The 70,322-nt window shown below is 37.2% G+C and overlaps 1 protein-coding gene and 1 pseudogene across 1 annotated transcript; both read right to left on the bottom strand.

Annotated features, from left to right (window-relative positions):
* Positions 1-15,579: 15,579 nt before the first annotated feature.
* On the bottom strand, positions 15,580-23,190 carry LOC100974684 (olfactory receptor 5K1). Its single transcript, XM_057302011.1, has 2 exons — positions 23,084-23,190; positions 15,580-18,946 (listed from the first exon to the last, which is right to left on the bottom strand). Exon 2 carries the CDS (start codon positions 18,933-18,935, stop codon positions 18,009-18,011), a length of 927 nt encoding a protein of 308 aa, XP_057157994.1. The 5' UTR covers positions 18,936-18,946; positions 23,084-23,190; the 3' UTR covers positions 15,580-18,008.
* A 28,373-nt stretch (positions 23,191-51,563) lies between these two features.
* Positions 51,564-52,329, bottom strand: LOC117979553 (ubiquitin domain-containing protein UBFD1-like; annotated as a pseudogene).
* Positions 52,330-70,322: the final 17,993 nt, after the last annotated feature.

Below are 70,322 nucleotides of genomic sequence, written 5' to 3'. Positions count from 1 at the left end.
CTTCAGATTTGAGAATTTTTTTCATCATTATTTTTCTAAATAAGCTTTCTGTCTCATTCTTTTTTGCTGACACTTCTGGATCTTCCATAATGTATATATTGGTTCACTTAATGATGTCCCATAATTTTCATAGACTTTATTCCCTCTTTTTCATTCTTTTTGCCCTCTGTTTCTCTGATTGGGTGATCTCCAATGCAATGACTTTTCTTCAAACTCACTAATTCATTGTTTTACTTGATTGAGCCTGCTGTTGAACTCTTTGTGGAATTTTTCATGAAGTCATCTAAAGCTCCATAATTCCTGTTTGGCTCTTTTTAATGGTTTCTATTTCTTTAAGTTTCTAATTTTATTTATTGATTTCATTATTACATTTATTTGTTTATCTGTGTTCTCTTGCATCTTACTAAGCTTCTTTGTTATTTTCATTCTTTTTAGGCAGTTCATAAGTATCCATTTCTTTAGGGTCCAGTTATTGGTGCTTTATTTTGTTCCTTGGTTAGTCTCATTTCCCTGATTGTTCATGTTCCTTGTGGCTGTGTATTAGTGTCTGTACGTTTGAAGAAGTAGGCACCTATTTCAGTGTTCACAGACTGGCTTCAGCAGGAGATGCCCTTCAGAAGTCAACCAGTCTAGAGATTCTTTTTAGGCCATTTGGTGGAGTTCATGGGTGGGTGGACTTACTGTTGGAGTTCTTGGCAGGTTGGCTTGGAGCTAGCGTTCACTGGGATGGGTCAGGATCTTGGATCCATGGGGGGAATTGCCTACATTGTTGGGATGCAGGGTTTTGCCTGGATGTTGGGTTGTTCTGGGGTGTCCTGGGGCTCTGGATGCCAGCTTAGTCCATGGAGCTGCAGGTGTTATCCTGGAACTGGGTTGGGCATGGAACCTGGGTCTGTAGGAGTTTGGGCTGGAGTCATGGGTTTTGCAAACAGGTCTGTCACAGGGGTTGGCTTGAAGCTTGGGGCCGCAGGAGCTGGCCTTTTGATGTGGTGGGCCTGCAGTCTAGGGCTTCAGGGTTGGCCTGATACCTGGGTCCCTGCATACTTACCTGGAGCCTGAAGTTGCAGGGGCCAACCTGGCATGGATGTCAGCCTGAAGTGTGGGACTACAGATAGGGGCATGGCACAGGGATGAGCCTGAATTCATGGGCTGTGGGTGCTGGTCTCATCTGGGTCTGCAAGGGCTGGCCTGGTTCTGGGGTAGGTCTGAGACCTTGGAATGAGAGGCAATAAGTAAATGAGGCCAGCCTGGAGGCTCAGCTCCTGTGTACTGGATGGGAGTCTGAGGTCATAGGGGATGGCCAGGCGCTTGCATCCATAGTAAATTTGGGTAATTGTTTCAATCTCCTTTCCCCAAGCAGAGTCTACCTCTCTCATAGCTGTGCATATCATGCAGGCATAGGTATGTTTTGGGAGGGCGTGACGTGAGACATATGAAATTGTTCTTTTTACTCTCTTTAATCTGTCTTATTTCTGTTTTATGCCCATGTTCTGTAACCTTCAACCTGGTTTCCTTAGTTCTTGTGAAGGTATTTTCATGCATGGATAGTTGTTCTAATAGATGTTTCTCCTAGGAGACAAACACTAAAAAGTCTTATTTCACCATTCTGGTCTACCTTCAAGCTTTATCTTCTAATTCTTAATTTTTTTTTAAAAAAATCTGCTTTTTATAATTTAACATTTCAAATTTTTTAATATTAAGTTTCACTTCTATATTGCTTCTATTCTTGTATTTTGAATGCTACAAATTTTTAATTTGTTTGTGATATGATTACTTTTGGAAATTTTATTTTGTTGTCTGATTTGCCTCTTTTTCTCAAAGTATTTTTCTTTCTTTCCTTTTTGTTTTAAAAAAAAGTTTGCTTGTTTTCCCATGAGATCTATGAAGCCCTTCTATGTCCAGGACTCCTGTGGGGTTGATTCAGGCTGTCAAGTGTCTATTGTATTGAATTCCTCTAGCTACCAAATCCTTTTTCTTTCATCCCTTCCATAAGAATTGACTCCAAGAGCATTCCCTATTAAACATCCACACACTAAACTCTATATAACATCTTACTGCTCTTGAAATCCAATCACTGACAATTAGTTTTGAGAGAGATGGTTTTGGCATAAGAAGGAGAATATATTTTTCATTTCTGGTATGGCCCCTACTTGATTAAGCCCCTCTAGAGAGAGATGTGAGGCAGAACTTAAAGTCTGCATGAAGTATCTGCTGAAACTGTCAGCAAAGGCTGAGGGCCAATCTGCTTATGGAATATCTCAAAGATATTTTAATGAGATTATAGTTTTAAGAAAAGTTTGATGATCATGCCTCATATTGGAATTATTTGTGAAAAAATATATTTTGACGAGCCATCAAGTTGCCAGTATTATACCATTTTTTTGGTTAACAAAAAGGTTTCATATGGGTTAGTCTAAAACGTTTTAGCTTCTTGAGTACAAGTTTTACTCTTTCAAGTTGACACCAGGTCTTATTTAATTTTTGTTTTAACTCAGCACCTACCTTAATGCTTCACATATTGCAAACCTCAGAAGTGGGTTGGCTGAATAAAGGAATAGATCTTGCACATATGGAAAAAATAAAAATGAAAGAAAAAGTCTTCTGAATTGATTAAATTAATGGAAAAACAGTAAACAGGGAAATAGTCAGATAGCATAATAAGAAAGGAGTGATGTTTTACATCAGTCTTAGGTGAAAATTGGAATTGCCATTTATATGTTATCTCCAGGGAAGGTGAGCAGAGGCCATGTGGAAAAATATTTGTACCATATAATACTCTGAACTTACCCAACTTAGCACTGTAAGAAGTATAGACAGGAAAAGAGCAGCAGAAACCAGAAGCTTAGCCTAAGATAAATTTTGAAGAAATAAAAATGACTGATATTTGCTATTACCTAGGAAACTACAAAGTTCTTGGTTAGGCAGAGACAACATGGAAAGATTCAGGTATAAGTTGCAGGCTGTATGTTTAATGTTTAATAGAATGAATAATTAGTAAATGTTTCTTTAAGAAATATTAAAAAACAAATTGTCATTATAGAGTCTTAAGGTTTTTACAATTATTTTAAAAATTACCTTTAAAATTCAGTTTTCTGAAGTTTTGAAAGTAGGTTATTCATTAACTACCAAGGACCAAGGAGGATGAATACATTTTGATAGTATCGGGACAATATAAATGTTTGTAGGAAAATGTAACCTCTTCTACTTGTGACTCAAGAGCTACAGAAAATGGAACTAAGTTATGAATATATGTATTATGTATATGCACATGAGATATCTTTTGAATACAGGTAGTTAATTTATTGTATATTTTTGTTGTTTTTGTATCACCCCATATATTTTTTTCTTGCTATAATTTAGTATGTATCTTTTGAAGAAAGGAATAAGTTCAGCCCACTAACAAGGCTATTCCCTTTGAAAAAGAAATAGAAAATTATATTTTCAAATAGTTAAAATTTTATTATTTATTTTTAATTTTATTTAAATAAACACATTTATGAGATTTCAAATGATAGAAATAATTCATCATAATATCAGTTTTAAATCTTTGAAAGACAGGCAAGACTGACACATCAAAAGGTAGAATAAGGTCTTTTATTTGCTCTGATACAGAAACAATTTCCTAGTATTACATAAAACTTTTTTCTCCTCCTGTACATAATCTTAATACAGTCCCATCTTAATATATTACAATTACTACCTGAGAGTTATATTAAACTGAAAAATTAATATTTCAACAGTTAGTATGACTCTAGAGTTGAATGGGCTATAGCTATTACATTCTACTTCTCAAATGTTTAATCAGCATCACTTATGACCCAACATTTAAAACTGTGTTAGCTGGGCATGGTGGCTCGCACCTGTAATCCCAGCACTTTGGGAGGCTGATGCAGGTGGATCACTTGAGGTCAGGAGTTTGAGACCAGCCTGGCAAAAATGGTGAAACCCTGTCTCTCCTAAAAATACAAAAATTAGTCTGGTGTGGTGGCAGGCCCTTGTAATCCCAGCTACTTGGGAGGCTGAGGCAGGATAATTATTTGAACCCAGGAGGCAGAGGTTGCAGTGAGCCAAGATCACACCACTGCACTCCAGCCTGGGCAATGGAGTGAGACTCAGTCTCAAAATAAACAAATAAATAATAAAATAAAATAAAATTAAGTGTTGAAATAGGCTTGCTGATAAAGCAGACTTGTACAAATAAACAGTGTCAACTCTAGAGCACTTTTCCTGAGCTGGAAATGTGTAGGAATTGAAGACTAATATGATCTGAAGGGGCATGATCTGTGGAAGGGAGATATATGGTGTCCCCAGAGATGAATGTATAAAATAAATATTCTTGAGTCTACCAAACTTTGGATACTCAGTTAGTTGGCAATTCATCCTGGATGACAGGAAATGGCATATTAGGATTTAGGTAATACCTCAATAATTAAAATGTAAAAAGAAAGTGTTAGCAACATTAAACATTTCTACAAATTAGTTTTTCTTTTTTGAAAATAATGGCAGACAGGAGGCAGGACTAACTTGCAGCTCCCTCTCGGATGGACAGAACAGCATATGGAGACTCACATAGTGAGTCCAAGAACTCCAAGAACTAGCACAGGAACATACGAGGAAAACTGAAAGAATCCACAGACCTTTTGAAAGAAGTAGCTTGCTGATGCAAACTTTGTGAAACAGCTGAAAAACTGTGAGTGCCCAAAGTGTGAGTGGGGAAGGTCCACCTCCTAACACACATCCTCACATCCTCACCGGGGAACCTGAAAACCCAGATCATGGGAGAAGAATTTAACCTTACCTAGAGCTGAAAAGAATTTAGAGAGCTGAACAAAATATAAAAGTAGAAGAAGTACTGAAAAAGCCCTGTATTCCTGGTTCGCAGGGAAGCCATTTCTGACTTTCTCTCACTGAAGTCATTGGGTAGGGCTGCCAGTGGAATTGGGGAAGGACAGGCAGAAGAAAACTTTCAGCTGAACTTTGTAATAATTTTGACCGAGTGCAAATTTTCCTGGGCAGAATCCGGGGTGGAGGGAATGGGAAGTACAGACAGGAGCACAGAAGCTGTGGCAGGTAAGGAGGGGTGGGGCCTGAAAGCCCTGCTTGCTTTCTCAGCTGGAAAGCATGCAGCCTGGGGCAATATCCCAGCACTGTTCATTGGCTGCCTGGATATAAACTAGGTGCTATTGGTGGGGCATGGTGGGATTGAGACTGTCCTTGCTGGCTGCATAGGAGACGAGTGAGGCTTGTCATTGCCAGCTTTCTCCACTTCCCTGAGAACCTGTATGATGCAACAGAGGCAGACATTATGCCCCTGGGAACATAGGTCCATTGGCCTGAGAACAACACCCACAGCAGCTGCAGCAAGTCCCACACAAGGAGAGTCTGAGCTCAGACACCACTAACCCTGCCCCTACTTGATGGTCTTTCTCTACCCACTCTGATAGCCAAAGAAAAAAGATACTATCTTTTGGAAGCTCTGTGGCCCTGCCCATCGCTTGAGAAACCCAAATATTTATCCAAGTGACATTAGAGCAAGCTTGAATCTCCCCTATACTACTGCAGTTGATGCTGTCTTGAAACTGCCATCTCCTGGCTGGAGGCCAACACACTCAAGTGATTATATCAACTCATAAAAGAAAAGTCCTGCTCCAAGAAAGGAGAAAACATCAGCTAATTCCACCACCAAAACATCCTGGCTAACCAGAGGTCCTGAGTCTGTCCAGGTACAACTTCACTGCTAGCACAACCAACATTCAAGAAAATCAGCACACTAAAAACTACAACCATGGACCCTCAAAGAGTCTACTTCATATCCCTGCTACCACCACTGGCCCAGGTGCTGGTATCCACAGCTGAGAGACTTGAAGATGGATCACATGACAGGAATCCTTGCAGACACTCTTCAGTACCAGCCCAGAGCTCAGTAGCGCTGCTGGGTGGCTAGACCCAGAAAAGCAGTGACATCCACCGCAGTCAGAATCTCAGGAAGCCCCATCCCTAAGGGAAGGGGGAGAGCACACATCAAGGGATCACCCTGTGGGACAAAAGAATCTGAATATCAGCTCTTGAGCCCCAGATCTTTTATTTGATATAGTCTACTCAGATAAGAAGAAACCAGAAAAACAATTCTGGTAATATGACAAAGCAAGGTTCTTTAGCACCCCCAAAAGATCACACTAGCTCACTAGCAATGGATCCAAACCCAGAAGAAATCTCTGAATTGCCAGAAAAAGAATTCAGAAGGTCGATTATTAAGCTATTCAAGGAGGCACCAGAGTAAGGTGAAAACCAACTTAAAGAAATGAAAAAATAATACAGGATATGGATGAAAAATCTCCAGAGATATAGGTAGCATAAATCAAAAACAATCACAACTTATAGAAATGAAAGACACACTTAGAGAAGTGCAAAATACACTGCTAACTTTCAAAAATAGAATTAAACAAGTCAAAGAAAGAACTTCAGAGCTTGAAGACAAGGCTTTTGAATTGTCTTTGAACAAGGCTTTGAATCTGACAAAAGAAAAGGAATAAATGAAAAATGAACAAAGCCTCCAAGAAGTTTGTGATTATGTTAAGCAATGGAACCTAAGAATAATTGCTGTTCCTGAGGAAGAAGATAAATCTAAAAGTTTGGAAAACTTATTTGAGGGAATAATCAAGAAAAATTTCCCTGGCTTTGCTAGAGATCTAAACATTCAAATACAAGAAGCTAAAAGAACACCCTGGAAGTTCATCACAAAAACATTTCATCACCTAGGCACACATTCATCGAGATATTTAAAGTTAAGATGAAGGAAAGAATATTAAGAGCTATGAGGCAAAACATCAGGTAACCTATACAGGAAAATCTATCAGATTAACAGATTTGTCAGCAGAAATGCTTCATGCTAGAAGGGATTGGAGTTCTATCTTTAGCTTCCTTAAAGCACTTATGAGCCAAGAGTTTTATATCCAGCAAAAGTAATCTTCATAAATGAAGGAAAGATACTGTCTTGAAAATTAATAAGGATATTCAAGACTTGAACTCAGCTCTGGACCAAGCGGACCTAATAGACATCTACAGAATTCTCCACCCCAAATCAAGAGAATATACATTCTTCTCAGCACCACATAGCACTTATTCTAAAATTGACCACATAATTGGAAGTAAAACACTCCTTAGCAAATGCAAAAGAATGGAAATCACTCACTCAAAACCACATGACTAAATGGAAACTGAACAACCTGCCCCTGAATGACTACTGGGTAAATAATGAAATTAATATGAATTAAAACGAAGAAATAAATAAGTTATTTGAAACCAATGAGAACAAAGACAAAATGTACTAGAATCTCTGAGACACAGCTAAAGCAGTGTTTAGAGGGAAATTTATAGCACTAAATGCCCACAGGAGAAAGCGGGAAAGATCTAAAGTCAACATCCTAACATTACAATTAAAATAACTAGAGAAGCAAGAGCAAACAAATTCAAAAGCTAGCAGAAGACAAGAAATAACTAAGATCAGAGGAGAACTGAAGGAGATAGACACGAAAAACCCTTAAAAAATGAATGAATCCAAAAGCTGGTTTTTTGAAAAGATTAACAAAATAGGTAGACCACCAGCCAGACTAATAAAGAAGAAATAGAGAAGGATAAAATAGACACAATAAAAAATGATAAAGGGGATATCACCACTGATCCCACAGAAATAAAAACTATCATCAGAGAATACTAAAAACACCTCTATGCAAATAAACTAGAAAATCTAGAAGAAATGGATAAATTCCTAGACACATACACCCTCCCAAAACTAAACCAGCACAAAGTTGTATCCCTGAATGGACCAATAACAAGTTCTGAAATTGAGGCAGTAATTAATAGCCTACCAACCAAAAGAAGCCCAGGACCAGATGGATTCACAGCCTAATTCTACCAGAGGTACAAAGAGGCCCTAGTACTATTCCTTCTGAAACTATTCTAAACAATAGAAAAAGAGGGACTCCTCCCTAATTCATTTTATGAGGCCAGCATCCTCTTGATACCAAAACCTGGCAGAGATACAAGAAAAAAAATAAATAAAATTTTAGGCCAATATCCCTGATGAACCTCGATGTGAAAATCCTCAATAAAATACTGGCAAACCAAATCCAGCAGCACATCAAAAAGCTTATCCAACACGATCAAGTCGGCTTCATCCCTGGGATGCAAGGCTGGTTCAACATACGCATATCAATGCATATCAATATCAATAAATGTAATCCATCACATAACAGAACCAATGACAAAAACCACGATTATCTCAATAGATGCAGAAAAGGCCTTTGACAAAATTCAACACCTCTTCATTCTAAAAACTCTCAATAAATTAGGTATTGATGGAACATATCTCAAAATAATAAGAGCTATTTTTGACAAACCTGCAGCCAATATCATATTGACTGGGCAAAAGCTGGAAGCATTCCCTTTGAAAACCAGCACAAGACAAGGATGGCCTCTCTCACCACTCCTATTCAACATAGTATTGGAAGTTCTGGCCAGGGCAATCAGGCAAGAGAAAGAAATAAAGCGTATTCAAATAGGAAGAGAGGAAGTCAAATTGTCTCTGTTTTGAGATGACATGATTGTATATTTAGAAAACCCCATCATCTTAGCCCCAAATCTCCTTAAGCTGATATGCAACTTCAGCAAAGTCTCAGGATACAAAATCAATGTGCAAAAATCACAAGCATTCCTATACACCAATAACAGACAAACAGAGAGCCAAATCATGAGTGAACTCCCATTTACAATGGCTACAAAGAGAATAAAATACCTAGGAATACAACTTACAAGGGATATAAAGGACCTCTTCAAGAACTACAAACCACTGCTCAAGGAAGTAAGAGAGAACACAAACAAATGGAAAAACATTGCATGCTCATGGATAGGAAGAATCAATATCGTGAAAATGGCCATAATGCCCAAAGTAATTTCTAGATTTAGTGCAGTCCCCATCAAGCTACCAATGACTCCTCACAGAATTAGAAAACACTACATTACATTTCATATGGAACCAAAAAAGAGCCCGTATAGCCAAGACAATCCTAAGCAAAAAGAACAAAGCTGGAGGCATCACATGACCTGACTTGAAACTATACTATAAGGCTACAGTAACCAAAACAGCATGGTACTGGTACCAAAACAGTTATGTAGACCAATGGAACAGAATAGAATCATCAGAAATAATGCCACACATCTACAACCATATGACCTTTGGCAAACTTGACAAAAACAAGCAAGGAGGAAAGGGTTCCCTATTTAATAAATGGTGTTAGGAAAACTGACTAGCCGTATGCAGAAAACTGAAACTGGACCCCTTCCTTACACCTTATACAAAAATTAACTCAAGATGGATTAAAGTCATGAACATAAGACCTAAAACCATAAAATGATACCTAGAAGAATACCTAGGCAATACCATTCAGGACATAGGCATGGGCAAAGACTTCATGACTAAAATACCAAAAGCAATGGCAACAAACACCAAATTGACAAATGAGATGTAATTAAACTAAAGAGCTTCTGCACAGCAAAAGAAACTATCATCAGAATGAGCAGGCAACCTACAGAATGGGAGAAAATTTTTGCAATCTATCCATCTGACAAAGGGCTAATATCCAGAACCTACAAGGAACTTAAACAAATTTACAAGAAAAAGAACAAACAACCCCATCAAAAAGTGGGTAAAGGATATGAACAGATACTTCTCAAAAAGAAGACATTTATGTGGCCAACAAACATGAAAAAAGTTCATCATTACTGGTCATTAGAGAAATCCAAATCAAAACCACAATGAGATATCATCTCATGCCAGTTAGAATGGTGGTCATTAAAAAGTCAGGAAACAACAAGTGCTGGAGAGGATGTGGAGAAATAGGAACACTTTTACACTGTTGGTGGGAGTGTAAATTAGTTCAACCATTGTGGAAGCAGTGTGGCAATTCCTCAAGGATCTAGAACCAGAAATGCCATTTGACCCAGCAATCCTATTACTGGGAATATACCCAAAGGATTATAAATTATTCTAGTATAAAGACACATGCACACACATGCATATGTCTATTGCAGTACTATTCACAATAGCAAAGACTTGGAACCAACCCAAATGCCCATCAATGATAGAGTGGATAAAGAAAATGTGGCAAATAGACACCATGGAATATTATGCAGCCATAAAAAAGGTGAGTTCATGTCCTTTGCCAGGACATGGATGAAGCTGGAAACCATCATTCTCAGCAAACTAACACAGGAACAGTAAACCAAACACTACATGTTCTCCCTCACAAGTGGGAGTCCAAAAATGAGAACACATGGACACAGGGAGGGGAACAGCACACAGTGAGGCCTGTCAGGGGGTTGGGGGGCTAGGGGAGGGATAGCATTAGAAGAAATACCTAATGTAGTTGACAGGTTGATGGGTGCAGCAAACCACCATGGCACATGTATATCTATGCACCACACCTGCACATTCTGCACATGCATTCCCGAAGTTAAAGTGTAATAATAATAATAATAAAAGGAATCAGAAAAAAAGATACTGTCTTTTTTAGACAAAAAAATGCTGAGGGAATTTGCCACTTCCATGCCAGCACTACAAGAACTGCTAAAAGGAGTTCTAAATCTTGACATAAAACCTAAAATACATCAAAATAGAACCTCCTTAAAGCATAAATCTCTCAGGGGCTAGAAAACAATAACACAATGAAGGAAACCCCAAGGAATTCAGACAACAACTAGCACTTTGAATAGAATAGTACCTCACATCTCAATAATAACGTGGAATATAAATGGCATAAATGCTGCATTTAAAAGATACAGAATGGTAGAATGGATAAGAATTCACCAACCAAATATCTGCTGCCTTCAAGAGATTCACCTAACACATAAGGACTCACATAAACTTAAGGTAAAGGAGTGGAAAAATATATTCCATGCAAAAGGACATGAAAACCAAGCAGGAATAGGTATTCTTATATCAGACAAAATAGACTTTAAAGCCACAACAGTTAAAAAAGACAAGGAGGGACATTATATAATGATAAAAGGACTAGTCCAACAGGAAAATATCACAATCCAGATGTTTATGCACCTAATACTGGAGCTCCAAAATTTATAAAACAATTACTACTATTACCTAAGAAATGAGATAGATGACAACATAATAATAGTGGGGGACTTCAATACTCTACTGGCAGCACTGGACAGGTCATCAAGGCAGAGAGTCGACAAAGAAAAAATGGACTTAAATATACCCTAGAACAAATGGACTTCACAGATATTTACAAGCATTCCACTCAACAACTGCAGAATATACATTCTATTCATTGGCACATGAAATATTCTCCAAGATAGACCATATGATAGGCCACAACACAAGTCTCAATAAATTTAAGAAAATTGAGATTATATCAAGTACTCTCTCAGACCACAGTGGAATAAAATAGGAAATCAACTCCAAAAGGTACCCTCAAAACCATGCAAGTACATGGAAGGTAAATAACCTGCTACTGAATGATTATTGGGTTAACAATGAAATGAAGATGGAAATTAAAAAATTATTTGAACTGAACAATAATAGTGACACAACCTATCAAAACTTCTGAGATTCAGCAAAAGCATCCTAAGAGGACTGATCATAGCATTAAATACCTACATCAAAAAGTCTGAAAGAGCACACATAGACAATTTAAGGTCACACGTCAAGGAACTAGAGAAACAAGAACAAACAAAGCCCAAACCCAGAAGAAGAAAGGAAATAACCAAGATGAGAGCAGAAATAAATGAAATTGAAACAATAACAAAATATACAAAAGATAAATGAAACAAAAAGCTGGTTCTTTGAAAAGACAAATGAAATTGATTGACTGTTAGTGAGATTAACCAAGAAGAGAGATCTAAATAAGCTAATTAGAAATTAAATGGGAGATATTACAACCAATACCACAGAAATACAAAACATCATTCAAGGGTACTATGAACATCTTCACACGCACAAACTAGAAAACCTAGAGGTGATAGATAAATTCCTGGAAATATATAACCCTCTTAGATAAAACCAGGAGGACATAGAAACTCCAAAGAGACCAATGAGAATCAGTGTTATTAAAATGGTAATTAAAAAATTGCCAATAACAAAAAGTCCAGGACCAGATGAATTCACAGCTGAATTTCATCAGACATTCAAAGAAGAATTGCCTCCAATCTTATTGGAACTGTTCCAAAAGATAAAGAAAGAAGGAATCCTCCCTAAATCATTCTATGGAGCCACTGTCATCCTAATACCCAAACCAGGAAAGGACATAACAAAAAAAAAAGAAAAAGAAAATTACAGACCAATATCCGCGATAAACATAGATGCAAAAATCCTCAACAAAATACTAGCTAACCAAATCCAACAGCATATCAAAAAGATAATCCACCATAATCAAGTGGGTTTTATACCAGTGATGCAGAAATTTTTTGACATATGCAAGTCAATTAATGATGCATCACATAGACAAAATTAAAAACATAAATTCATGATCATCTCAATAGGTGCAGAAAAAGCATTTGACAAAATCCAGCATCCTTTTATTATTAAAACCCTCAGCAAAATTGGCATAGAAGAGACATGCCTTAAGGTAATAAAAGCCATCTATAACAAACCCAGAGCCAACATTATACTGAATGAGGAAAAGTTGAAAGCATTCCCCTGAGAGCTGGAACAAGACAAGGTTGCCCACTTTCACCACTTCTATTCAACATAGTACTAGAAGTTCTAGCCAGAGAAATAAGATAAGATAAATAAATAACGGACATCCAAATCAGTAAAGAGGAAGTCAAACTGCTGCTGTTCACTGATGATGTGATCATATGCCTAGAAAACCCTAAAGACTCCTCCAAAAAGTACCTAGATCTGAAAAATGAATTCAGTAATATTTCAGGATACAGAATTAAGGTACACAAATCAGTAGCACTGCTATATACTGACAGCGACGAAGATGAAACTCAAATCAAGAACTCAACCTCTTTTATAATAGCAGAAAGAAAAACAAAACAAAACAAACAAACAAACACTTAGGAATATACTTAACAAGGAGGTGAAAGACCTCTACAAAACTGCTAAACACTGCTGAAAGAAATCATAGATGACACAAATAAATGGAAACACATCCTGTCTTCATGGATGGATAGAATCAATATTGTGAAAATGACCATACTGCCAAAAGCAGTCTACAAATTCAATGCAATTCCTGTCAAAATACCACCATCATTCTTCACAAAATTAGAAAAAAACAATGCTAAAATTCATATGGAGCCAAGAAAGAGCTGGCATAACCAAAGCAAGACTAAGCAAAAGGAACAAACTTGGAGGCATCACATTACCTGACTTCAAGGCTATAGTCACCAAAACAGAATGGTACTGGTATGAAAATAAACACATAGACCAATGGAACAAAATGGAGAACCCAGAAATAATGCCAAATACTTACAGCCAACTGATCTTCGACAAAACAAAGAAAAACATAAAGTGGGGAAAGACACCCTATTCAACAAATGGTGTTGGGTTAATTGGCAAGCCACATGTAGAAGATTGAAACTGGATCCTCATCTCTTGCCTTATACGAAAATCAAGTCAAGATGCATCAAAGACTTAAATCTAAGATCTGAAACTCTAAAAATTCGATTCTAGAAGATAGCATCAGAAAAATCCTTCTAGATATTGGTTTAGGCAAAGACTTCGTGACCAAGAACCCAAAGCAAATGCAACAAAAATACAGATAAATAGATGGGACTTAATTAAACTAAAAATCTTCCGCACAGCAAAAGAAATAATCAGTAGCCTAAACAGACAACCCACAGAGTGGGAGAAAATTTTAACAACTTTGCATCCAACAAAGGACTAATATCCAAAATCTACAAAGAACTCAAACGAATCAGCAAGAAAAAACAAATAATACCATTAAAGTGGGCTAAGGAATAGATAATTCTCAAAAGAAGATATAAAAATGGCCAACAAACATATGAAAAAATGCTTGACATCACTAATTATCAGGCAAATGCAAATTAAAACCACACTGGGATACCACCTTACTCCTGCAAGACTGCCCATAATTTAAAAATAAAAAAAATTAGATGTTGGCATGGATGTGGTGAAAAGGGAACACTTATGCACTGCTGGTGGGATTGTAAACTAGTACAACCACTATGGAAAGCAGTATGGAGATTCCTTAATGAACTAAAAGTAGATCTACCATTTGATCTAGCAATCCCCCTACTGTGTATCCACCCAGAGGAAAAGAAGTCATTATATAAAAAAGACACTTGCACACACATTTATAGCGGCACAATTCACAATTGCAAAAATATGGAAACAGCCCAAATGTCCATCAATCAATGAATAAAGAAAATGTATACCATTGAATACTACTGAGCCATAAAAAGGAAACAAATAATGGCACTCACAGCAACCTAAATGGAGTTGAAGACCATTATTCTAAGTGAAGTAACTCAGGAATGGAAAACCAAGCATTGTATGTTCTCACTTATAAGTGGGAGCTAAGCTATGAGGACGCAAAGGCATACGTATGATACAATGGACTTAAGGGGCTCAGGTGGAAGGGTGGGAGGGGAGTGAAGGATAAAAGACTACAAATTGGGTACAGTGTACACTGCTCCAGTGATGGGTGCATCAAAATCTCAGAAATCACCACTAAAGAACTTATCAATGTAACCAAATACCTCCTGTTCCCCCAATACCTATTGAAATAAAAATAAAATAGAAATACCTACAAATTAACCCAAGTGTTAATATTTGTATACATAATGAGGTAAAATTATGATATTAACTGATGAGTCAACAAGGAGATTCACATTATCATGTCATTCAATATGTCAGTTCCTGAAGTGACAATGCTGTCTAGGCAAGTAAGAATTGTCAGAACACAAATATTCCTAAGGGAACCAACCACTTCTAGAATTACTTTCCCCTTAACCATTTCTCCATGCTTCACTCTAGTGTCTATCTTCAGCCATTGTTCCAATATCTCACCCACTAATTTTCTGATACAGTAAACATGCTTGAACTTTAGTGTGAAATGATCTTGAGAAAGATGTGATCGATTTCATGAAGTGGATGAAAATTGTGTTGGATTGCCACTTGAATAAAATGTAAAGCCCTATTGACAAGTAGGTCCTTGCAGACATAAAACAATTAAAATGTGAAAAAAGAACAAATGAGAAAATTATAAACAAATTCAAAAGAGAAAAATTTGTACAATAAAGAAATGATGCCCCTGTAGTGTCACTGTTTTTTTTAAAAAAAATCAATCTATTATTATTATTATTATTACTATTATTCCTTGAAGTAAAAAGTTAAATAAAGGTTGTTTTGAATTTTCATACTTTAATTTTCTGAAAAATAATACCAAGGAAAATCCTTTATATTTGATTCACTCTTTTTAAAATTTTTAAAAAATTATGTACACATTTGTGATTATAAGTAAACTTTGATTAAGGATGACATAAAATATTTACAATTTTTAATTTTATTTTTCAAAATATTGTTTTAAACATGTCTGTTTTCCTCTGCATACCATAAAATGAGTCGAGATTTTAAAAATATTCATTTTATCAGATATTTTTCTCCCATAACCAGTAATTCTCAGATAAAGCCTTCCTGTAATTCTGTCTTACCCAATAACTATGCCTGCCGTTTCAGACAGTAACCAGGGCAGTTCACATTTATTGATATAAGAAAAGGAGGCCAGAGCCATACAACAGTGTTATCCCTCACTTTTTTTTTTATTTCTGAGCATACCTTTGATATTCCAGACAGAGAGAATAGATTAAGACAGAGTCTCATTTTTGAGTCCAATTTTACTCCATAAAAGTACATTCGGGAAACATTTGTAATGATGTGAAAACTAAGTATCATCCTAGAATTAAGGATTCAGTCAGTTGGGAAAAAAAGCAACATCAAGAAGGGAAGAGTTCATGTTGCCTGGAAAAGGTTCTGTGGTTTCAATTCCCAGGGGGTGTCCTGGCATGGGAGTGGGGTGACAATTGCTCAGGGAGGTTTGGTGACCTATGTGCAAAAGGGACCTTCAAAAGGGACCCATGTAAGCTTTCAAAATCCTACATTGTACTGGTATTGTGTAGCATCAGAAGTGCAAAAATGATGCATTTCAACATTTCCTGGACCCACTGGGAAGAGGTCAAGAGAATTTACTCAGAAATTAGCAAATGAAGAGTAAGAGAGAGAGAGCCAGCCAACCCAAGCCTTGTGGGTTGGATAAATAGACATTTTAGCTGAAAATCAATGCAGCCTGAGGAGTAGACATGGACGTAGATACCTGAAGTGATGGTGGCATGAAGAAATAACCAACGGGTCAAATAGGCTCAAACATCTCACAGAATCATAGCTTGGACAGAGCTCATATATAATCTGGCACCTGTGCTCAGTGCCATGATACCAGGCAAGGACCTATACATTTATATGTGATGAAGGAAGGATGTAGGTAGTGTTGGGTAAATCCTAAATTGATGGAATTTAATTTGAAACAAACAAGATCTTCACATGTCCAAGTATAATTGGAATGAACTAAGTTAGATTTTCTTGGAGGTTACAAAGAAAAACTAGGTGGTTATATTTTTGCATTGATGAGTTAGGGAATTGGAAATTCATCTGCTCTCCTATTACTTTTTCTGTACAGACTCAGCATATTGATTTTTCCTGTGATGCCAGCCTCTGGTGGCTGGCTAACCTGGAGCACTTGACAATTGCTTTCTGGGAATTTAGACAGGTCCTCAGAGCAAGAGGTGGAAGGGAGATTTTTTTCTATTATGTGACATAGGTCCTTCTTAATCCAGAAGTTAGTAATAAAAATTGTGGCAATATTCTATTCTTCAAGAAGATGGAAAAACTGGCATTTTTTGTAACTGATATGGCCCAACACCCAGAACAATGCCTACCTATAGCAGGATTTCAATAAATATATGTTGAGTGAATAATTGGAAAGTAATTTTTAAAATGATATCACATTAAGATCATTACTCTACCCACAATCCCAACTTCAGGTTTTGCAATAGTGAAAAGAAAAAAAAATTAGATAAACTCTACCTATAGTTTAACAACACTACGTTTTACATTTCTATATATAATATAGCCAGGGTAGTGGTCTCTATTGTTGAAACCTTTCCTCACCTCTCAAGTAGGAGCACAGAGACATTGCACCTAAGTCACTAACAAAGAAGCTCTTCAAATCCTACATGAGGTTTAAACTGCTTTTCTGGAAGTTTATGTTATGGTATATTTATGCAGGTAGATATGGGAGTAGATAAAACTCTCTTAATGTAGCTTGACTTGAAAATTGACATTCTGTGTTTAATATTTAACTCAGTAATAATTTAAATTTGGAAATCTGATATTCACTATTATTTGACACCTTCGTTTTCCTAATACTTCCTTTCTAACTACAGTAATGTCCCCATAATGCTATTAAAATTGATTTCTCAAAATTTGCTTGTCACAATTTTGTTGCTCATGGATGTAAGTGATTTTACTGGTTGACCATCATATGATCTTAAACTCTTTCAGTTTAACCATAATGCTCATGCTCTAAGCTATTAAAATAGCTTATCTGGTTATCAATGCTTAATGGAATGGTCCTTTGAACTTGTAACTTCCAGTTTTGCTGTGTTCTTTTGGATGCTTATCATCCCTGATGCCAACACAGACCAAGAGCTTGACAACATACTACATTGTTACTTGAATGAGTTCAAAATTAGAATTTCATTTTTGTTATTTTGAATTCAGATTTACCACAGTTTACTCTTTTTTGTATATTCTACCCTTACCTCTTGCCACTTAATTTGAATGTATTCTTATATATTAAAATTTTACTTATAATTTATGCATTTCCCCTGTGTAATTTCACATGGAAGTTTTTGCTGCATTTAAATCATTAAGCTATAGTAGATGTCACTTGTTTCCATCTTTCTTGAGATTATTTCTTCATCAGAATTTTTCTTAAGACACTTATTACTTCCCTATTTCTCAGGCTATAAATGAAAGGATTTAGTAAGGGAACTACGATTGTAAATAAAATTGCAGCTGGTATATCTTTATCCCCTTCTTCAAGCAAATTTGGTCTAACGTACATGAAGAAAAGAGATCCATAGAATAATGAAACTGACAAAAAGTGGGATGCACAGGTAGAAAAAGCTTTGGCCCTTCCCTCTTTGGATTTCATTTTGAAAATAGTAAGAAGAATATAGAGATAAGATATTAAGACACTACCTATGGTAAAGACTTGAACTGAACCTGAGAAGATGAATAGAACCAGTTCATTGATACAAGGATCAACACAAGAGAGTCTATACAAGGGAAGAATATCACAGTAAAAGTGGTTGATGTGATTCGATCCACAGAAAACTAACCTAAATACAAGCCCTACATGAATCATGGAATGCAGGTTTCCAGCTATGAAGGCCCCTGTGGTCATCTGAATGCAGAGTTTCTTGGACATCATGATGTGGTACTGCAGTGGGTTGCAGATGGCCACATAGCGGTCATAGGCCATTGCTGCCAGAAGAAAGCAGTCTGCAGTTTCCACAGTGCAAAGAAAATAAAACTGTACTGCACATTCATAGAGGGAAATCCTTTTGTTCTCAGAAAAGAAGTTCTCTAACATTTTGGGGGTAATAGCACAGGCACAGCAAGAATCCACAAGAGCCAGATTTCCCAGAAAGATGTACATTGGTGTGTGAAGCCGACGGTGTGTAAATATCAGTGCCACCAAACTAATATTCCCCACCACGGTGATCAGATAGATGGCAAAGAACACCACAAACAGCAGAGTCTTCAGCTCAGGGTGATCTGTAAATCCCATGAGGATAAACTCATTTTTCATGGTATGATTTTCTTCAGTCATTCCTGACTTGTCTGAAAAAAAATTGTGGAGAAAGAAGGCACTAATTTATAATATGCCACAGTTATTGAGGTCTCTTTGGCTTAAAGGAAGGACAGCATCTTCCACAATGTTTCCTCGTGTTGCCTGGACTTTGGTGCATGCCCCATTCATGGGGAGAATGAATTTCCATAAAGGAATTACCTCTTTGGCTAGTGATGAAACATATTTTCAGCACCTTTTAAAATCATTTTTAAACCATTTTAATAGTACCTAATAGTAGTTTTTCAGTCTCTCTGTCCTTCCACCCTCCACTGTCAAGTAGGCCCCACTGTCTGTCGTTCCATTCTTTCTGTACATGTGTACTCAGTGTTTAGCTCTCACTTATAAGTGAGAACATGCAATACCTGGTTTTCTGTTCCTCCATTAGTTTGCTTAGGATAATGGCCTCCAGCTCTGTCCATGTTGCTACAAAGGACATGATCTCGTTCTTTCTTATGGCTGCATAGTATTCCATGCTGTGTATGTACCACATTTTCTTTATCCACTCAATTGTTGATGGGCATTTAGGTTGATTCCATGTCTCTGCTATTGTGAATATTTCCAGCACATTTTGAGGAAGAAAGACATCAGATTATCCTCACAAAGATGGGTTTTGAGGTCTTGACAGAAAGATCCAGAGAACAACACTTCTCTATATGGGTTAAGTAAAGCTGATTCATAATTTAAATGTCAGCAATTAGTATCAACATTCCCCAAAATTTCAATGAATATATATGTACTGATTAACAACGTTGTTTAAAAGAGTATTTTTATATGCCAATGTTAATAGCAGCATTATTCATAATAGTCAAAAGGTGGAGACAACCCAAATGTCCAAGGATGATGAATAAATAAATGGTGGTATATACATATAATGGAACATTATTCAACCCTAAAAAGGGAAGAAATTCTGACATGTTACAACATGGATCAACCTTGGAGACATAATGCTAATTGAAGTAAGCCAGTCAAAAAAGGACAAAGATTCTATTATTCCATTTACAGGTACCTAGAGTAGTCAAATTTATAAAGACAGAATATAGAGTGGTGGTTGTCAGTGGGAGGTGGGAACAGGGAGCTATTTCTTAATGGTTACAGAGTTTCAGTTTGGGAAGATAAATAAAGTTCTGGATGAGTAGTGGTGATGGCTGTATTAATACAACATTGCAAATGTACTTAATTCTATTGAACTACACTCTTAAATATGGCTAAGGTGATACATTTTATGTATTTTCTATCACAATAAAAAATTTAAATGCCTATTTTCAGTTGTATATCCTTATTAATTAACTATCTCCAATACTGCTGGAGTGTACACTTAAACATAACATGCTTTGGAAGCAGGCTATTTTTAAGGTATTTGTACCCCTCTGGGGTGGGGAGGAAAAGGGATGTGGACGGAAGTGGGGAGGAGACAGAGAGATTAGGGGAAATGAGAAAAAATGCCTATACTAGCAACCATCCAGTTTATTTATAATACAATTTATGCATACAATTAAGAATTATTCATGTGTGCATGAAATTTAAATGCTATCAAAAATTCAAGAAAAAGGTTAAAAATTGACAAATTTATTTATATATGTCAAAAATCATGAATAAAAATTAAGCATCAAACAAACACTGGGAGACTGGAATAAATAGGATATTGTTTCTCTAGTTGTATTTTAGGAAGGAATCAGTACAAATAATCACTAGAAAATAGGTCAATGGCGGAACAGAAAAATCTGAAGGAAATATAATTTTTACAAATTAAAAATTTTTAACTTCATTACTAATCAGAGAAACATAATTTAAAATAGCTATGAGGCTATATTTATTTTGCCTATTAAAATGGCAAGATGTTTTTAAAAAGAAATGATAATATATAGTGTTATCTAAAATTGGTGCAATTACTGGAAAATAATTTGTAATAAATTAAAGAAACTCTTAAACATTGACATCCTTTGGCCAATAATAATGAATTGACCAGAAAGAAATAATTAGACTCTTCTACAAAGATTGACATAAAATGATGTCCATTGTAATTTCATTCATAATCATAAAAAATTCAAAACATCTAAAAGTGATGGTATAACCATTTAGTAAGTTATGATAAAATAAATGTGAATCATTCACACGATGGCATATCGTACAATCATTAAAAATGCTGTTTACCTTGAAGATTATTGTAATGATAAAATAGAAATACATTATGTAAAAAACAAAATAGAAAGTTTTATAAACAAAATAATTGCAATTTCCAAATAAATGCTTACATATGAAGGTTAAAAAAAGTAGCATGACAATACATCAAAATATTACTAGTTTTTTCTATGCAATAAAAATTAGAGGTCAATTATTTTTCTGCTTTATATTTTCCTCCATTTCAAATTGTCTGCAATGGCTATTGCTTCAATAATCAGGATAGAAATTTTTTATTAAGTAAATAAAATGGCATGCTCTTAGGTCTGCAGTGTTTTATAACTTGATTAAGTGCACAATAATCATGGGAATTTAACTAATGTTTTCTGCACTTCACAATTCTACTGTGAATAATGTTACAATGGATTCATTGAGCAAATGCCTACTCCACTTTTATGATAATGGCATCACCAGTTATAAATAATAGTAATTTGCTGGCAATCCTGCATCTCAAACTATTCAGGCATACGTCCACATCATGTGGTAATGCAATCTTAAGGTCACCTCCTCTATGGAAGCAATATCTCTTTGGTGTCAACTTTTACTCTTTCAAATGTCATGTGTTTTCACTGTATTTCTAGATTCTAGGGTGTTCACATTTATTAAAATTTTGGGATATTTTAAAAACTTTCATTATCTACTCATTATATGTACTTATAGACAAAGAGTTCTTACCTATTGGGGAGCATTTTGTTTCAATCTACCTTATTTATCTTTGTTACTTTGGGAATCATGTATTAATTGAGCTGATAGTCATTGGATGCCTGCTTTATGCTACCTACTTGCTTTGAAAGGTTGACTGACCTTCCTAGATATTTCTAGATAGACAGTTTTCTGGATATTCATTGACCACAACTATACTCCGAAGTTTGGGAACAGAGGAAAACCATTTTGGAAAGATATAAGAAGATCTCTCCTTTTTGGTTTCTGGAGGTATTACTAACTTTCAAATCTCAGATTACTTGAAGGTGGTGTGTATATATATATTTTTTAAAGTTTATTTTTTGAAACAGGGTCTTACTGTGTTGCCCAGGCTGGAGTGCAGAGGTACAATCTTGGCTCACTGCAACCTCCACCTCCCAGGTTCAAGGGATTCTCCTGCCTCTGCCTACCAAGTATGAAATTATAGGCATGCGCCACCTGCTTGGCTATTTATTTTTTGTATTTTTAGTAGAGGAGGGGTTTCACCATGTTGGCTAGGCTGGTCTCAAACTCCTGACCTCAAGTGATCCTCCTGCCTCAGCCTCCCAAAGTGCTGAGATTACAGGCGTGAGCCACTGCACCCGGCTGATGTACCTTTAAGATCAATATTTTTAAAATAACGTTTGAAACTTATGTAATTTGAATAACTTTTTCATTAACTGCCTTGCCCTTGCCAGCTTGAAGTTATATAAAATTTCCTTCAGTTCACCCAGTTGTCCATTGGTCAGATAGAAATAAATTTTACATTGATATTTTATTTCTCTAAGAATCAAAAAGAAACTAGAACATTCCCCAAAATTATATTGGGATTTGAAAGACTGGTTTGAAATTATAGTCCTTACTTATATAATTTGTTTAATACATAGGAATGCCCAACACAAAAATTTTAAACACTATTTCATTGTAGAGGTTAATAATTCATTTCATCAAGTTTATAAGTAATAGGACAAACTACATTATTCAAATAAGTTTCAAAGTCTTCATTAATGTATTCTGTTATTACTATAAAAGTGTGCTTTTATCTCTTGGTATAAATTTAGGCTTCTGTTGAATTCAGAAGTGATACAAATGAATGATAGTCATTTGTCTAAAGCTTACACAATAGACTTTAGATTTAAAAATAATTTAACGAGCTTAAAACATTGAAAAATTAGAGTTTTAAGAAAAAAACCTTAAATAACTTAGAGAAATAAATGTTTCATGTGATTAATATTTCTAGCAAAAATAAGTTTTAAATTCTTTCTCACCTGAATTTTCCCTGGTAAGAGTTTTAAAGGGGCCAGTAGGTTGCCTGATAACAGTTTTTAAAGTAGATCCCACAATTAAGCTCTATCTTCTTGATCATTTAGGAGAATAGTTTTACAAAGAGGTTGATGCCAATATTTATGTCACCGGTAGAGAATGGTTCAGATGTTCGAAATAATTCTAAAGGGATTTAGTTGGCATTGACTTCAGAGCACAGCCTGAGAGACCTAATCCTTTGAACATCAGAGACCTACTAAATTGTAAGAGCACAGTCTGAGAGACGTAATCCTCTGAACATCACAGACCTTACTCCTTTGAGACCTAAAGAGTAAGGCAAATTCCAATTTCTAAACAAATTTTAAGAGCCATGTTTTGGGCACACATTTACCTATGTAACAAACCTGCACGTCCTACACATGTTTCCTGGAACTTAAAATAAGATTTAAAGAAAACAGAAATGTTTTAATTTTTATTCATTTGAGTTTATACTATTTATCCTTACCACCAATCTGAACATAAGATCCTTAGTGGGAAGAAAAATTTCCCACTGCAGTGGTCAGCCAAGGCTTCATGGAGAAAGTGGGAACTGAGCTAGGATTGAGGGCCTCAGAGAGGCGATTGCTTGCTGTGATAAGAAGATGAAAGTGGCACGTTTCCCACCTCTTTTTAATGGCAATATTTAATTTGTAGAATCTTCCTTTGACATTTTATTCATAATGTTGCTAACTTTATACCTTAGTTACTAAAATAAACTTTAGAAAATTTCTTCCAAATCCAGAAGCAGCTGCATGAAAGCTTTCTTTCTTCATAATACCATCTCTCTTTCAGGACTCTCCTATCATTTTGATGTGTTTTTTTGTTTGTATGTTTGTTTCTTTTTTTTTTTTTTGATGGAGTTTCGCTCTTGTTGCCCAGCCTAGAGTGCAATGGCGTGATCTTGGCTCACTCCAACATCTGCCTCCCAGGTTCAAGCGACTCTCCTGCCTCAGCTTCCCGAGTAGCTGGGATTACAGGCATGCACCACAATGTCTGGCTAATTTTGTATTTTTAGTAGAGACGGGGGTTTCTCCATGTTGATCAGGCTGGTCTTGAACTCCTGACCTCAGGTGATCTGCCCTCCTTGGCCTCCCAAAGTGCTGGGATTACAGGCATGAGCCACCATGCCCAGCCCACTTATGGTGCTATGACACCTACTGTTTAATTGATTGCCCACCAATTTCAAGTGTCCATTTGTTTAGGAGAGCTCATCAGGATTTATTGGGGGAAAGCCTCCACCAAAGGAACAATGGAAGAATGATGAATATTGCTCCTACCCAGGAAATTATGTAGGGTCAGTCGAAAGATTCATAGGAGTCAGTGAAAAGAATCATGTAACTCATTTCTTGTTACTCTGATTTTCCTACAAATTTATGAAAATTTTTATGCTTTCTTTGAAATTATGTAAAGTCTTCATATTCAGAACTACAAATCAGCTTCCACTTATTGTATCATTTATTCATGCATTCATGTAGTAAATACTATACAGTGCCTACTTGTTACTGTCATAATTATAGATTCTGTTCTCATGGAACTTACATTCTAATCGAGGGGAGCAGGCAAGCATATATAAATAAATAAATGAAGAAGAAAAAAGCAGAAATTACTAAGTGCTATGCTGGAGGTAAGATAGGGTGGATGTGATAAAGAATGCCTAGGAGTTACTTTAGATACAATGATTAGAAAACATGTATAGGAAAAGGTGAGCAGTCAAGCTGAGACATGAGTAGGAAGAAGTCAGCCATGGCAGATGGACACGGTAGGTTATGGAGGAGAGGCAGTGAAAATTCCTCAAGGCAGAAATCACCTATGCCTATTTGAGGAACCCATAAAACACAGACCACAGTTGTTGGTGATGGGATTGGAGACTTGATCTTTTTGGGTTTGTAACATAGATTATGAAATTTGTATTTTATTTTTAGAACAAATGAGAAGACTTGGGAGAGTATATTGGGAGAGTATATTAGTTTCCTATTGCTGCCCTAACAAATTATCACAAACTCAGTAGTTTAAAACAACAAAAATTTATTACTTCACAGTTCTGGGGATTAGAAGTCTGAAGTATGTCTCACTGAACTAAAACCAAGATGTTAGCAGGGCTGAGCTCTGTTTTGGAAGCTCTGGTGAGAAATTTACATTTTTATCTTTTCCTAGATTCTAGAGTCGCTTTTATTCCTTGGCTCATGGGCCCCCTTCCATCTTCAAACCCTGAAATGATTGGTTAAATTTTTTTCACCTTTTCCAGCCAAAGTGAATGGCTTAAGTAAAAAAAAAAAAAAACAAAACAATTCTCACACTGTATCACTTTGATTTAAACTCTTCTGCTTCTGTCTTCAACATATAAAGTATTATTTTGGACCCATCTGGATAATTTTTTTATTTTAAAGTTAGCTGATTAGCCACTTAATTCCATCTACAACACATTGCAGTTTCCCGGGATTAGAATGAGGTTATCTTTGGGTGGCCATTATTCTGCCTGCCAAATGAGAGATTTTTAAAGCAGAGAAATGGCACACTCTTATTACATTTTAAAAAGGAACATTGTGTCAATTTTTAAGAAAGTGGGTCAAGAAGCATTTATTGAGTTGAAGGAGATTGGAAGAGGAATAATCTCTTTGGGGAAGTGGGGAAGTAAAAATATGAGTTCTACTTTATCCATATTGTGTTTGAGATACCTATCAGTTACCTGAGTGGGGATGTCAAATAGGCAATTGAATATAAAAGATAAGGCTGCAGATTGGAGGTTATCAGCACATATAAAGTGCTAGAACTGAATGAGATCATCTAGGTGCAGTAAGAAGGTAGAAAAGAGAAGGGTGACTGGCCAAGAGCCCTCTGGGTCTCTATGGTTTAGACTAGACCACAATGTCTAGCAATGGCCTGGTGGGAGGAAAATTCAGTGGTATAGAAGTTACATGAAGTACCCTAAAGCAGATGAAGCCAGAATGCAAAGTTACAGAGCTTGACATTTCTTTGGTTGGTCTTGAATAAATTTGTCAAGGTTCTGACTCCATTAAATCTGAGTTTCAGGAGAACAACTTTGTGTTTGACTCATTGCTTTATTCTTCATGCTACATTTTGCATGTTAATATGACATACATGAGAAATCAATCAAAAAATATTATATTGAGTGCCTTCTATGTACCACAAAAGATTAAAACTATGAAATAAAAGTAGCTTTAAACTGAGATCGTTATAAAACAACAACAAGAACTCAAACTGAATGTAATGAATATTGGTTTTCTTTTCTGATCATGTTCGCCCAAAAGCTCTTTAAGCTGATAACCTCAGTAAAGTCTCAGGATACAAAATCAATGTGCTAAAATCACTAACACTTCTATATACCAACAGTCAAGCCAAGAACCAAATCCCATTCACAACTGCCACAAAAAGAATAACATATCTAGGAATACATTTAACCAGGAAGGTGAAAGAGCTCCACAAAGAGAACTACAAAACACTGCTCAAAGAAATCAAAGATGATACAAACAAACAAAAAAAATCCATTTTCATGGATAGGAAGAATTAATATTGTTAAAATGGCCATACTGTCCAAAGCAATTTATAGATTCAATGCTATTCCCATTAAACTGCCATTGATATTCTTCACAGAACTAGAAAAAAACCATTTTAAAATTCACATGGAACCAAAAAAGAGCCTAATTAGACAAGGCAATCCTAAGCAAAAATAACAAAGCTGGAGGCATCATGCTATCTGACTTCAAATTATACTATAGGACTACAGTGACCAAAACAGCATGGTACTGGTACGAAAACAGACATAGAGACCAATGGAACAGAATAAAGAACCCAGAAATAAGGCCACACCTACAACTATCTGATCTTGAACAAAACTGACCAAAACAAGGAATGGGGAAAGGACTCCTTGTTCAATATATGGTGCTGGGAAAACTGGTTAGCCATATGCAGAAGATTGAAGCTGGACACCTTCCTTAAACCATATACAAAAATCAACTCAAGGTGGATTAAAGACTTAAATGTAAAACCCAAAACTATAAAAATCCTGAAAGACAATCTGGGCAATACCATTCTGGACATAGGAACAGGCAAAGATTTCATGACAAAGGTGCTAAAAGCAAAAGCAAAAATTGACAAATGGGATCTAATTAAACTAAAGGGCTTCTGCATAGCAAAAGTAACCATCAATAGAGTGAACAGAAAACCTACAGAATGGGAGAAAATATTTGCAAACTATGCATCTGACAAAGGTCTAATATCCAACTTCTATAAGGAACTTAAACAAATTTATGAGAGAAAAACAAACCCATTAAAAAGTGGGCAAAGGACATGAGCAGACACTTTTCAAGAGAAGATATACATGAGGTCAACAAGCATATGAAAATAAGCTAAACATCACTGATCATCAGAGAAATGCAAATCAAAACCACAATGACATACCATCTCACACCAGTCAGAATGGTTGTTATTAAAAAGTCAAAAAACAAGGATGCTGGAGAGGTTGTGGAGAAAAAGGAACACTTTTACATTGTTCGTGGGAGTGCAAATTAGTTCAACCATTGTGGAAGACAGTGTGAAAATTCCTCAAAGACCAAGAGACAGAAACACCATTTGATCCAGCAATCCCATTACTGGCTATATACCTGAGCTAATATAAATTTTTCTATCATTAACCTGCACACGTATGTTCATTGTAGCACTATTAACAATGGTAAAAACATGGAATTAACCTAAATTCCCGTGAATGGTAGACTGGATAAGGGAAATGTGGTACATATATGCCATGGAATACTATGCAGCCATAAAAAATGAGATGATTCCTTTGCAGAGACATGGATGGACCTGGAGGCCATTATCCTTAGCAAACTAAATGTAGGAACAGAAAACCAAATACCACATGTTCTCACTTATAAGTGGGAGCTAAAGGATGAGAACACATGGACATGTATAGGGGAACAACACACATTGGGGTCTATTGGAGGGTGAAGGATGGAGGGTAGGAGGTGGAAAAGGATCAGGAAAAATAAGCAATGGGTACTAGGTTTATACCTGGGTGATGAAATGATCTGTACAACAAACCCCCATAACACAAGTTTACCTATATAACAAACCTGTACATGTACCCCTGAACTTAAAAATTAAATAAAAAGAAATATTTGCTGGTTCTTATTCCAATGCCAAGCATAGTGACCATAAGAAATAGTAATTCAAGGCAGTGTGAGACCCAATCCCTGCTTGCTGTGACTTCTCAATGTACTGGGGAAGTGTTCATGTAAACAAGTAATTAGAATGCAAAGTGATAAAATCTATACTATCACACATTCCTAACTATGGGAGGACAGATGGGGTATGACTTAACTTGCCAGGGGGAGTTAAGAAAATCTTTCTGTAAAAATAATTTCATTTTCCATAATAAAATAACACTTTTAATTTTGCAGTAGAGAGCAAATCTCCATGTGAAAGGAGTCATGGGCCTTATAACCCCCAAACCTTTTCCCAGATACTTGTTTTCCCCTTGGGGAAGTAGTCACAACTGCTGCCCAAACCATGGTGACCGCAAGAAGGCACTGCTCTTCCATTCACATTCACTCTGGCCCAGATGATCCCCTGTAGCAGAGAAGAGTAGGAAGGATTATTTACTAGATCTAGGAGATAACCACTGGAAACAAAATTCAGTAATATACAACTAGAAGAACAGTTCTTCTTCTTCTTTTATTATTATTATTATTATTTATTATTATTATTATTTTGAGATGGAGTCTGGCTCTGTCACCCAGGCTGGAGTGCAGTGGCACAATCTCGGCTCACTGCAAGCTCCGCCTCCTGAGTTCATGCCATTCTCCTCCCTCAGCCTCCCGAGTAGCTGGGACTACAGGCGCCCGCCACCACTGGCTACAGCCCGCCATCACCGGCTAATTTTTTGTATTTTTTTTTTTTTTTAGTAGAGAAGGGGTTTCACCGTGTTGGCCAGGATGGTCTTGATCTGACCTCGTGATCTGTCCCCCTCAGCCTCCCAAAGTGCTGGGATTACAGGCATGAGCCACCGCGCCCGGCCTAGAACAGTTCTTACTTAATCCTTTCACCCTACTTAGAAAGCTGGCAAGCTGGCAGGCGACATGACTTTATGACATACTCCCATGTGCCCCCCAGGTTTTGAACAATTGCCCGTTAGCTAGCCAGCTAGCTAGCTGGCTCTGATTCCTCTTCATTTTCTCCCAAAGAGAGCATATTGTTTTGCAGAGCAGTGAGGAAGTTATCATTGAAGTAATCTGGAATCCACTCTACTTACTTTTTTTCCCCCTGGAGATGGAGTCTCGCTCTGTCGCCAGGCTGGTGTGCAGTGGTGCTATCTCAGCTCACTGCAACCTCCTTTTCCCGGGTTCAAGCAATTCTCCTGCCTCAGCCTCCCGAGTAGCTGGGACTACAGGCATGCGCCACCACACCTGGCTAATTTTTGTATTTTTTGGTAGAGACAGGGTTTCACCAGATTGGACAGGATGGTCTTGATCTCCTGACGTCGTGATCCACCCGCCTCGGGCTCCCTAAGAGCTGGGATTACAGGTGTGAGCCACCACGCTTGGCCCACTCTACTTACTTTTTAAAAAGTTAGTCATATTTCAACTATGGAACTTTATTATTAGTAACACTTTAGTTGTGATACATCTCATAACCAATTGTGACAGGTCAGGGTGTTGAAATATTAATAGTATGAAAGCTGCTGATCGTGATAATCTGGTTTATATGACTGAGTTGCTCATCTTGTGCTTATGGTTCACTATAGTGAGACCTCCTTACCCACCTCCACATCTGCCTCTGAAAGACAGATGCTGCCTTTTCCTAGTCATCTGGCATAGCTCAGCTCCAGAGATCCATTTCCAAGAGTCTGAGGGACAGACGAGCAGGCAGGAGACTCACTCCTTTTTGTGGTTTAGGGCTTAGCTCTTCCCCTGTGTAATTGACACTAGGAATGGCCAACTCTTCAGGGGAGAGTCCAACCTTAATAACAAGATTGTAGCCATATCTTTAATAGTATAATCATATCAAAATATCCTACAATTAAGCTTAGCATCTGTGTAAGACTGGGAGATGACATTTAATCTTGACCTTGAAAGATACATAGACATTTTCTCAGCAAAGAAGGGTTGGAAATGGAATAACAAGCAATATACCAGAGGCATAAAAGCCCATGAAGTTTTAGAGGAATGAAAAGTAGTCTCCAGTCTTGCTGGATGTAGGATGTATTAGAGAACTTGGTATTCATAATTATGTGATGGGTAAATTACTCAATGGTGATACAATTTTGATATTTTCTGCCTGAAATAAATATTAAATGAATCAGCTATTCATAATCAAGTAATTGCTCAGGAGAAGTTCTAAACTCATTAGGTACATACCAGAAAGGATGTCTGATTTTATTGTAGGCAGAGTAAAAGTCAGATTTCCTAAGGTAAATGTAGGAACCAAGATAGAATGTGGTAGACCAAGCTGTGCTCAATAGAGAAATTCATAACTAGAGACATGGAACCCACTTTCTTTCACTTTTTTCTTTCCTTCTTTCCCTTCGTTCTTTCTTCTTTCATATATGCATACATTTATTTTGTATCCTTTCCCCCAAATATATTACATGTCTACTTTATGCCAGCCACAATTCTAGGCACCATGATTAAGCAATAAACAAAGGTAGATATGGTATCTGCACCTCCCCTTAAAGAATTTGGGGCAAGGTATAAGAGAAAGACATTAACCAGTCACCCAAATGCTGTGGAATTACACCTTCTCTATTATGAAGATCCCTGGAGATCTAAAACTTGTAATAAAGAGGTGTAGCCTAGTCTGAAAAGATCATATAATGTAGCAGTTAACCCCATGAACTCTGGAATCAGGATGCCTAATTTTGAATCTTAGCTCTATCACTTTCTAGCTGCTCTTGGGAAAATTACTTAACCTGTCTGAGCTTTAATTTTCTCATAGAATAATGTATATTATAATGAATTGTGTTCCAAAAATGGAGACTAAAAAAGATAGTTTTAAAAATTTACTACATTATTATGTGTAAAGCACTAGAAAAGAGCCTATTACATACTAAGTGCTTGATAAATGCTAAATGTTCTCACCATCACCATTATTACTTATGGTGAGTCACAGTCGGGTTGCGGGGGGTGCTTAACAGAAAGATTTCCTTGAAGAAGTGATAACTGAGCTGAAATCTGGAGACTAAAGAGAAGTTACCAGGGAAGGGTAGAGTGAGTGAGTTGTGAGGAGAACCTATATAATAAAGGCTTTATTTCTGGAGGGAACATGGCAAGTTCAAGGTACTGAAAGAGGGTCAGTTAGGCAAAGAGAGTTGGGGAAAATTGTGCAAGAGAGGTGAACAGGGAAGAGATAATACGTGGTATTGTAAACAATATTAATAATTTGGGTCTTTATTCTAAGAGCAATGAGAACCCATGGAAGGTTTTGATAAAGAAGGCTGACCTAATTAGATTCTCATTTTGTAAAAAATCTGGGCCAGCGCAGTGGCTCAGCCTGTAATCCCAGCACTTTGGGAGGCCGAGGTGGGCAGATTGTCTGAGCTCAGGAGTTCAAAGAAGGGTCTAAAATTCTGGCTTATGCAAGAGGGTGTTGATGACACTCACATAGACTGGACCATGGAACAGGATTAGGTTTGAAGAAAGAGGACAGCAGGAAGTAAGTTTGATTTCACACATGCTGAGTATGAGGTACATTTTTTTTTTTTTTTTCCAGAGACAGTGTTTTGTTCTGTCGCCCAGGCTGGATTGCAGAGGTATGATAATAGCTCACTTTTACCTTCAACTCCTGGGCTTAAGCAATCCTCCCACCTCAGCCTCCCAAGTAGCTAGGTGCACATCACCATGCTCAGCTAATTATAAAAAATATTTTTTAAGAAACTGGATCTCCCTATGTTGCCCAGGCTGATCTGGAACTTCTGGCCCCAAGTGATCCTCCCACCTCAGCCTCCCAAAGCCCTGGGATTACAGGTGTGAGCCACATTGCCTGTTCCTGAGACTTCTAAAAGAAGATGTCTAGAAGGTTTGAGGCATAGCAATGATGTCTGAATGTGTTTCATGTGAAGATATGTATTTGCATATCAACTATTTAGAGGTGGTGTCTGAAGCCTAGGGAGAATGTATAGATAAGAAAATCTAGAGCAGTGCTGTCCAATAGAACTACAATGTAAGCTACATATGTAATTTACTATGTTCTAGTAACCTAATTAAAAAATAATAAAAATGTGAAATTAATTTAATAATATTTATTTAATTTAATATATCAAAAATATTGTCATTTCAACATGTAATAATGTAAAAAATTAATAGGATATTTTACTTTACTTTTATCTCACCTAGCTTTAGAAATCTGGTGGGTTCATCACACTTAGAGCACATTGTAATTCAGACTATATACATTTTAGGCACTCAGTAGCTACATGGCTACTGCTACCAGTTGGACAGCACTTACTTGTCTTGGAAAGGAGTGGAAAGGGAGGATAAAAGAAAGAGAAGAAAGAGGGCAAATGGGAGAAGAGGAGAGATAGTGTAGCATGGTAAAAATCAAGGAGATAGTATATCCTAGAAGAAGTGAGTGGTCAAAATGTTCAACTGACTTCAGCCTTCGCCGCTGTAATAGGTATTTTTCCCCTGAAACTGTGTAGTTCTGCCATATTTTGGAAAACCTTAATTGACTGCACTGTCAATTCTTTAGTTCATGACTCATTTCTCTCAATTTTTAACATTAAACTTCTTTAAAAAGAGTCTATACATGCTGCTGTTATTAACAATCTGCAACCCAACTTTTGTTCCCATCATTTTGCAAAAACTGGACCCTGTAGTGACCTATTCATCAAGTCAAATGATCTTTCCAGAACTTTTTATCTTTTCCTCTCTAAAATACTGAACAGCTTAAACATTCTTTCATTATTGAAATGGTTTCTTTCCATCTCAACATGGGCATTTGTTTTATCTCTGACCATCTCTTCTCTGTTAGAAAACATTAACTCATAGCTGGATGCAGCTGGTTCTCAAATCTTCATTTGCAGTCCTAATCATGTTGGATATGTGGGATAGTCCCATAATATCTAATTATTGCCTCAAATTCACCATGCTTGAAAGGGAAATTACTTTGTCCGATAAAAGAAATTTTCTTCCTGACTAGTCTGTCACAGAATATAAGAGATGAGTCAGAAAGGGCATCCCTGAGGATGCTCACATAAGGTGAGGCTGGGGTGTACTTTGTAGTGAACCAGATAGCAAGGAAAGCAGAGACAGAAACAGCATTCCAGATTGTAGAATCTGTTTACTCAACAAAGAGCATCAGCTGCTTGCTACGTGCCATGCATTGTGCTACTCTCTTGGGATAGGCAGTGAGCAAGTCAAGCATGGACTCTTCCCTCATTGGGCTTATCATCTCGTGGTGGAGAGAGACACATTAAATAAATCATGACAACTGGATTAAATAGTGTGAAGATAGCGTTTGGAGGCTTTGAGTTGGGAAGTAGCTTAGTGCGTTCTGGGAACTGAGAAGTCAGTGTGAATTATGGGAATAGTAGCAGCAAATGGGGCTAGAACAGGAGTCAGGGTCAGCTATCATAGGGTTTTATAGTCCAGGCTCAAGACTCCCAAGTGTGTACTAAGACCAATGGGAAGACATTCAACTTCTCCAGGCTCCATACTATCATCTTTGGCACTACCATTATCCTCACTCCCTGTATCCAACTTATTATCAAGTTGTCATCAAGTTCCATGGATTCTTCCCTAATAAACGTCTCTCATTCTAGTCACTTGTGTTGTTGTTCAGGTCTGTATCCTGTGATTCTCATCTCATGTAATTCAGGGCTGTAAAATACCATAACAAACATTGTTCAGTACCATAACATTGAACTGGTACCAAAAATATTAAAATTCTGTCTCATAAATACATAAGAGAGCTTGGTCATATCAGTGAGCAGTTCTGTTAAGACAGAAACAGTATGAGGGACAACAAAGAAAAGATTTCATTAATTATGGATACTTTTATAGACATTATAAAATGTTATTATACTATAGTAGTAATTTTGTTGGAATTATTGATGTCTTATTTAATGCTCTTGTGTCTTCGTGTTTTAGATAATGGTGCTAAAATAGCTAATATTTAAAGTGTATTATAAAAAACACAAACATGTTTGAGAATCATTTCTTTTCTTTTCTTTTTTTTTTTTTTTTTGAGACGGAGTCTCGCTCTGTTGCCAAGGCTGGAGTGCAGTGGTGCGATCTCGGCTCACTGCAAGCTCCGCCTCCCGGGTTCAGGTCATTCTCCTGCCTCAGCCTCCCCAGTAGCTGGGACTACAGGCGCCCGCCACCACGCCCGGCTAATTTTTTTTGTATTTTTTTAGTAGAGACGGGGTTTCACCATGTTAGCCAGGATGGTCTTGATCTCCTGACCTCGTGATCCGCCCGCTTCGGCCTCCCAAAGTGCTGGGATTACAGACGTGAGCCACTGCGCCCGGCCGAGAATCATTTCTTTATTGTCTCATTACTGCACTATTACAATACTGCCGCATGTGATGGTTCTTTGTCTTGCTTACATCCATTTTATACATAGGTATATCACATTTTATTGCATTTCACTTTATTATACTTCGCAGATATTGTTTTTTTTTTACAAATTGAAGATTTGTGACAACCCTGTGTCAAACAAGTCTATCCATACCATCTTTCCAACAACTTGTGCTTACTTTCTGTCTCTATATCATGGTTTTGTAAGTGTCACAATATTGCAAAACTTTTCATTATTATTCACTCTGTTATGATAGTCTGTGATCAGTGATCTTTGATGTTACTATTGTAATTGTTTTGGATGCTACAAACTGCACTCTTATAAGACAACAGACAATTAATAAATGTTGTGTGTGTTCTGACTATTCCACTGATCAGCTGTTCTCTCATTTCTCTCTCTCTCTTCTTGGGCCTCTCTATTCCCTGAGCCAAAAAAATATTGAAATTAGGCCAACTAATAACCCCATGATGGACTCTTAAGTGATCAAGTAAAAGAGTCACACATCTCTCACTTTAAATTGTAAACTAGAAATGATTAAGCTGATTGAGGAAGTCATGTCAAAAGCTGAGATAGGAAGAAGGCTACGCCTCTTGTGTCAGTTAGCCAAGCTGCAAATGCAAAAGAAATTAAAAGTTTTTCTCTAGTGAACACACAAATGATGAGCAAAACAGCCTTACTGCTTATATGGAGAAATAAAACAACAAAACTGAGGTGACAGCACACCTATTTACAGCATGGTTTACTCAATATTGTAAGCCCATTGTTGAGACCTATTGCTCAAAAAAAAACACCCAATTTATTTCGAAATATTATTGCTGATTGACAATATGCCTGTTCACCCTAGATCTTTGATAGAGATGTATAAGGAGATTAATGTTGTTTTCATATCTGGTAACACAACATCCATTCTGCAGCCTGTGAATCAAGTAGTAATTTTGACTTTCTAGTCTTATTATATAAGAAATATATTTCATAAGGTAATAGGTGCCATAATTAGTGATTCTTTGGATGGATCTGAGAAAATTAAATTAAACTTTCTGGAAAGAATTTATAATTCTAAATGCCATTAGGAACATATGATTGGTGGGAGGAGGTCAAAATATCAAAAATAACAGGAGTTCGGAAGAAGCAGATTCCATGGATGATTTTGAAAAGCTCCGTACTTCAGTGGATTAAGAAACTGCAAACGTGGCACAAATAATGAAATAACGAGACCTAAAATTAGAAGTGGAGCTTGAAGATGTGACTGCATTGCTGCAATACTGTGGTAAAACTTGAACAGAAGAGCTGTTTCTTATGAATGAGTAAAGAAATTGTTTTTTGAGATAAAATCTACTCCTGGTGAAGATGCTGTGAACATTGTTGAAATGACAACAAAGGATTTAGAATATTACGTAAACTAAGTTGTTAAAGCAGCGGCAGGGTTTGAGAGGTTTGATTCTAATTTTGAAAGAAGTTCTACTGTGGGTAAAATGCTCTCAAACAGTATCACATGCTACAGAGAAACCTTTTGTGAAAGGAGGGTTCAGTCAATGTGGCAGGCTTTATTTTTGTCTTTTTAAAAGAAATTGCCACAGCCACTCCAGCCTTCAGCAAACACCATCCTGATCAGTTGGTGGCCGAAGCCGTCAACATGAAGGCAAAACCCTCCACCAACAAAAGATCACTATTTGCTGGTCTCAGATGATGGTTAGCATTTTTTAGCAATAAATTATTCTTTAAGATATATACATTGTTTTTTGACATAATGTTATTGCACCATCAGTAGACTATAGTACAGTGTAAACATAACTTTTATACGTACTAGGAAACCAAAATATTTTATATATTCATACCTTCTGAAGATATCTGCATATATGGCCCCTTGTTTATAGACACTTTTCTACAACAGCCAAACTTGTGAGCTACCCAACTAGGCCACAGGCTTTCCTGCTTCCTCTTCTTGCCTTTGCCAACCTACCTAGCCTGTTCGTTACTCATTTCCTTCTAGAATCTGCCTGATGTCAAATTGATCTTTAGTGTTTTTCTCGGTTATCCGGGTTAGAATTCTGTGCCACTTTTTAGGTCCTATGATAGACACAGTTGCCCTGCCCTTTGCCCCGGACCTACTCCGTGGGTCACACGCACACAGTTCCTGTACAAATTGACTAAGGCTTTTCGTGCCTTTTTTTTTTTTTTTTAAAGTTCCAGGCAGAACTTGCAGGTACATTTGTGCCCTGGTGGTTTGCTGCACCTGGTAACCCATCATCTAGGTTCCCTCCCCTCATCCCCCACCCCCCACTCCCTAACAGGCCCCAGTGTGTGTTGTTACCCTCCCTGTGACCATGTGTTCTCATTGTTCAACTCCCACTTATGAGTGAGAACATGCAGTGTTTGGTTTTCTGTTCCTGTGTTAGTTTGCTGAGGATGATGGCTTCCAGCTTCATCCATGTCCCTGCAAAGGCCATGATCTTGTTCCTTTTTATGGCTGCATAGTATTCCATGGTGTATATGTACCACATTTTCTTTATCCAGTCTATTATTGATGGGCATTTGGGTTGGTTTCCATGTCTTTGCTATTGTGAATAGTGCTGTAATAAACATACATGTGAATGTGTCTTTATAGTAGAATGATTTATATTTCTTTGGTTATATACCCAGTAATGGGATTGCTGGGTCAAATGGTATTTCTGGTTCTATATCCTTAAGGAATTGCCACACTGTCTTCCACAATGGTTGAACTAATTTACATTCCCACCAACAGTGTAAAAGCGGTCCTATTTCTCCACAGCCTCACTAGCATCTAATGTTTCTTGACTTTTTAATAATCCCTATTCTGACTGGTGGGAGATGGTATCTATTGTGGTTTTGATGTCCATTTCTCTAATGATCAGTGGTGTTGAGCTTTTTTCACATGTTTTTTGGCTGCATAAATGTCTTATTTTGGGAAGTGTCTGTTCAATCTTTTGCCTACTTTTTGATGGGGTTGTTTGTTTTTTCTTGTAAATTTGTTTAAGTTCCTTGTAGATTTTGGATATTAGCCCTTTGTCAGATGGGTAGATTGCAAAAATTTTCTCCCATTCTGTAGGGTGTCTGTTCACTCATGATAGTTTCTTTTGCCATGCAGAAGCTCTTTAGTTTACTCTGGCCATGCAATTTCACCTCGCTTTGGAAAGGGCCAGGATGACATCATCAGAAATTTAACACTGAGGGAATGACCCTCAACCAATAAAAATGGGGGCTGGGGCTGGGCGCAGTGGCTCACACCTGTAATCCCAGCACTTTGGGAGGCTGAGGCAGGGGGATTACCCGAGGTCAGGAGTTTCAGAACAGCCTGGCCAACACAGCAGAACCCCGTCTCTACTAAAAATACACAAAACTAGTCTGGCCTGGTGGCGCGCATCTGTGGTCCCAGGTACTCAGGAGGCCGAGGCAGGGGAATCACATGAACCCGGGAGGCGCGGGTTGCAGTGAGCCAAGATTACAGCCACTGCACTCCAGCCTGGGCAACAGAGTGAGACTCTGTTTCAAAAAAAAGGGGAGGCGGGGGTGGTCAGTGGATATGTACTTTGACTTTGACTTTCTCACTGCATGGTGAAAAATGTTGACGTGTGTTTTTAAGTCTTTCAGAAAGTCCCTGATTTCTTATAGATGTAACCTACTTATTAATGCATTAATGGGCTTTCCTCCTTCCTCTATCTCACTTCTTCATGCTCATTATGCATCTTGAATTACTAACCACATAAACTACTTGCACCCTTATCCTTTTCTCAAAGTCTGCTTTTGGAGAAACTCAAAGTAAGATTGGACTGGACAACACACTCACCAGCACTGTTTTTTTATATTTTCTTATTCAACCCTTACTTACCCAACTGTCATGTTATCTCTTTGAAAGTGAAGCTTTGGGGTTTTGTTGTGGGAGTTTTATTAAATGATATTTGTAAAAATCTTAAGTTCTCTGTAAGAGGAGCCATTATGGTTGTTACTGAGTGCTTTTGTAGTTGAAAGCCCTCACAACATTATATAAGAGAAGAAGAGCAAGGAATAGTTATTGACTAAATTATTACAGTGTGATGGTGCTAAAAGGAATTCAGGCCAAAACCAATTCAAGGTCCTTCACTAAAGGGGCTATACCATTTTAACGCTGAAGAGTGTAGAGATACTTTACGAAATAAACCTTTGATACAGATTACCTTGGAGACAGGGCACTAGGGTGATTTGTCTGAGGTTAGATTGTTGTAGGGTTTTTTTTTTAAATAAAATAAATTATTTTAAAAAATCAGCTTTCTGGAGAGATTTTCTAGGGTTCTCTGTTTCATATAATAAAAATGTGATCCTCAAAGAGTAAACTTCAGCTCTGCTGGCTAATGATGTCTCTGGCCCAAAGGGATGACTCAATTCAAATGCTCTTCTGATTCTGTCTCACTAATGTATCTTTACCAGAAATCCCTATCTAGTTCCTAATTACATCCATTGTGCATTGCTTACAAATGAAACACAACCTCCTTACAGTTATGGAACTTGTCCAATTTCCAATCTCTGAGGGGCCAAACTTTTAATAAAGTCTCCAGTGAGGACATTCAGGTTTACTAAAACTTTCACTGAGTATTATTAATTTAGGCAAATCTCCCCAGCTAACCAGTTAAAGTTAAAATTAACCAAGTCATACACAGATTTAATAATTCTCAGTGAGCTTAATTTCTTTTCCGAGAGCGGTACCCAAGAAAATCTTCAATTTTTTTTCTAGTCTGGAGTAAAAATAAAAAACAAAAACAGAAAGAAGCATCTATAAACTGGGCTGTTTAATGTATTTTGGTACTCTGTATTAGAATCTTTTATTTATATTTATATAGATATAAAATAACAATATCAATATATTATATTAATGTACAAATATAAATATAAACTTACTTATATTTATAAACTTGATGGTGATGATAACATCCAAGCCTGAGGTGAAAGACTGAAAAGGGATTTCCATGTGATATTGTTTTTGGAAGAAGCCATAGTTTTTCTTTTCTGTTTTTTTGTTTCATTATCTATTTGTTTTTACTTTGCTTCCAATTAGCAGGAATGGATTCTCTCTGACTCAACTCTTTAATTACCAAGGCATTTTCAGCCATCATACCCTGAGTTTACAGCTGAGGCTTTATGTATTTTTAAAAATTAAGATATAATACACTTGGGATATAGTATAAAAATCTTCTGTGTATCGATGAATTGTTATTTATCCACCTGTGTAATATAATCACCTTAGTTGTTGATATCCTCTAATGTACAGCACTTTTCTTCATTTTATATATCCTTTTCTTCTGCCTCACCTTCTTTTCCATTTTCCCTCTTCCCATCTCTATGTTTATCCCTACTACCTCCCATTTCTCCACCTTCTCTACATCTCTCTCTACTTACAGCTGCTCTCCACTTCTATTCTCCCTTTTGTTCTCCTACCTAGTCTCACTTCCTCTTGTGTAGGTGTATCTGGAAGTTCCTGTGCTGGTTATAACCTGTTGCTTGATTTTATTACTCACCACTGTAGAATCTTGCTGAAGCTCTAATTGAGCCCAGGATCAAAGCATTTCTATAGAGGATAAAGTGGGACGGCTATGATTGGCCATTTCATACCCACAGTGTTTGGGAGAAACAGTCCAGCCCCTCTTTTAAGAAATGAGCAAGACACTGATTCCATCACATTGACTCAAGCTGGCTTTCAAACCAGAGGACTGGATGCCGAATCAAGCTGCCTGATCTGTCTGGACATGTCACTCTGACACTGGCATTCAAAACAGTAGGTGAAGGTAGCTTTATGGACAGAAGAAAGAAAGCCAGTATTTACCAGTTCCTTATGTATTTACATTTTTTCAAAATGAAAAGTTTTTATCATAAAATTGTAACTTTTATACACCATGCATAGGAAAAATGAAACAAAAGAAAACACAGCCAGAAATATATAAAAAAGAACTTAAAAATCTATGAAATATACACACTTGGTGGCTAACTAAAAATAAGTATTATTGACATTTTAATTTATATCTTTTCAGAATTATTTCTCCTATTGTTTTAGAAACTTGGAATCATATTGGAAAGAGTGTTTTAACTTAACATATTAGAGAAATCTGTCCTTATCAGCAAGCAAAAATTATATAATTAAGCATAATCAATATGTACCACTATTTTAAATTCATTCCCTTTTAATGGGTATGTGGCTTAATTCAATTTTTCTATTATAGATAAGCTACTAATTAATATCCATTAAATATATCCTTGCTCTCTAGTCTAATAGGAATGAAATATTTGCATCAAAGTGTATGAACATTGTAAAGGCTTTTGATCTACTTTGCTAAAGTGCTCTCCAGAAAGATTGAGTTAATCTGGGAAGTCTCTGCCCCATTACGCCACCAACAAACTGACTAACATCATCCTTTTTAGTTTTTGCCAAACTGATATTTCTTCTTTTTCCTTGCTTCAGGAAAATAAAATAGATAGAACCCCAAAACTTGTTTGCCATTTGTATTTCTTTTTTGATAAATGTCTATTGATCTTTCCTTTTATTCAAATGTTTGCCTTTTTCATCATGATGTGTTAAGAGCCTCTTATGCAACAAAGGTGTTAATATTTCCCTTTCTCTCATAAATGTCCTGAATATTTTTCTTATAATATTATTTGTCTGTTAACTTTTTTTTACATATAGAAGTTTTAAAGTTTTACATTGTCCCTGTATCAAGGTATACTCAGGAAAACGGAGCCCTTGCCAACTATTTAAATAGAGAAAATGCAATTCAGGAAATAATTACAAAGGGTGTGAAAAGTAAAAATTCAAACAAGGTAACCTGTGATAAGCTCCTACTGGGAGGACTGGTGTTAACAGAACTCAGAATTCTGTCCATAGGAGAGGTTATTCTGCAGAAGCTGGAATCTCTCTGGTGATACAGCTAAGTGCTAGAGACAATGCCTATAGCAGACAAAGAGTGAAGAAATATTGTGGCTTATATCCTCCACTCTCCAATTTCTTATTAGTGTCTGCCACTGGGAAAATCTAGCCAGAAGTCATTTGAAAGAAATTCTGGGAAATATAGCATACAAAGGCAATTTGACTGCGATATAAAACTGACCAGGGGAAGCCGAGAAATAGAAGGGGAAGCTGAGAAATAGATTGAGGGTAAACAGCGAGTGTTTAAGAGAATCATATACATTAATTATTTCTATTTATGACTTCTGGCTCTGGCGTTAATAAAGTCCTCTTTTTCCCCAAGATTATTTCTTTTATTTGTATTTAATTTTGAGTCTTACATTTTTAGTTTACATAAAATATACGTTGGTGTAAAATGTGAGTATGTTCCCTGACAGAGGAAGGTCCAGCTGCTTGTTCTCGAGCTCTAATAACGAGACGCAGACGAACTAGGAAAGATGGGAGTTTATTTCTGCAACCAGTTACAGGGAGAAGGTCAGAGTAACTCACCAGACCATCTCAAAGTTACAAATTTTTTTCTGGTACTTATATACATTTTAAGCTCCATGCTATGTGCAGGATTGCACCTACAAGCAGAAGAGTTTCATTCAATCTATGTCTAATCTTTAATTAGGGGGTCTGGGGTCTGGAAAGCTTTCTTTAGAGTCTAAGTTTCTTAATCTTAATACAGAACCAGGTGTATATGTAAGAATGCTATTACTATTCAATCACACTTTAGGGTCTGAGAAAACCCAGGTGGGATCTTAATGGGTTTGTTTTCATATTCCCGTCCTCATACTCAGGCACCAGTTTCTCCAGTTCTTTATTTAACTTATCCACTCATCAAAATTATAGTAAAGGGTAATGGAAACTAACCGCCTGGTTGCTAATGGAAACCTGACCTGCCACAAGTAAGGATCTAACTATATTGTTTAATGACAGCCTAGTTGGCCCAACACCATCATTTGAATTAGATCTTTACCATATTGATAATTTTTAAAGAAGTTTGGGTTTATTTTTGTACTTTTTACTTAGTTCCATATATCTCTTTGTATGTGTTACAGAAGCTAAATTTCAGGTAAGTGTAAGCAAAAGTTTGGGGAATTCCTTCTGCTACACATTCATAGGGTAGAAGCTATACCTTAGGCATGGCATGACAACAATGCAGAGACAACAATCACTTTTGCCCCCCCTCATGGGTAAGGCAGAGGTTCCACACTGGGAAGCCAAGCTTAGAAAATAAGAGGCTGTGGTCCACACCCAATGCCTACTCCTAAAGCAGGGATGTCACTCAGAGAAGGAGGCCACTGTTCCCAGCGCCAAGCTTGGGAGTGTAGTCTCAGAAATTTTTCCAGGAGAAAATATGGTTATTCACATACAAATGAATGAAATTGAACCCCTATTTCACAACATACACAAAAATTAGCTCAAATGGCTCCAATACCTAAATGTAATAGATAAAACTATAAGCTCTAATAAAAATAAGTATAAATATTGTGACATTGTGTTATGCCACAGTTTCTTAAATATGACACCAAAAGCACAGGCAAAATATCAAAAATAGGTGAGATTTCATCAAAATTAGGAGTATTTTTGCTTCAGAGGATATCAGCAAGAAAGCAAAGGACATTACTAGATTTGGAGAAGATATATGAAAATCACATTTATGAGAAGAGAGTTTTATCTAGAATATATAAAGAACTCTTATCACTCAATAATCAAACCTCAAATTACCCTATTTAAAAATTGGCAAAGGATCTGAATAATTATTTCTCCAAAGAAGTTATACAAATTTCAAATAGTACATGGAATATGCTCGGCATTATTAAACATCAAGGAAATGTAAATCAAAACCCAGTGTGACACCACTTCACATGAAATATAATAACTATAATAAAAAGACAGAAAATAGCAAGTCTTGGCGAGGATGTGGCAAAATTGGAACCCTCATGCACTACTCTTGGGAATGTAAAATGGTTCAGCTACTTTGAAACACAGTCAAGCTATTCCTCAAAAAGCTAAACACAGAGTTACCATAAAACCCAGCAATAACACTCCTACCTTAATACCTAAGAGAAATGAAAAGATATGTCCATATGCAAAGTTGTATGCAAATATTCAGAGCAGCATTATTCATAATTGACAAACTAATGCTAAAGCTTATAATGAAAGATAAAAGACAGGTATAGCCGGCCGGGCGCGGTGGCTCATGCGTGTAATCCCAGCACTTTGGGAGGCCGAGGCGGGTGGATAACGAGGTCAGGAGATCGAGACCACGGTGAAACCCCAGTCTCTACTAAAAATAAAAAAATTAGCCGGGCTTGGTGGCGGGAGCCCGTAGTCCCAGCTACTCGGAGAGGCTGAGGCAGGAGAATAGCGTGAACCCGGGAGGTGGAGCTTGCAGTGAGCCGAGATCGGGCCACTGCACTCCAGCCTGGGCGACAGAGCGAGATTCCGTCTCAAAAAAAAAAAAAAAAAAAAAAAAAAAAAGGCAAGTATAGCCAACACAACACTGAAGAAGAACAAAGTTGAAGGAAATCACACTACTGATTTCATGATTCACTATGTAGCTGCAGTGATCAAGATAACATAGTATTTCTGAAAGAATAAACACAGAGTTCAAGGGAACAGCATAGACAGCTCAGAACTGACTCGCACAAATGTCGTCAGTTGATCTCTGACAGAGGAGCAAAGGCAATCTATTGAATAAAGATGGCTTTCAACAAATGGTGCTGGAACAATTGGACATCCATATACAAAAACTATAAAGGTAGACATACATCATACGTAATTCACAAACATTAAGTCAAAATGGATCATAGATCTAAATGTAAAACTAAAACTATAAGCTTCCAGAAGAAAGATAGGAGAAAATTTAGGTAATCTTTGGTGTGATTATGAGTTTTAGATACAATGCCAAAAGCATAATCTATAAAAGAAAACATTGATGTTTGTTATAGTAAAATAAAAACTTCTGCTATGAGAAAGATACTTTCAAGAGTATGAAAAGACAAGCTGCAGACTTAGAGATGACATTTGCAATACACATTTTTGATGAAGAGCTTGTATTCAATATATACAAATAATGACTAAAACTCAACAATAAGCAAATAAGTAATCCAAATTTAAAAGGACCAAAATATAGGAATAGGTATCTAACAAAATAAGATATACAGATGGGAAGCAAGCATATAAAAAGACACTAGACAAAATCCAATAATACTTAAAATACAAAACGCTAATGAGGATGTGAAGCAAGAGACACACACATACCTATCTTCAGTCTGACAGCTGAGAGGGCCTAGAAACAATGATACAGAAGAAGCAATGAACACACCTATTACCCAGATCTTGGTTTCTAATACCATTCTTCAATAAAAGGAACTAGAGTTCGTTGGCTGATTCTAGCAATGGAGCAAGAAATATACAGTATGAGTCTGGAGCATCTGGCAATGACCAAATAAAAAGGTGCTAAAAAATCCCAACCCTATAAATAGAACTTGGGAGAAGGATTTTAATCCATATTTCAATAAGAATGCAGTAAAAAAAATGGAGCAAGACAGGGTAGGGGCACATGTACATAAATGAACAAAATACGTACAGCTAGAACTAGAGTCTGATAAACTTTTTTTGCCCTGAAGACAGTCATCCCATTGAAAACAAAATTCCTGGGAAAAACATACCAGATGACCAGGACCAAGCACAGAGACAAATCAGACACAGTGATTTTGAAGAAAACATGTTGTCCTTTTGTTACCAATATAACTGGACTTATTTTTTTATCCTATGTTAAGTGACTGAACTTCAGTTTTTACCTGACAAAAGTAAAGAGAGCCTCTTTTAAGAAAAGCCCAAAGCAAACAAACAAACAAAAATACAACCCAATATATACACAATGACGTGTATATGTACAGGGACGCAGGAACCAATGGAAACAGCTTCCAGTAGCCAAAGATTACATGATTTGATCAACAAAATTAAGGAAGTAATATTTGGATATGCTCAAGTTATAGAATAAATATTGTGCGTCAATACTAATGTCAATAAATGATTAAGTAAACAAATAGGTTGAATAAACAAATATTCTGTACAAGAATTTCAACTGATTTATGTAAATATTTTGCCTTCAAAGAGTTGATGTATAAACTCTCCATTCCTTAAGTGTGTTTTGTTTGTAGTGACTTCATTCCAAAAAGTACAAGTTGGAAAGGGGAGAATCAGTTGAGTTTATGGTAGAGAAAACTGGCAAATACTGCCTTAGCCAGGTGGTCATAGTCAACATCAAGAGTTATGAGTCATGACAATAATATTTACCATTGATACAATGTGATAAGAATGGCAGTTTGTTCATAGTCTTTATCCCCTAAACCCATAACTCTAGTCTAACTATGAGAAAAATATCAGAGAGATTCCAATTAAGTGACATTCTATAAAATGCCTGACTAGTATTCCTCAGAACTTGCAAGGTGATCAAAAACGAGGAGTGGCAGAGAAACTGTCACAGCCAAGAGAGGCTAAAAAGACACATGAATAAATATAATGTGGATCTTAGATAGGATCCTGGAACAGAAGAACAACATTAGGTGTAAACTATGGAAATCTGAGCAATAAAGCATGGACTTTAGTTCATAACAATGGATCAATGTTGGTTCATGAACTATAAAACATATACCATACTAATTAAGATGCTAATAAAATGGGTAACAGCTGTGTGATATACGGGAACTCTCTGTATTATCTTTGTAATTTTCTATAAATCTGAGGCTGTTTATTCATTAAAAAGGCTTGGAGATAAAGTTCTACTTTTTAGAATGAATCCAGATAGCAACTGGAAACATTTCTCAATTTTTATATCCTCAAAGGTAATATTTTGATTCATGCAAGAATTTTCAATGGGTGCTAACATCATTTATCAAAAATTATTGAGAACAGTAAATTCACACAATATCAATGCATCAAACCCTACAAATTAGATTTTAATTAGTAAGGAAATAAGTTATCTTTTCATGAAGAGATCTGATGGACACTGCCTTGACCAAGTTATCAAACTTAGCATCCAGTAAGAAGAAAGACTGATGTTATGAATCTCTTGTGATGCAAAAGGGAAAATACAGCATACCTATATAGCCATAATTATTTAACTTGAATGAATCAAATTATGAGGAAACATCAGAAAAATATACATTGCAGGATATTTTATAATATATCTGACCAAAATACTTGAAAACTTAAATGCCATTGAAGGAAAAAAATAGATAAGATAATTCTCTAGATCGAAGGGGACTAAAATATAATAATAACTAAAAGCAAATAGTGACCAGTAATTGAATGTTTAATTAAAAGATAAACTGCTATAGGGAACAATTTTGGGATTATTGGGGAAAATTCAAATGTAAAGTACATATTAGTGATGTTAAATTTCTTTGGGATAATACTGATATGATGACTATGTAGAAAATGTCTTTGTTCTTTTGAGATATACATTATTTATTGATAAAGTGTCCTGATATCATTAACTATATATGTATTACGTGTACATATATATATGTATACATGTATTATATGTGTGTACATACATATTTGTAGATAGGCAAATGTGGTGAGTTGTTAAAAGTGTCCAGCTGTTAACAACTATTTAACAATTGTTTAAATGTTTAGTTGGTTGAAAAACCAAAAATGGGTATTAATTGTATAATTCTCTGGGCTTTTCAGTAGGTTTTAATTTTTTCTAAATAAATTCAAGGGAAAATGTTATTGATCCATATCTCTCTTGAATTTCTGTGCTATCTGCCTGCCAATTTCACAGGTTAACTTCTGGAAAAGTTTTCTTCTCATGCTACACTTTTTAATGTTATGTATACTGTGACTTAGTGGTTAAGAATCAAAATTCTGGAGGCAAGCAGCCTGGGTTTGATTCCCGAGCTCCACCTTTGTATTTCTGTGGACAAATTGTAAAATCTTTCTGTACCTTAATTTTTAAAAGTGTTTTTTTAGAAATTAAAATGTAGTTGAGTAAAAAGCTTAATAGATATGCTAAATAGTAAAATAGATGCCTCTGATAAGTCACTAAATGTTTCAAAGTATGAGACTTTTATTGAGGAAAAGCATAAAAAATAATGCCTAGCTAATTGGTAGGTAATATATACGGAAAGTCCAGTGACGAAGATTCTTTGCTTGGCCAAACTTTAGGCCACTTCTAAGCCTTCTTCTAGGCCCATCTGTGCACTTCTTTGTAAAATCCAGTTATAGAAAATAATGCTGCTAAGACAGTTCACAAGAATCCCCCACTCTCAATACCTGATCACCTTTGATATCTGATCAAATTGTTTCACTCCTTACCCCTGATATCTGATCACCTTGGCCTGCCCTCAGCAGGAATCCTGGTAGGTTGGTTTATTCAGCCAGAATTCTCCATATATTTGATATGTCTTCTTAGTAATTTTCCATCCATGAAACCCCCCTGTTCCTTGGCTACAAATCCCCACTTGTCCTCGCCATATTGGAGCCCAGTTCTATACTAGGGTCTCTCTCTCCCTACTGTAATAGTCCCGAATAAAATTTGTCTTCACCACTTTACTTGTCTGGCTGCTTTTCTTTGACAGTTTTTGGTGCTGAGATGCAGATCTGGATCAGAACTACCACTGGATTCTCAGATGTAGCAACAGGACCTCTCAGCACACACCAGGACCTTTGTCTCCAGACTGTCTGCTTGCTCATTCAGGTACTTGATGGTGAGCCCAACTCCAAAATCCATTGCTCCAGATAAATGTCCACTGATGCATGGTGAGGACAAATTTCGATTATTAAGATTTTGAGTGTACTCTCTGAAGCTGGGTTAGAGTCTCGGGCTTCTTTTGAAAGGTGCCTCCTAGGCTGGAAGGGCTTCCTGCTGCCTTGTTCAGAGTGGGAATTATTCCCTGCTTCCCTAGGCTTAATGTCTTTCTTCCTGGCTCTCTGTGAGGCCTCTCTAGTCTTTCTCTTTTCTCTATTGGATCCTGCTTCTCCCATGAGAACTACTCGGTCAGCTGAAAACCCCTAGTTTAAAACCTCTGCTGACTATATAGTCAGCCACTATGGTCTAAATACTGTTTGCTTTCTTTCCCGTGGACAAAACTTTACTGAAAACTTTTCTGAGCCACAGTGGCTCCTTTGGTGCTCCTGAGATCTCTTCAAATTAGTCCACCTGAAAGGGAGTCCTAGAGCAAAACAAAACACAAATTTCAGATGCACATTGGCCTACTTATTTTGCCTGGTATGAAGAAGGCAAAAAATGGCTAAATCATTCAAATCTTACTCAAACTACTGAAGTTATTAGACAACGTCCCCAGAAAAAAATTTCCAAGCTGATAAACTTCCTAGAGCCTCCACAACTCTTCCACACTCCCCCTTCATCTTTCTTTTGTATCACTTTCTCCCAGAATGTCCCTCACCAGCTGCATCGCCAGCCCCTGAATTCTCTGTAATCATAAGGTCCACTGGGCTTCCATCTCTTGCTGATAATGACAAGGGTGAGGCTGGTACACATTCTCAAGCAAGGTTAACAGAAGAAATTACATTTAAACATAGGTCTTGATTCAAATTATATGCCATCGCTAAGGACTTTCTGACCCCAGAAGGAAAGGGAAAGATTTATTAAACAATTTAGAATATTTCTCAGGGGACACTCTCTAAGATTCCTTCACTTATCACAACTTATCTACCTACTGGTTGGACCTGGAGATGCCTCCCTTTGGTTTGAAAAAGCCAAATGTACCACCATCTCTGAAGACCTTCAAGGATATTGGACTATCACTGATTTTCATCAGAGAATGAGGCAAATAAGAGAAAAATTACTAGGAGCCATCTCTCAAGTCTATCCCACCAAAATTGATTGCTTACATATCCAAAATTGTAAGCAACTAAAGGATGAAACTTGCTATCGTCATCAACTATAGATAACATGGGAAGAACACTTAAAGCTGGAACTGACTTACTTGACAGTTACTGCTCTGCCCACCAGCTTTGTAAATGGTCTCAGACTGGAGATCCATGATGCATTAAAGAAAAATTATATTAACTGGCAAAATTAAAACATAACTGAGTTCCACACATTAGTCTAGCATTATGTAAATAGTATTTCAGAAAGATTGGAAACCACACGCCACAAGCTTATGGCATCGCAAATGAAACAGTTAAAACAACCTGAGAATTTAAACTCACAGGAAGCTCCAAAATCACTGGCTCCTATTGATTTAGACACTTGCTAATATCATATGGAAAACAATATCTGTGCCTGGGATCCTGCAGACCTCAAGAAAAAAATAACAACAACTGAGTACCCTCCACATCAAAGATTCTTCCCTCTCTTCCAGGGAAGTAAATGTCCAGTGCCTTCGGCTACCACTAAACCACAAGGAGAAATACCTTCTTTAGGCTTTAGCAAAAACAAAGGTCAAAAAGTGACTAGAGAAAAAATTCAATTATGCTCACTGTTTTTATTTTATATTTTGTAATATATATATACACATACATAAATATATATACATATATATATAAATATATATATGTATATAAATTTATGTATGTGTATATATATAGTTTGTTTCTTTTTTGAGACAAAGTCTTATTCTGTCACCCAGGCTGGAGTGCAGTGGCATGATCTCGGCTCATTGCAACCTCTGCCTCCCTGGTTCAAGTGATTCTCCTGCCTCAGCCTCCCTGGAAGGTGGACTACAGGTACACACCACCATGCCTGCCTAATTTTTTGTATTTTTAGTAGCCACAGGGTTTTGCCATGTTTGTCAGGCTGGTCTCAAACTCCTGACATCAAACAATCTGCCCGTCCCAGAGTCCCAAAGTGCTGGGATTACAGGCATGAGTCACCGTGCCTGGCAACTATGTGTTAAATATCCAGGTCATGATATTTCATCTTCAAGTAAAATCATCAGGCTAAGTCTCTCCTGCTAATCACTTTTATCTCCCTGAAACAAAATGACAATAGAAAATGTTGGGGGGTCTTGTGGCATATTGTAAAATAAATACCTAGTTTCTGTATGACTGCCTCACTCTTTATGACTAGTGATGAGGGATTTATCCCCAAACCCAGTAGCCTGGGACCCTGTAATCAGATTCTTTGGAAAACTTTAAGGACTCTCTACTTTCACCTTTCAGTCTTAGACTTCCCAATTACTCCCTGCCCTTTTACTTGTTTTTGCATGAATGGGAAGAACATGTCCTTTGAGCGTTACCTCAAAAGCATAATGGACACCAGAGATATCTAGGGTATTATAGTCTAGCCTTAGACCCCTTAGCTAAGGTATATCCTTGTTGCCTGCAAGCCATGGCCACAACCACCAAATTTGTCCAAGATCCTGTTATTAATTAAGCACAACACTTTTCTGCATCTCTACTGATCTCTAATGAAACTTTAAAATTCTCCCCCTCCCACATCACTGTGCATCACTTTTAAAACCTTAACCTTGCAACTTGCTTCCTTTACCAACTGATGAGAAACCTCACAATTATGTCACTAACCCTAGATCATTACCTTATTCTAGGCTAAGTTTATCAGAAAGCCCCCTTGTTCAAGTTTGTGTTGATGGCTCCTACCTCAGAAGGCACGATGGGACTTGCCAGGCCCTATAAGCTGTCACTGATCAATATAAATCTCTTGAATATCATGCTTTGTCAAACTTAATTTATATTTAAACTTTTTCTCAGAATTCAGATTTATTGATTTCTGTTATGTTGACTTTTAAAATGGTATTAAGCGGTCAGATTGGCAGTCAGCAAGAAAGGGAACGGGTGATTACAAGATAAAATTAAGCTGATGGTGTAAGTACATCACCACTGGCTGCAGTCATCACATCGTCTTAGATTGAATATGGATATTTTTTTTGAACAAAGTTCCAGAGCTCTGATATGCAGGGACACTACAGATGTTTTCTGGCAATATCCTTCACTTTGGTCAGTCTCCTGAGCCAGCAGTGAAAGTGCTTTCAAAAACACTGTCATTTTCCCAGCACAGTGTTTTTGATTGCATCAACATGTTGAGTTGGAATCCAGCAGTAAGAGCCTCCTGTGGGACCCTACTGAAATATCACCATGTTGTAGTATTCATGACCCTAGTTTCACTGACCACATTTTTAATGAAGCCCGTGGGCACTTTCTCAATCTGCCCGTGAACTCTGAATACCTACAGTGCTGGCCAGAAACCGGTGAATTAGGCATGTTTGCTTCTGTCCAGGAATCTTTAGTGCTGATCTGGCCTTGTTCTAGCTTAAGTGAAGTCTCACTTTTCCCCCAGACTAATTGTGCTTGCCAGACAGGGGTAGTGTTGGAAGGGTTCCTGGGCACACCTAACAGATCATATCTTCAGGTTTTCCTTTATTTAACACTTATCTGTGTTGTTTCTGCCTGCAGAGAGGCTCCTTCTCGTTCTTTTTGGCATTTGCATCCTGCTGTGTAGTATCTTTGGGTGGGTTTACTGCTTAAACACTGCATTGTGGAGCCAACCACCATGATCTTGGCCCTACGGGTCACTTTTATTTCTCTCAATGGGTCTTATACTCAATGTCCTATTCTCAATATCTTGTACTTGGGGACCAGTCCCTTACACATGACTTTCTGCATGGCAGGTGGAAGACCTGTAATCAAGTGAATTTTCTCTTTTAGCTTGGAGCTTGTGCTGTCCAAGGGGAACTTCATGTTGTGTTTGGTTTTGTTCCAGAGGACCTTCAGGTGGTCCACCAACTCCCTGTCTGTGCTGCTTCCCATATCCTCGCTTTTGCTGACCAAGGCCTGGGCCAGGGGACTGGGCTGAGGCCAGTAGCAGGCTGCTTCAAGTGGCTCAGGAGTCCTTGGCCACCATCCCCACTGAAGCTTCAGCCTCTATGCAGTTGAGGGGCCAGGTGGGTGCCTCAGGCACCATCGTCTCAGTTACCATGTCCATGCCAGGTTTTTCCATACCATCTCGGGCTCCAGCTGCCACTATGATGATTGTGTCACCAAATTTTAAATCAGCCCAAGTGGCTGCTAATTGCTCTTACTTGTGCTTGCGTAAGAGCAGAGGGAATGAAGGTTAACATTTATTGTTATAACCACTCTTCCTTTGGATAGTACATGACATTGGCATGTTATGGAAACAGAGAGGATTCATGACAGCAGCTGGCATCTCAGTCAAAAATGGAACCCAAATAGCAGAACGCTTAGAGATAATGCTATTACCCCCAGCAGATTGCTGTATTTTAAAAGATGGACAAAAAATTCCAATGAGGCCTGGAGAAATGGATTGGTTGATATATATGCTAAATTATCAGCTTTTTCCCCAATCACCCAAGACATTCAGGTGGTTTCTAAGCCTTGATATTATGCCTTTGGGTCTCACTTCAAGGCCCTAGACTGCCAGTGGGATTATTCACCCTCCTTTGAAATAGTTCTTTGGACACCTGCTAAGAGAATAATAAAAGAAATTGCCATGGAGAAAATAACAGCTTCAGACACAGAAAACAATTGTATGGTTGAAAGCCAAACATTTCATTCACTTGGATGGGCCATGGAAACATGAAGGTGGCCACACGGTAGCTTCTAAGTTTGTGGCCATGGCTTGCAGGCAACAAGGATATACTTTAGCTAATGAGTCTAAGGCTAGACTATAATACCCTAGATATCTCTGGTGTCCATTACGCTTTTGAGGTAACGCTCAAAGGACATGTTCTTCCTATTCATGCAAAAACAAGTAAAAGGGCAGGGAGTAACTGGGAAGTCTTCTAAGTTTATCTCCCAAGTTTTTGTATATGGTTTACTTAGTGTGACCCACCACAGAAAGGACAAAATGGGAGATATATTAGATAAGTAGTGGTTTGCACTGTTTAGTTTTTATTTGGACCAAGTCATTGCCACACTTGACTCATCTGCCAGAAACATAACCCTGGAAAAACTGTAATGTGGGGCAAGGAAGGGAAGTGATTCCCCTGGAATCTTCTTTCACTTGCAAATAGATCTTATCCAATTACCAAAAGCACAAGGTTAATGATATAGTATAGATATTTGTCATCTCCAAATTAGATGTTGAAATTTGATCCTCAGTTTGGAGTTGGTGGCTAGTGGAGGTGTTTTGGTCATAGGGGCAGATCCTTCATGAACATCTTGGTGCCAAGATGTTCATGGCCAAGTTTATCAGAAAGCCCCCTTGTTCAAGTTTGTGTTGACGGCTCCTACCTCAGCAGGAGCTCACAGTAATGAGTGAGTTTTCACTCTATTTGTTCCTGTGAGAACTGATTGTTAAAAAGAGCCTGGTATCTCCCTCCTCTTTTTTGCTCCTTTTCTCACCATGTGACACACTGGCTTTCCTTTACCTTCTTACATGAGTGGAAGCTTCCTGAAGCCCCCACTGGAACCAAATGCTGGTGCCAGGCTTCTTGTACAGCCTGCAGAACTGTGAGCTAAATAAACTTTTTTTCTTTTATATTTGTGTAAATGTAAGGGATACAAGTGCAATTTTTTTACACAGCTATATTGCACAGTGGTGAAGTCTGGGCTTTTAGTGTATCCACCGCCTAAATAATGTACATTGTACCCATAAATAATTTCTCATCATCTACCCCCCTCTATCCCCTGTCACTGTTCCCAGTCTCTGATGTCTATCAGTCCACACTCTATGACCAGGTATACACATTATTTAGCTTCTGCTTATAAGACCATGCTGTATTTGTCTTTCTGCTTCTGAGCTGTTTCACGCTTAAGATAATTACCTCCAATTCCATCCATGTTGCTGCAAAATACACGATTTCATTCTTTTTTGTGTCTGAATGGTAGACTATTGTGTACATATACCACATTTTCTTTATCCAATAATTTGTTGATGGACTGAATATTTAAGTTGATTCCCTAGCTTTGCTATTGTGAATAGTGCTGTGATAAAGATATGAGGGCAGGTATCTTTTTGAGATAATGATTTCTTTATCTTTGAGTAGATACCTGATGGTGGGATTGCTGGATTGAATGGTAGTTCTATTTTCAGTCCTTTGAAAAATCTTCCTACAGTTTTTCATAAAGATTGTACTAGTTAGCTGAGCACTGTGCCTCATGTCTGTAATCCCAGCACTTTGGGAGGCTGAGATAGAATTGTTTGTGCCAAAGAGTTTGAGATCTGCCTGGGTAACATAGTGAGACCCTGTCTCTACAAAAATAAAAAAAAATTAGCTGGATGTGGTGGTGCATGCTTGTGGTCCCAGCTACTTGGGAGGCTGTTGTGGAAGGATGGATTGAGCCCAGGAGGTCAAGGCTGCAGTAAGCTGTGATAGCGCCACTGCACTCTAGCCTGTGTGACAGAATGAGACCCTGTCTCCAAACAATCAAGCAAACAAATAAGATTGTACTAATTTACATCCTCACCAACAGTTTAATAAGCATTCTCTTCTCTTCATCCTCACCAACTGTAATTTTTTGTCTTTTTAACAGTAGAATACAGATCTGATTGGTATAAGATGATATATCATTGTGGTTTTAATTTTCATTTCTGTGATGCTTAGTGATGTTGAACATTTTTTCATATGTGTGTTGGCCATTTGCATGTCTTATTTTGAAGCGTGTCTATTAATATCCTTGGCCCACTTTTTAATGAGATTATTTTTATTTCATTTTATTTTAGTTGTATTTAGTTGTTGAATTGAGTTCCTTATAAATACTGGATATTAGTCCCCTGTCAAATGCATAGTTTGCAAATATTTTCTCTCATTCTGTAGGTTGTCTATTCAATCTGTTGATTATTTCTTTTGCTGTGCAGAAGCTTTTTAGTTTAATGAAGTCTCAGTTGTCTATTTCTGTTTTTGTTGTTTGTGCTTTTGAGCTTATAGTCATGAATTATTTGCCTAGACCAAGGTCTTGAAGAATTTTCCCTGGATTTTCTTCTGGTTTTCTCATAGCTTCAGGTCTTATATTTAGGTCTTTAATTAATCTTGAGTTGGTTTTTGTACGGGGTGAGAGAAAGAAGCCCAGTTTCATTCTTTTGCATATGGTAGTTCAATTTTCCCAGCATCATTTATTGGAAAGAATGTTGTTTCCCCAGTGTATGTTCTTGTCAACTTTGTCAAAGGTCAGTTGTCTGTAGATGTGTGGCTTTACTTCTGAATTCTCTATTCTATTCCATTGATCTATACATCTATTTTTATGACAGTACTATGATGTTTTGTTTACTATACCCTTGTAGTATAGTTTGAAGTCAGGTAATGTTGGTAGAAGAGCTGAGGCAGGACTAGCTTGCCTGTCATAGTGTAAAAGAGTCTTGGAAGATGTCTGGAGTCCAGGGTCTAAAACCCCTCATGGCCTTTGGAACACCAAGCTCTGTGCCAAAGGGTGGAAGGCTGCCCTGCCACACCACAGATCTAAGCCCAGGGCATAAAACCCCCTGTGGCTTGGATGGAACCCAGGACTCAGGGCATAAAACCCCTTGTAGCCTCTGGAATGTGCACAGACACAGAATATAGCTAATTGGGCTATATTTAAGTTATTAAAGGAATTTAAACAAGCCATTAGTCCATCTCAGTACTTGCAGTTTAAAACTTGGTGGGCTGATGAAGCTTAAATTCAGGCAAGAGAAAACAGATTTTGTTTCCTACCCCGAATGTTGTTTGTTTACCTGCATTAATTCAACTTTTAATAAAAATTAGACTATCCTAATAATTAAAGCCAGGGAAGGAATCTGGATCCCTATGTCTTTAAATGGACCATGGAAGCCATCTCCATCCATTCATATAGTAACTGAAATCCTTAAAAAACTTTTATCCCATTCAAAAAGATTTATAGTTGCTCTCATAGTTGCTATAATTGGCCTCATTGCTGCTACTACTGCTACTGCAATAGCTGGTGTGGCTCCACATTCATCTGTACAAACTGTTAAATTTGTCAATAAGTGGCAAAAGAATTGCACAAAATTATGGAACTCTCAAACTCAAAAAAATCAAAAAATAGTTAACCAAATTAACAATCTCCATCAAACAGTAATTTGAATGGGAGATGGTACTATAAGTTTAAAAAGTAAAATTCAAATGCAATGTGATTGAAATACCTCTGGTTTTTACATTACTCCTCATCTGTATAATGAAACAGAGCATGAGTGGAAGAAAGTTAAGAAACATTTAAAAGATCATATTAGAAATTTATCTTTGGATATTGCAAAACTAAAGGAACAAATATTTCAAGCCTCTCAGGCACATCTGACACTAATGCCAGGAACTAAAGTGCTTGAAGGAGCTGCAGATGGATTAGCAGCTATTAACCCGCTAAAATGGATCAAGACACTTGGAGGCTCTGTGATTGCAATGGTGATTGTGCTTTTAATCTGTGTTGTTTGTCTTTATATAGTCTACAGATGTGGAAGCAGCCTCTGGAGAGAAAGCCGCCACTGGGAACAAGCAATGATAGCTGTGGCGGTTTTGTAAAAAAGAAAAGGGACACATGTTGGCAGAAGAGCTGACGCAGGACTAGCTTGTCTGTCATAATGTAAAAGAGTCTTGGAAGATGTCCAGGGTCCAGGGTCTAGAACCTCTCGTGGCCTTTGGAACACCACGCCAAAAGGTAGAAGGCTGCCCTGCAGCACCACAAATCTAAGCCCATGGCATAAAACCCCTTGTGGTTTGGATGGAACCCAGGACTCAGGGCATAAAAACCCCTATAATCTCTGGAATGTGCACAGACTTGTTGGTTCGTTGCTTCTTACTTGTAAACATGTTCTCTATTATCTCAAGCAGCAGAGCATATTCTATATGAGTCAAAGAAAATGCTAAACTGTCACAGCTATGCTTAATGCACCACTGCCTTTCTACCCCCATGTCCTCACACCCTCACCTGTTTACCCTCATGTCCTCACCACCTGTTTCTTTGATCACCAATAAATAGTGTGGGCTCCCAGAACTTGGGGCCTTCGCAGCCTCCGATCTAGTGCTGGCCCCCTGGACCCACTTTATGCACTCTTAACTTGTCTTTTCTCATTCCTTTGACCCCACCAGACTTTGTAGCCCCCATGACCTTGTGTTGGGCCTGATCACCCCAACAGGTAATGTAACTGTTCAGGGTTTCCATCTCTTTCTGGCTCAATCTTGGGAAGTTGCATGTTTCCGGGAGTTAATCCATTTCCTCTAGGTTTTCTACTTTGTGAATGTATAGTTGTTCATTATAGTCTCTGATGATCTTTTGCATTTCACTAGTATCAGCTGTAATATCTCCTTTTTCATGTCTGATTTTATTTGTTTCTTTACTTTTCTTGTTTAGTCTTACTAGTGGTCAATTTTGTTTACCTTTCAAAGAACCAACTTTTCATTTCATTGAATGTTCTGTAAATGTCTCTTAGTTCCATTTGGTCTAAAGTCTAATTTTAGTTTATTTATTTTTTGTTAATTTATTTTTTGAAGATCTATCTAGTACTGTAAGTAGGGTGTTGAAGTCTCCCACGATTAATGTATTGTTGTCTCTCTCTTTAGGTCTAGTAACATTTGCTTTATGAATCAGTGTTCCACTGCTGGGTGCATATATATTCAGGACTATAATGTCCTCTTGCTGAGTTGATGCCTTTATGATTATACAATGACCATCTGAGCCTTTTTCTTTTTTTTTACTGCTTTGGATTTAAAGTTTGGTTTATGTGATATAAGCATAGCTATTCCTGCTCACTTGGTTTCCAGTTGCATGGAATATTTTCTTTCCGTCCCCTTACTTTCAGTCTATATGTGTCTTTATGAATAAGTTGAGTTTCCTGTAAGAAGTATATAGTTGGATCATGGTTTTTTACTCATTACACCAATCTATATCTTTTAATTGGAATATTTAATCCACTTACATTCAAGGTTAATATTGATATGTGAGATCTGGTTTCTGTCATATCGTTAATAGTTATCTAGTTATTTTATAAATTTTTTCTTTCTTCCTTTTTTCTCTGCCTTTTTCTTTGTGGCTTAGTGGAATTCTGAAGTGTGAACATTGATTCCTTTTTCTTTCTCTTTTGTGTGGTTGTTTTATAAGATCTGTGAATTTTATACTTTTGTGGTTTTAAGATGGTGAATATCAACCTTTTCTTCCCATGTTTAGAACCCCTTTTAGCATTTCTGGTGGGACCAGCCTAGTGGTGACAAATTCCTTCAGTGTTTGCTTGTCTGGGAAAGACTGCTTTTTTTCCTTCTTTTTGAAACTTATTCTAGCTAGATATAAAATTCTCGGCTTATAGTTTTTTTTTTTTCTTTTGCACTTTGAAAATAGCATCCTATTTTATTCTGGCTTCTAAGTTTTTTTCTAAGAATTTGGTTTTTAGTCTGATGAGATTTCCTGTATAGGTGACTAGATGCTTTTCTCTTGCTAATGTATTTTAAAGATATTCATCTCCTTGGTAAGTTTCTTGTTCATATTCTTAATTGATTTTTAAAAAATTTCTTTGTATTGTTTTTCAGATTTATCTTGCATCTCATAAAGCTTCTTTAAAATTAGTATTTTGAATTCTTTTTCTGATGTTTCAAGGATTTCTCATTTTTAGGTTCCATTGCTAGAGAATTACTGTGTTCCCTTGGAAGTGTTGTAATATCTTGCTTTTTTGTGCTTTCTGTTTTATTATACTGATTTTTGTGCATCTGGATAAATAGTTGCTTTTTCTTATTTTGAGTTTACTTTTGTTGGGGTGGGACTTTTTATTTTTTAGGGTGTGACTATGATGTATGTTGACTAGGACCATTTGGCTTTGCTTCTGATTTTACAGGCTCATGGGTGGAAGGAACTTGCCTTATCTCAGATGAGACTTTGGACTACAGACTTTTGAGTTAATGCTGGAATGAGTTAAGACTGGGGGTCTGTTGGGAAAGCATGATTATCTTTTGAAATGTGAGAAGGACATGAGATTTTGGAGGGGCCAAGGGCAGAATGATAGAGTTTGGCTCATGTTGCCATCCAAATTTCATGTTTAATTGTAATCCCCAGTGTTGGACATGATTGGATCATGGGAGTGGTTTCTAATTGTTTAGCACATCCCCTTAATGCTGCCTTGTAGTAGAGTTCTCATGAGATCGGGTTGTTTAAAAGTGTGTACCACCGCCTGCTTCTCTCTCTCCTGCTCCACTATGTAAAGACATGCCTGATTCCCCTTTTGCCTTCTGACATGATTGAAAGTTTCTTGAGGCCTCCCCAGCCATGCTACCTGTACAGCCTGCAGAACTGTCAGCAATTAAATCTCTTCTTCATAAATTACTAAGTCTCAGGTAGTTCTTTATAGCAATGCAAGAATGGATTAATACAGGAAGCCTGCACTTGAGCCCCCCATTGGCAGGTACAAGTACTGGCCCTGATAGTGATTGGGAGACAGTCCTCAGGCTTCCTGAAGAAATATCTGGGCAAAGAGCAGAGTGACTGCTACTGCACTGATGTGTCACATGGGGGATGGAGATCCTGGCACCACATCCTAACAAGTAGGAATTGGACCTACTTGCCTCTCTTGCCACAGACCCTTCAAGGTTTAATCCCCTGCTACAACCATGGCAGCAAGTTGGGACATTTAGTCATGGGAGTTTGCTTTCACTCTGCAAAGCTCCTCTGGGCCACAGAACTCACTGCCTGGGTTAAAACCATGCCTCCCCAGCAAGTTCCTCCTGCTTCAATTCTGTGAAAAGGGGATACTGGCTCTCACACAAGCAGTGATGTCCATACTACACTCATTTCTCAGTTCTAGCTGTGGGAGCCCCTCCCACCTCAAGTCCTAGCTCTCTAATCTTTGACCCAAGTCTCTCTCATGCCAATGGCTACCACCATTTTTAGCCTGAAGAATCCTGCACAACTTGCCATGAGCTGGGATCAAGAAGGGCATCCAACAATCAGCCCTCAGACCTGGAAAAGTGAGTGAGACACTTCCCTGGAGTTGTTCTTTCTCACAGTCTGTTGGCTGCTTTCTAAGTTAGATCCAAGGCTTGGGAGGATCAAGATGCTCTCTTGTGAACTGAATTGCATGATTCCCTGGTTGGAAGTTGGATCACAGAGAGACATTCATCCTCCCTCCCCCATAATGGGCATTCACCATTTTCAGCCAGACCTGGCTGCACAAGCTGTCTGCTCATCTTCTCTATACCAGTCTCAGAAGATTTATTTTGCTCTTCTGTGTTTCTCCCTGGATAAAAGTTCAAAGTGCAGATCTCTACAAAGGGTTTTGCTTCTTCTAAATGAGTGAGGCATGTTGGAAAAACTTCTAGTCTACCATCTCCAGAAAAAAACCTCCAAAACCTATTTTCTTTATAAATCAGTCAGCCACAGATAGTCCTGCATATCAGTGCAAATGGACTGAGACAGAAAGCAATATGTACTCACGCTAGCCTGCATGTGTTTTAAATAGCTAAACTTTTTTCTTGCTAAAATGCCCCAGAAACATCAGTTGCCAAAGTTTTTCTGTAATAAATCTTCCCAACTTTAGGTATACTCTCTACCAATTCTACCAACTCTAAGCTAACATTTTATTGGTAGAATTATATAGGAAATAGAAAACACAACACACAGTACTCAAAGACTCCACTGCCCCTACCATGCTCAGCCATCAGGAGACACAGAAGAGCCAATGGGATTCTCAAGACCAAACAGACTAAACTAGCTAAGGAATTGGACTTACCATAAACATGAATCATAAGATCGTCACTTTTGGAATTATCATGGGAAATCCCATGAGGATTATTTATCTTGGCTCGTGGAGGACTTTAACCTAACTCTATCTGACATTTTTAGATTCTGTCAAGGGTTAATAAAATATGCTAAATTCTATAATCAACAAGTCAGGACTGTCTTCATTTTAGAGCTTCCTCATCAACAATTACTCAATTTACAAGCAAGCAATCTGGTATTCTGGAAATGCCACTTTAGGAAAACTATTCTTGAGTTCAGAAGAAAAGGACATTATGCTGTTTTATTTGGGCTAATGCAGGTACCAAATTACAGGGTGTTTAACCTTAGATTTATGTTTAAAAACTAAAGAAATACAAGAGCAATTCAAACTGGAAAAATATTCCAACTGGAAACCTCCACTGAGGCTCTACTGGGAGTTTCCCAAAGCAGACAAAGGCTACAGAAAGACAGTTACTTTAACAACCTCAGAACAAGTAGATATCTTTACAAGGTAATCAGTTTCTGCCCAAGACCATGGAACAAGACCCACCTGGATGCCCCCATCTCTTTATTTCTTTAAAAAATCATTGATACATAATAATCATACATATTTTATGGGGTACATGTGATATTTTGATACATGAATACAATGTATAATGATAAAATAAAGATAATTAGTATACAAATCACCTCAAACATTTATGACTTGTGTTAGAAAAATTTCAAATCTTTTCTTCTAGCTATTTTGAAATATTCAATAAATTATTAACTATGGTCACCTTATTGTGCTATTGAACACTAGTACTTATTCTTTCTATTTAACTGTTTCTTTATAAGAGTAACCAACCTCTTTTCATTCTCCCAAAGACTTCCTATCTCCAGTACCATCATTCTACTCTCCACCTTCATGAGAACAACATTTTTAGCTCCCACATGTGAATGAAAATGTGATATTTGTCTTTCTCTGCCTGGCTTATGTCACTTACCACAATGACCTCCAATTACATTCATTTTGTTGTCAATGATAAATTTCATTCTTTAAAAATTTTTAGTTTTTCATTTATTAATACATATATTATGCATATTTATGGGATTCATATGAGTTTTTTTACATACACAGAATACATAATGATCAAGTAAGTGTATTTGTAATATCAATCATCTTAACTATTTATTATTTAGATGGGTCAATAACATTTCAAGTTCTCTATTCTAGCTATGTTGAAATATAAAAGGCATCATTGATAACTATAATCATCCTAGTTGCTGTCAAACAGTAAAACATTTTTTAATTTAACTATGTGTTTATACTCATTAATCAATCTCTCTTCATTGCCCCTTGCCACCCAAACACTTCTCTAGCCTCCAGTGTCTATCACTCTATTCTCTATCTTCATAAGATCAATTTTTTAGTTCCCACATATGAGTGAAAACATGTGGTATTGTTCTTTCTGTGCCTAGTTTATTTCACTTAACTTAATGACCTCCAGTTCCATTCGTGTTGCTGCAATGACATGATTTTCCTGTTTTGTATGGCTGAATAGTACTCCATTATGTACATATACACCACATTTTCTTTATCTATTCATCCATTTATGGACACTTAGGTTTATTCCATATCTTTGGTCTTGTGCATAGTGCATATGGATTTGAAAACCTATCTTCTTTTGTCCCTTTACCTTCAATCTATGTGTGTCTTCCCTGGTAAGGGAAGTTTCTCATTTGCAGTATATGGTTAGATCATTTTTTAAAAATCCATTTAGTGAATTAATATTTTTACATTGAAGATTTAATCCATTTACATTCAAAGTTAATGACGTGAGAGTTTATTCTTATCATATAATTTTTGGTGGTTTTGTGTATTATTTCCTTATTTTTCTTTTATTGTTTCTTATCATAGTTTAATAGTCTTCTGTAGTGGTGACATTTTATTCTTTTCTCTTTCTTGTTCTTGTGTTTGCTCTACCAGTGGTTTTTATGTTTTGTTGTGTTTTCATGATAGTAGGTGCTATTCTTTTGCTTCCAGGTGTACAACTCCCTTTAACATTTCTTTTAGAATGGGTATAGTAGTGAAAAATTCCCTCAGCAATTTCTTATCTGGAAAAAACTTTATTTCTTCTTCATTTATGAGGGATAATTTTGCTAGGTATAATAATCTTGGCTGGCAGTTTTTTTCTTTCAGCACTTTGAATATATTATTTCATTTTCTCTTAGCCTATAATGTTTCTGCTGAGAGGTTCACTGTTAGTCTAAAGGGCGTTTCTTTATAGATGACTAGACTAGATGCTTATCTCTGGCTGTCTTTAGTATTCTCTGTCTTTGACTTTAACTATACTGTGCCATGGAGAAGACCTTTTTGTATTGTATCTGGGGATCTTTGAGGCTCCTGTATCTTGTTAGACTTGGGAAGTTTTCATCTATTATCTGGTGAAATAGGTTTTCTAAACTTCTCATTTTCTCTTTGTCTTCTGGGACTTCAAAAATTCAAATATTTGGTTCCTTTATGGGGTGTCCCATGTGTCATGTAGGATTGGCTCACTCTTCTTCCATTTTTCTTTATTTTTGTCTATGTTATTTCAAAAGACTGTCTTCAAATTTTAAGATTTTCTTTTCTACTTGATGTAGTCTATTGTTGAGACTTTCAAATGTGTTTTGTATTTCGTTCAATGAATTCTTCAGTTCCAGAATTTCTGTTTGGTTTTCTGCTATGATATTTATCTCTTTGGTAAATTTCTCATTTATATCTTAAATTGGCTTTTTTATTTATTTGTGTTGTTTTTCAGAATTATCTTGTATTTCACGGGCTTCTGAAAAATCAGTATTTGAATTCTTTTTCTGGGATTTCTTAAATTTGCTTTTGGTTGAAATTTTTGGCTGGAGAATTATTATTTTTCCCTTTGGAGGTTTCATATTTTCTTACTTGTTAATGTTTCCTGAGTCCTTATATTAATATCTGGGCATCTAATGTAACATTCACTTCTTCCAATTTTTAAATTTGCTTTCATTGTGGAGAACTTTTTCTTGAAGATTTATCTATGGCTTTGCTTCTGTATGCTTACTTGCAGTAGTGTTGTCTTTGTATAATTTGTTTGTTGGTTTGTTTATTGGCTGTAAACAGTATCAGTGATATATGTGATTTCCTTGGTGGTTTAGGTTGTGGTTATTAGTAGAGGCTGTGATAAAGGTTTGCTGGGTACTGGGACAACAGGTGGGCTAGTTTTCAAGCCCCAGTGGTGACAGCAGTGGGCCAAGTATGCCTGTCCTTGGGCCCCAGGGTGACATGGGACACCAGTGTTAGTGGGTCCAGATGGACCAGTACTTGGGTCCTCAGGCAGCTAGCTTGGATGTGGATAGTGATAGTGGTGAGCCAGTTAGTGGGTAAGTTTTTGGGCCCCTGAACAGTTGGTGTGGCATGGGTGATGGCAGTAGCAGTGGCAAGACAAGCTGCTAGTTCCAGAGTGGTAAGCAGTTGTGTTGTCAGTGGTTGTGATGTGATTGGTGAAATAATAATTAGGCCTGTGTGTGACATGAGCAGGTAGGTGCCAGCTGTGGTGGTGGTGGCAGGGTGATAGACCCACCATGGGCCCCCAGGAAGAGTGCTCCAGTGTCAACATTGGTAGACTGGGCCAGGAAATCTCCAGGGCCCCAGATTGCATGCTGTGGCATAGGGGGAGTGAAGCTGAGCTCAGTGGGCTTGTCCTTGGGACCTCTATGATGTGGGACCTCTATGATGTATGTACCAGCTATGGTAGTAAGGAATGGGGCTATCCCCAAACACCTGACAGTGCTCAGGTGAGAGGCAGCAGTGGCCTCACTGTGGTACTGCCACCCAGGAGGTGGCAGGAGGTGCCTTCATTGGTGGCTGTCCAGGCCAGAAGGTGTCACATTCATGCCTCAGCCAGAGAGAGTAGCCCACAACTTGTTCATGCCTCAGTCCGTACAGCAGTATCCCATGCCCATGCCTTGCTTATGCCTCAGCCCCAGCTATCTCAGCCACATCTCACTTAAAGTTCAGTTCCAGTGGGAGCAGTCCATGCTTTGCTTGTGCCTCAGCCCCAGCACCTCTGGGCCCCAGGACAGTGTAAATGGAACCTTAGGTCTCAGGGAGTGTGTAGAACACAATATAAACTCCCTCTCTGAAGCAGTGCCATTGCATAGTTTTCCAGCAGCTCCTTGTGTCAGCTTCAGGGTCTGCAAGGATCAAGGAATTCTCCTGTGGCTGGGCTTGCAGGAGTCCACAGCAGGAATGTGCACTACTGGAGGCTTCTCACTCAACATTTTCCCTGTGTCAGGAAGTCTCTTCTGGCTCTCAGCTGATTCCAGCTGAGCAGGCTGGCTTGATTCACTCTTTTTCCTTTCTTTAGGTGTTTTCTGTCACTTTTCTCTTGAATTCTAATATTCTCTCTTGGACAATGTATTCAAAGTGTTATTATCTACTCACTATTTTAGTTCTTCTTAGTGGAGAAGGCATCTTGAAGCCCTGACAACAAATTTTATTCTTTTTTTAATGGCTGAATATTATTCCATTGTGTATATATACCACATTTTTTTAGTAAATAAAGAGATTTTTACATTCGTGTCAGCCACTGCAAATAAGAATGGAATGTGATTTGCAAATTTACTATGCCATTTGCATTAGCAAATAGTAAAAGATGCACTTTTTTTTTATTATTTCCACAGGTTATTGGGGAACAGGTGGTGTTTGGTTACATGAGTAAATTCTTTAGCAGTGATTTGTGAGATTTTGGTACACTCATCACCCGAGAGTATACACTGTACCCTTTTTTTACTTCTTTATCCCTCACCTCCTTCCCACTCTTTCCCCCTGAGTCCTCAAAGTCCATTGTGTCATTCTTATGCTTTTGTATCCTCATAGCTTAGCTCCCAATTATGAGTGAGAACATACAATGTTTGGTTTTCCATTCCTGAGTTACTTTACTTAGAATAATAGTTTCCAAAGTCATCCAGGTCACTGTGAATGCCATGAATTCAGTCCTTTTTATGGCTAAATAGTATTCCTTTGTGTGTGTGTGTGTGTGTGTGTGTTTGTGTGCGTGTGTGTGTATATATATATGTATCTGTTTCTCTATCCATTCCATGATTGATGGGCATTTGGTTGGTTCCATGATCTTGGTTGGTTCCATGATTTTGCAGTTGTGAATTGTGCTGCTATAAACATGCATGTGCAAGTATCTTTTTTGTATAATGGCTTCTTTTCCTCTGGTAGATACCCAATAGTAGGATTGCTGGTTCAAATGGTAGTTCTACTTTTAGTTCTTTAAGGAATCACCACACCATTTTCCATAGTGGTTGTACTAGTTTACATTCCCACCAGCAGTGTAGAAGTGTTTCCTGTTCACTGCATCCACACCAACATCTACTATTTTTTGCTTTTGGATTATGACCATTCTTGCAGGAATAACGTGGTATCACATTGTGGTTTTGATTTGCATTTCCCTGATTATTAGTGATGTTGAGCATTTTTCATATTTTTTGGCCATTTGTATACTTCTTTTGAGAATTGTTTAGTCATGTCCTTAGCCCACTTTCTGATGGGATTGTTTGTTTGTTTTTTTCTTGCTGATTTGTTTGAGTTTGTTGTAGATTCTGGATATTAGTCCTTTGCCAAGGGTATAGATTGTGAAGATTTTCTCTCACTTTATGGGTTGTCTGTTTACTATCTTGACTGTTCCTTTTGCTGTGGAAAAGCTCTTTAGCTTAATTAGGTCCCATCTATTTATCTTTGGTTTTTATTGCATTTGCTGTTGGGTCCTTGGTCATGAAATCCTTGCCAAAGCCAATGTCTAGAAGCGTTTTTCCAGTGTTGCATTTTTATAGTTTCAGTCTTAGATTTAAGTCCTTAATCCATCTTGAGTTGATTTTTGTATAAGGTGAGAGATGAGGATTCAGATTCATTCTCCTACATGTGGCTAGCCAATTATCCCAGCACCATTTGTTGAATAGGGTGTCCTTTCCCCACTTTATGTTTTTCTCTGCTTTGTCGAAGATCAGTTGGCTGTAAGTATTTGGGTTTATTTCTGGATTCTCTATTCTGTTTCATTGGTTTGTGTACCTATTTTTATACCAGTACCATGCTGTTTTGGTGACTATGGTCTTATAATATAGTTTGAAATCAGGTAATGTGATGCCTCCAGATTTGTTCTTTTTGCTTAGTCTTGCTTTGGCTATGAGGGTTCTTTTTTGGTTTCATATGAATTTTAAAATTGCATTTTTGTAATTCTGTGAAGCATGATGGTGGTATTTTGATGGTAATTGCGTTGAATTTGTAGATTGCTTTTGGCAGTGTCGTCATTTTCACAATATTGATTCTACCCATCCATAAGCATGTGACATGTTTTCATCTGTTTGTGTTGTCTATGATTTCTTTCGACAGCGTTTTTGTAGTTTTCCTTGTAGAGGTCTTTCACCTCCTTGGTTAGGTAAATTCCGAAGTTTTTTTTTTTCAGCTATTGTAAGAAGAATTGAGTTCATAATTTGATTCTCAGCTAGGTTGCTGTTGGTGTGCAGAAGAGCTACTGATTTGTGTACATTAATTTTGTATCCAGAAACTTTGCTGAATTCTTTTATCAGTTCTAGAAGCTGAATTTTTTTTATCAGTTCTAGGAGGAGTCTTTAGGGTTTTCTAGACAAACAGTCATATAATCAGCAAACAGCAACAGTTTGACTTCCTCTTTACTGATTTGGATGCCCTTTATTTCTTTCTCTTTTTTGATTGCCCTGGCTAGGACTTTCAGTACTAGGTTGGAGAGGAGTGGTGAGAGTGGGCATCCTGGTCTTGTTCCAGTTCTCAGAGGGAATGCTTTCAAGTTATCCCCATTCAGTATTATGTTGACTGTGGCTTTGTCATAGATGGCTTTTATTACATTGAGGTATATCCCTTGTATGCCAAGTTTGCTGAGTTTTAATCATAAAGAGATGCTGGATTTTTTGAATGCTTTTTCTGCATCTATCAAGATGATTATATATTTTTTGTTTTTAATTCTGTTAATGTGGTGTACCACATTTATTGACTTGCATATGTTAAACCATCCCTGCTTCCCTGGTGTAAAATCCACTTTCTTATGGTGGATTATCTTTTTGATATGTTGTTGGATTCTGTTAGCCAGTATTTTGTTAAGGATTTTAGCATCTGTATTCATCAAGGATATTGGTCTGTGGTTTTCTTTCTTGTTTATATCCTTTCCTGGTTTTTGTATTAGGGTGATACTGGCTTCATAGAATGATCTAGGGAGGGTTCCCCCTTTCTCTATCTTGTGTAATAGTGTCAATAGATTGGTACCAATTTTTCACTGAATATCTGGTAGAATTCTGTTATGAATCTGTGTGGCTCTGGACCTTTTTTTTGTTGGTAATTTTTAAATTACCATTTCAAATTTGCTGCTTGTTATTGGTGTTTTCAGGGTATCAAAATCCTTTTTATTTAATCTAGGAGGGTTGTATCTTTCCAGGAATTTATCCATTTCTTCTAGGTTTTCTAGTTTGTGCGCAAAAAAAAGTACATAGTAGCTTTGAATGATCTTTTGTATTTCTGTGATGTCAGTTGTAATATCTCCTGTTTCATTTCTTATTGAACTTATTTGGATTTTCTCTCTTCTTTTCTTGGTTATTTTTGCTAATGGTCTATCAATTTTATTTATCTTTTCAAAGAACTAGCTTTCATTTGATTTAGCTTTTGTAATTTTTGTTGTTTCAATTTCATTTAGTTCTGCTCTTATCTTGGTTATTTCCTTTCTTCTGCTGGGTTTGGGTTTGGTTTTTTCTTGTTTCTCTAGTTCCTTGAAGTGTGGCCTTAGATTGTCTGTGCTCCTTCAGACACTTCAATGTACATGTTTAGGGCTATGAACTTTCCTCTTAGCACTGCCTTTGCTGTATCCCAGAGGTGTTGATAGGTTGTGTCACTATTGTCATTCAGTTCAAATAATTTTTAAGTTTCCATCTTGATTTCACTTTTGACCCAATGATCATTCAGGAGCAGGTTATTTAATTTCCATGCATTTGCCTGGTTTTGAAGGTTCCTTTTGGAGTTGAGTTCCAGTTTTATTCCACTGTGGTCTGAGAGAGTGCTTGATGTAATTTCAACTTTTTAAAATTTATTGAGGCTCGTTTTGTGGCCTATCATATGGTCTATCTTGAAGAAAGTTCCATTGACTGTTGAATAGAATATATATTCTGTGGTTGTTGGATGGAATGTTCTGTTTGTATCTGTTAAGTCCATTTTTTCCAGGGTATAGTTTAAATCTATTGTTTCTTTGTTGACTTTCTGTCTTGATGACCTGTCTAGTGTGGTCAGTGGAGTATTGAAGTGCCCTATTATTACCAACACAATAATATTATTGTGTTGCTCTCTATCTCATTTCTTAGGTGTATTAGTAATTGTTTTATAAATTTGGGAGCTCCAGTATTAGGTGCATATATGTTTAGGATTGTGAAATTTTCCCGTTGGACAAGGATTGTGATATTTTCCTGTTGGACAAGGCCTTTTATCATTATATAATATCCCTCTTTGTCTTTTTTTTAACTGCTGTGGCTTTAAAGTTTGTTTTGTCTGATATAAGAATAGCTACTCCTGCTCACTTTTAGTGTCCATTTATATGAAATGTCTTTTTCCACCCCTTTACCTTAAGTTTATGTGAGTTATGTGAGTCCTTATGTGCTAGATGAGTCTTCTGAAGGCAGCAGATAGTTGGGTTGGTGAATTCTTATCCATTCTGCAATTCTGTATCTTTTAAGTGGAGCATTTAGGCCGTTTACATTCAATGTTAGCATTGAGATGTGAGGTACCATTCCATTCATTGTGCTATTTGTTTTCTGTATACCTTGGTTTTTTTGTTTTTTTAAATTGTATTTTTACAATTTTGTTTTTTAAATTGTATTTTTGTGTTATAGGTTCTGTGAGATTTATACTCAAAAAGGTTTGGTTTTGATGTGTTTCCAGGATATGTTTCAAGATTTAGAGCTCCTTTTAGCAGTTCTTGTAGTGGTGGCTTGGTAGTGGTGAATTCTCTCAGCATTTGTTTGTCTGAAAATGACTGTATCTTTCCTTTATATATGAAAGTTTTTCTGGATACAAAATTCTTAGCTGATAATTGTTTTGTTTGAGGAGGCTAAAGATAGGGCCCCAATGTCCTCAA

This window comes from Pan paniscus, chromosome 2 (genome assembly GCF_029289425.2).
Source record: "Pan paniscus chromosome 2, NHGRI_mPanPan1-v2.0_pri, whole genome shotgun sequence".
Taxonomy (NCBI): Eukaryota; Metazoa; Chordata; class Mammalia; order Primates; family Hominidae; genus Pan; species Pan paniscus.
Note: the sequence above shows the minus strand (reverse complement) of the source record. Positions and strands in the feature narration are given on the sequence as shown.

What these genes read in the sequence shown, in the direction of transcription:
- LOC100974684 (XM_057302011.1), bottom strand. Translation starts at nt 18,935, where the DNA reads ATGACTGAAGAAAATCATACCATGAAAAATGAGTTTATCCTCATGGGA.